Here is a 72,089-nt window from a genome sequence, read left to right as displayed (position 1 = left end):
AGTTCTGTATAAACATTATGAGGTAAGGTCGTTTGTTCTGATTTTGAATTCCAACATCAGATCAATGGGATTCTCATAACACCATTTGTCTCAGAGATGGTTTTGAATTTACCTGCAATCTATGTCATTTGTTAACATTACTGTTGTTATTATTTGTGTACTGGTACTATATGTTATTGTTATTATTTTCAGGTTAGCTGTGTATTATTTACACAATGTCATTTCTTATCATTATTTGTTATTATTTGTGTACTGTTTGTTATTGTTTTTATTATTTTGTTATTATTTTGTTATTATTTTCAGGTTAGCTGTGTATTATTTACACCATGTCATTTTTTACCATTATTTGTTATAATTATGCTCCTTGTTATTGTTATTATTACTGTTTATTATTTCTAGGTGAGCTGTGTATTATTTGCACCATGTCATATGTTATCATTATTAACGATAGGAGGTAATATTGGTTTAGCTATTGATGTTGGTTATGAAGAAACTGTAGTTATACCTGTATCCTTTATTCATCTATTATTAGATCTGTGATAAAAAGGGATTGTAAAGAGGTTTACTAAAAAAAATGGGCATAGAGGACAATAATGACTTTGATTTGCTGTAAGGTTTAGTGGAATTGCAGAAACTGACATCTGACTTAAAAATTGGAATGGTGCAAATTGATCTATCAATGTCTCAGATAAACATAGTTGAAAAAAACCTCATTACAATCCCTTTAAAGTACGCTATTGTATAGACCTTTATATAGTACCTTTTTTTACCTGATTTTCTCGATAAAGTGGTGCAAGTAAGAGGGACTGCCATGAGAAAAATGTCTAGTAGTTTAGATAAGACCATCTAGAAGTCTGTTAATTTGAAACTCTTGTGATGACCTCATTGATATTTATGTTCGTTAACTAGTAAAAGGTATATGAAGGTATACCTGTTTTAAAGGCTTGGCAAGCATTACCATTAGGAGGTAGCGCTATTCACAAGTAGGTCACTTTTTGGTTCTTAATATTTCAAATGAAATCATTTATTTTGGTGGATTAATTTTTGCGATTCAGCCTATCCAAAAATTGACAGTGGCAGTGCCAGCCTTCTGAAACTGGGGGTACAAATAGGGGGCAGACTGACTCAATGGAGAGACAACTGCTGAGTCTGAATTCAAATTTTTGCTACTCTGTGATGGTGTCATAGTTGCAATCCTCTTATAGAGTGTCTTAGAGTGTTCTCTCAAGAAAATTTCGTGCATTCTGACATATATTTTGGGGAAAAAAGGTAGACACTTAGATTTGTTGAAAATAAAGTGGGGTTACAATTGAGGGTGCAAACAGCTTTTCAAGGGGGTTTTCCCCCATGCCCCCAGTGGCTCTGCCACTGAAAATTTAGGTCCTTTAGAAATATAAAACACTGTAATTCCGTGAAAAATCAATCATTGAAAAAAATGGAATTAATAAATGAACTTGGTGGTTGGTTTAGAGAGGTTAATTAACCATACATTAGCCATGTTGGGACAAGATTTTGATGGGTGATTGCGGAGGGGGTGCAGATTTATTGATGTTTATCTTCTACAGACTATATAGTTATTAGACCAGGACCTTGTGTTTAAAGGGATGCCAGTTTATGTACTGTATCTTTCCGAATATAATGCGCACCTTTTCCTTACCCAATCAAAATCTGGAAAAATCCATTTACTTGTATGTAATGCCCACCCTTGTATGTATATATGTATGATATTTAAACTTTGATTAATAGTCGTATGCAAGCTCAGTTATTAGAACATGGTACTATTAAAGGTGATGATGGTCAGAGTAAACCAGTTGCTTCTAATCCAGGTAAGTTCACATCAATTTGAGAGGATTTGAATAACTTGAAATTTAACTTTTGAGGATACTTGGCCCTTTGGCAAATCCCTTTAATATGATTTATCAGTTACTATCAGCTGTAAAACAAATATCTTGTTATAATAGAGGTAATCCATAGCATTTATCACACAAGTACTGGCAAATGAAGTACCAGATTCATAGCAGAGCTACTGCCTTCGCATTGCCTTAATGTCATCTATTTTATGAGCACAGTCACAACTTTTTTATGTCATAATGTTATAAATTTCTGTTAAATCTGACTTATATAATGTATGGTTTATTTTAGAAATACTAACAGAAGATGTTTTAGAAGACATTAAAGGTAGGTGTTAAATTTACTGTAGCAATGTTTCATTTTAGCCCTAATTGTAATAAGCCTTCTTATTTCAAAGTTTTTTTTGTCAATTATTTAACATAAATTATCTTAATGTTATCATCAGGGTTTTCCAATAATTCAATATGGTAACCATGTGACTAGACATTGTGTTATACACAGTGAAGTAAGACAAAAACGACACATCAGTCTAGGCGTCTACTTTCTATATTTGCCAATGTTTGTTAGTTTCTATAAGTTGAACATTGACTCGGTCACGAACGGCTGACATATTGCCAGATAAATTGGCAAGAGCAGATAACTCTGTCAAGATGGATTTTGATTTTGTTCAATATGGAAATCTGTGTTCATTATATGAGAGTAGCTAGCAGCATTCTTGTCTCGAAGTTGATACGAGTGCTACTTTCTCCTAAAATGTAGACAAAACAAGCCAGTCTTGAGATAGCAAATGACAGGCCCAAAAACTTGGAGAGGCCTGTAGTGAAAGAGGCTTTAATTCGTTCTGTCTTTTCAGACAGGTCTGTAGCTAAAGCTAAGGGGGTCTGATACTACCTTGAATATTTCTATAAACTCAATTCCAATGTACCATAATATTATGTTCTCACTTAAAGATCCTTTATGTCTTACAAATCTTAAGAGCGAGCCTAATAATGCTTTTTCAGCTAAATTTCCCTTATTGCAGACTGCTTTGGCTTAATCTAATTCTTCTACAGGGACATGATAATCCATTTAATTTTGTTTGATATACTGTGTCATGTATAGGTGTTTATGGTATGATTTAATGAGTTATGTTATATTATATTGCAGTACGTTGTTGTTTTGTTACTAATACTAAAAGAGCTAGTCTAATACAAGATGTCACTGTTTATGGTGGAGATGTCAATAAGGTAAATGATGAAACATGTTTTTGTCACAATTTGAGACAAATTGATTCTTAATTTGTCTGGGTTGAATCATAAAGATCCATCGACAGTTGGAAATCGAAAACAAGAAGACTAATGCTGCTTTCCTTATGAAAATTTTCTTATTGCACACTGCTTGGTTTTGGTGTTGGTCATGTTCATTAGCTCAATTAACTCTAGAAAAGTAGGAAGTAAACAAATTTCTTATTTTTGTTTATTTCAGTTACCAGCTCCCCCACCTGGAGTAGATTATCCTATTGGTGGATCTAGTTTACTTCATGTTAGTGGTAAAATTAGGTTTGTGCTTGTTTGATTAATTGTAAGACCAATACATCTGGGGGCATTTTCACATAAACCTAAGTCTCAAAATGGAAATGGTCAAGCTAAGCTTATCAGTAGTAGTGTCAAGCTTACTATTAATCAGCCTTCTTCTCATTGTACAACTATTTGCATTTGAAGTTACATTGAAGACTTAGCTTTTTCTTGAGACTTGCCTTTGTGGATAGTAGTTTTGTTCATAAATGGATTTATCATCATGGCCTTTGACTATTGAAGAAAATTGTCATTGTAAAATTTACTGCTTTGCACACTGCATAGTGTTGCATATCTTTGATAGTAGTAAAAATTCATTTTATCTAAATTTCATGCTGCAAATTCAAAATTTGGCACAATTCTCTGTGTAGATGAAATAAAAATGCTGGAAGCAATTCCAGAGGGGGAGGGGCCCCAACACACTTGAGTCCATGGGCACCCACTCATCTAGTTGAGCCACTGTTTGTTACCACATACATCATTCATATATTTGAATATTTGTAGAGAGCATTCAGCTGAAGTACTATTTGAACATGACAATGATGAAAGATCCATTATAACTATCATTCTTGATTCTCTTATAGAGGTAAGTCCATTATAACTATCATTCTTGACTCTCTTATAGAGGTTAGTCCATTATTTCTATCATTCTTGACTCTCTTATAGAGGTAAGTTCATTACAACTGTCATTTTTCTCTCTCTCATAGAGGTAAGTCCATCATATCTATCATTCTTTACTCTCTTATAGAGGTAAGTTCATTATAAATATCTTTCTTTACGCTCTTATAGAGGTAAGTTCATTATAACTATCATTCTTTACTCTCTTATAGAGGTAAGTCCATTATACCTATCATTCTTGACTCTCGTATAGAAGTAAGTCTATTATAACTATCATTCTTCATTCTCTTAAAGAAGTAAGTCCATTATAACTATCATTCTTCACTCTTATAGAGGTTAGTCTATTATGACTATCATTCTTCACTCTCTTATAGAGGTAAGTCCATTATAAATATCATTCTTCACTCTCTTATAGAGATAAGTCCATTATAAATATCATTCTTCACTCTCTTATAGAGGTAAGTCCATTATAACTATCATTCTTCACTCTCTTATAGAAGTAAGTCCATTATAACTATCATTCTTGACTCTATAATACTATCATTCTTGACTCTCTTTTAGAAGTAAGTCCATTATATCTGTCATTCTTGACTCTCTTATAGAGGTAAGTCCATTATATCTATCATTCTTGACTATCTTATAGAGGTAAGTCAATTATATCTATCATTGTTGACTCTCTTATAGAGGTAAGTCCATTTTATCTATCATTGTTGACTCGCTTATAGAGGTAAGTCCATCATAACTATCATTCTTGACTCTCTTATAGAGGTTAAGTCCATTATTGCTATCATTCTTGACTCATTTATAGAGGTAAGTCCATTATATCCATCATCATTCTTGACTATAACTATCATTCTTGACTCCTTTATAAAGGTAAGTCCATGATAACTATCATTCTTGACTCTCTTATAGAGGTAAGTCCATTATATAACTATCATTCTTGACTCTCTTATAGAGGTAAGCCCATTATAACTATCATTCTTGACTCTCTTATAGAGGTAAGTACATTATAACTATCATTCTTCACTCTTATAGAGGTAAGTGTATTATAACTTTCATTCTTCACTCTCTTATAGAGGTAAGTCCATTATATCTATCATTCTTCACTCTTATAGAGGTAAGTCCATTATAACTATCATTCTTGACTCTCTTATAGAGGTAAGTACATTATAACTATCATTCTTGACTCTCTTATAGAGGTAAGTACATTATAACCATCATTCTTGACTCTCTTATAGAGATAAGTACATTATAACTATCATTCTTCACTCTTATAGAGGTAAGTCCATTATAACTATCATTCTTCACTCTTATAGAGGTAAGTCCATTATAACTATCATTCTTCACTCTCTTAAAGAGGTAAGTCCATTATACCTATCATTCTTCACTCTCTTATTCTAGGTAAGTCCATGATAACTATCATTCTTGACTCTCTTTTAGAGGTTAGTCCATTATAAAAATCATTTTTCACTCTCTTATAGAGGTAAGTCCATGATAACTATCATTCTTGACTCTCTTTTAGAGGTTAGTCCATTATAAATATCATTTTTCACTCTCTTTTAGAGGTTAGTCCATTATAAATATCATTTTTCACTCTCTTATAGAGGTAAGTCCATTATAACTATCATTCTTCACTCTCTTATAGAGGTTAGTCAATTATAACTATCATTCTTTACTCTCTTATAGAGGTTAGTCAATTATAACTATCATTCTTCACTCTCTTATATAGGTAAGTCAATTATAACTATCATTCTTCACTTTCTTATAGAGGTAAGTCTATTATATCTATCATTCTTCACTCTCTTATAGAGATAAGTCCATTGTATCTATCATTCTTGACTCTCATTTAGAGGTAAGTCCATTTTAATATCATTTTTCACTCACTTATAGAGGTAAGTCCATTATAACTATCATTCTTCACTCTCGTATAGAAGTAAGTCCATTAAATCAATCCTTCTTGACTCTCTTATAGAGGTTAGTCCATTATAACTATCATTCTTGAGGTAAGTGTTATTATAGTCTTTGTACCAGACCATCATGTGAATCTACCCATCTGCATAATGGGTACCAAAGCTCATGACATCGGATCAAAGACATGCCATTTTCAATTTCCATTATTCTATAGCCTTATTTGATCTTTAAGAATGTGTCACATTTATTATCTATTTTAAATGTCACTTAATAAATTCAGGACTGGGTATTTTATCAGAGCATTCAGGGCCTGTAAAGCTGACTATTTATTTTGTAATGGCCCAAGAAATGATTATCATCAAAGCATTTGAATATTGAGACATAATTGAAATATTGGTTTGATTTCAGTGTCCTGTTGATACACGTAAACAGTTAGCTGAGAATGTTATTATAATGGGTGGGACAGCTATGATGCCAGGCTTTCATCATAGATTAAAAACAGAGCTGTATGAACATCTTAAACTACCCAAATATCAACAGGAATATGGTATAAAACAGTTTAGATTCCATCAACCACCAGCTAAAGAGAACTTCACAGCTTGGCTTGGAGGTAAAATCATCCTTTGACTCTATTGCCCACGAAATCTTTTATTTTGTGTATTTTAGAAGTTCTTTTTCGTGAGCTGAAGATCTTCTTCATAACATTAAAGCATGGCCGTTTCTTTGTAAAATTGATTTATGATATTAACCTACATCTCTTAAAGGGAGAGGTGTGCCATTTTGGGGGGCGGGTTGTAATTTTAGTCTTGAATATATATGTAAATAGTCTTACTCTTCAGAATCACTAGAATTGTACGAAAATAACATAATTACTTTTTAAATAGTCGTCATTTAAACATTTGAATGCATGATAATTCTGGACACAAATGGATTTGAAAAATCAAATCGGTGAACTGTGAACACTATCACTGATTAGGTCAGCTAAAAAATCCAGTTTCTAAGACTAAAGTATGTTTGGTCAAAAAATGGAGCACATGTCCCTTTAATATTGATGATAGGGAGGAAGTATCTCAATGGCAATTAATTATTACGAATTTTCCTGTGGGAAGTACAACCTCCAATGTCATTTTAGTCTCTGTTTTCTTTACTGGAAAACTTCCTATTTATCCATAACACAACAAATACAGCATGTATATATACATAATTTTTTTCAGGCTCTATGATAGGAGCTTTAGAAACATTATCCAGTCGCTCCTTATCAAGAGAAGCTTATTTACAAAGTGGTAAAGTACCGGATTGGTGCGTTGGTGTATCAAATGCTGATTTAGAAATCAAGTCTCCAACCAAGAAAACTTGAACATTTCAAGAAAATTTATTAACATTTTATTTAATTTTGTGCTTCAGAGGGAACTAGGTGCTTTAAGTATATTATCAACTCCTATTCTTGACTATTTAGATCTATTTTGCATTCTGACTATAGACAACTGCTATAGTACCAAGTTTAGTTCTCCATAGCTTTAAGCATCCATTGAAGTCTTTTCAGGTCAAGCATTGAGCAGGGACAAACTGCTTTGCCAGAAGTGAAATTTGGCATTTTTTTTATTGTCAAAATCATGTAACAAAAAACAAGATTACAGATTAAATTGGCCAAGTAATTTTAAGTAAATTGGCTGTCAACTGTCTAGAAAGCTATTCAGACTTAGTTCTAGGTTACATTGATGCTTTTCACATGGACTTTCAAAACTAGAAGTTTGAAGTATATTTTTATTGCCTTCATTATTTTAAGGAAATAGTTGGCCTTTTCTTTTTCAATTATTACTGTATTCATATTGTGCAATTACTTAAGGCTAACAGTGAGTTCTTTTTATTTCAATGTAAACATATTTGTTTCATCAAATGTTGATATGTGCTACCATTTGCATTTTGCTTTTTATACGCCCACATCTCTCTATGTGGACGTATATTGTCGGCACCCCTGTCCGTCCATCAACATTTGCTTGTAAACGCTCTAAAAACTAGATTTTTTGATGGAATCAAAGGAAATTTGGTATGTGTATACATATTCATAAAACAAAGATCAAGTTCGAATTTGAGCTATTTTCGGCCGTTAGAAGCAGAGTTATTGCCCTTGCCCAAAATATTGAATATTTACCATCCGCATGACGTTGTGGGCGTATATGGCTGTGGTCCACTTTCTTTTACCATCAATTCCCAAAGGTATGTTGTTGTCTTATTTTACATGTTCTCAACCTTGTTACAATAATAGAGCTCAATTTAAGCTCAAATGAATTTGCATCACCTGTTCTGGGTCAACCACAAAATATTGCTCACATATCCATCTGAAAATAAGGTTGTTCTTCAGAAAGTCAGATATGGGCCCTGATGGGCTCAAATTTCTAGAACTTTATGATTAAGCCAGTTTATTTTGTTATTATTTCAATATATAAGTTTTTTTGAAACATAACAATTGCTAATAGAGAAATAGAAATGAATAACTACATACTAGATTTGCATAATGCTTTGCATCCACACTAAATAGTCCTACTACATTTAAAGTTTATCTTAATATTTTACAAATAAAGAATCACAGCTTTTTAATTATAGTACAAAAAAAATTAGATTTTGAAAACACATGTACTTGTTTCCAGCTCTCCAGAAAGTAAGTTGGAAATATTTATTGAATTCTGAACACTGCCCTAGAGAATTAACCATTGACCTGCATAATGAAGAGTTGACTCCAATAATGAGGTGCTGACTCCCATAATGAAGTGATCACTCCCATAATGAAGTCTTGACTCCAGTAATGAAGTGATCACTCCCATAATGAAGTCTTGACTCCAGTAATGAAGTGATGACTCCAATAATGAAGATAGTTGACTCCAAAATTGAAAAGTGCTGTCTCTAAAATGAAGCGCTGACTTCCATAATGAAGTGCTGACTCCATAATGAAGCATTGATCACTATAAAGTCATCCAAATAAAGTAATAATATAGGGAATGAATGCTGTATGATTGTGGTTTCTTGTAAGTAGAAGGCTGGAAACAAGCAGGAGTTATTCTTTCACCATACAAAAAGATTTCATACATTTCTACTGATATTTGGATGAAAGCGGAAGATAAAAAAAATTATCTTTCTTGTGATATAGTCCAGCAAATATACTGTGTACATTCAGGTTCAAACCATAAACACAAACAATTCACTTTAGTTTAAGGTAGCTAACTAAAACTTCATATGTGTATTGGGGTCACTGACAGCATCAATTTGCACCATTTCAATCTTTAGTCAGATGTCTATGGTTCCTAAAACTAAGTGTTTTATAATGTCACTAACTCAAAGTTATAGATATTAATATCAGTTTAAGTAAAATTGCACGGACCACAGATGTCTAGCTGGAAATTGGAATGGTGTTAATTGATGCTATCGGTGTCCCTGATAACCCAAAAAAGGCCACAAAACATTTCTCATGTTCAGCTTAGTTTTTACTTCTCACATCAAAACAAGGTATAATTTTAATATTAATGTGATAATGCCAGAAATATTGTGCCTCAAGCCACAAGATTGATTTGATATTTGTAATAGCTGCTTTAGATTTGAGTAAAATATCATTTAAGTATGAATAAAGGTTTGTGGTCCAGAGACCTGAATGTGTACAAGTACACTAGAATGGCTAGAATACACATTTTATAAATGAGTATCACTTGATTAAATATATAATATATACAATTATTAATATTCCTCTAAGCCAATAATAATCATTATATACAAAAAAAAAATTATGTAACAATTATTTTACACTAATCTGATTAAAATACAGACTTTCTGTTTCCTGTTTTTATAGAGGTCAATACACTTGCTATCCATGATCTGCAAAATTCAAGATATTCTAATTTGTATTTAACAAACCTAAACATTGTTCTAAGATGCTGACAAAGCCAATGTTATAATAGATAATAGCTTATAATTTCTTAAATTTAGTAGATAATTCTATTATCTGCCTCAGAATTTCTTAAATTTGGTAGACAAAATTGAATTGACGAAAGCATTTTAATCTAAAATTTGTGGGCATAGTAAATCCTTCACAGCCTCAAAAAAAAAAGAACCAGAACATCTTAGTTCATAGAAGATGTTTCAGTTCCAGTTTTATATATGAAACTTATCCCTATGTATGTTCCTTTAAATCCCTATGCAAAATATGTTAAGAAATTTAAAGGATAAATAAGCTATATTTGTTTTACCAGATCAACTGAGAAGACAAGCATCAGACATCAAAATCACTTTAAGAAAAAATTAGGTTTCCCTTTAAAAACCTAATGGAAGAAAAAATTAAGTTATGGTTTTCGTCTAAATTTTTAGCACTTGAGTGACACAAATAATAAATACACATTATACTAATTAAATGCACTAATATTGAAAAAATAAAATAAACTACAAAATACTATTACAAAGGATATCACAAGTTTCAATACATTTGCCCTTAAGGTTACAATTTCATTTGATATGCAGGTTCATTAATTATTAACTAAATAATGCATATCCAGGGAAAAATCACACATAATCTTTGCAATGTCAAAGCTCTTACTAACTGTGTTTTATACCTTGACTGCAATAGTCACCTTTCTTGTATCTTGGAAGTTTGTAAATGCAGTAATTTGATTGTACACAAGTGATACAGACAATAAAAGCCCTTGATAGTAAGTCTGTAAATAGTAATAATGTTTACAGTCTTTCTATCCAGGGCTTTGATTAGCTGTATAAGCTAGTGTACAATCCAATCACATCGCTGCAATCCGTGATACCAAAAAAGTGTATTTTGCAGTCAAGGTATTAAACACAGTTTTTAACAGATTAACATTGTGAAAATCTTCAATCATGAGCATGAATAGTCCATTTTATTCTGGGGTAGTTTAGGAGAATGAAACAGAAATGTATGACTTTACAGTCTACATTACAGAATTTATTCTACCTGAAAAACAAAATAGACTGATCCCTGGATGTACAAAATATTTTGTGCAACCATTTACACAATTCAGTTGGATATTTTGTGACTATTGAACTCTCAGTATTGAAAATAAACGTCACAAGCTATGACAACAACATGACGTCACTAAGTAGGCCTGCGTAATCACATAATTTGTAAAGCAAAGCGGTTGGTAGTGTAACATGGGTTCAACCAATGGTTCACCAAATTTTCTGAAGAATCCCTGTATACTGGTTGCATTTAATGAAAATTAGACAAATATATTTTCAGGTGAGTAACATCTAATGCCCTGCTTTTCTTCTGATATGTATCAATTAAAAATATACCACAAACCAAACTTAACCTGGGTCAATAAATATTCATCTTAGAGTTTACAATAAAAAGTGGTCAATTTCGGTTATCTGAAGCAGTTGCCAGAATTAAAGGGATTGTACAGAGGTTTTCTGAACTTTTTATGTGTATCAGGAACACTGGTCTATGGTTCCTGCATTTGCACTAAATCTAAGTGTTGAATGGCGTCACTAATCATCAAGATCCTTAATAAGACTATGTTAAGCATATTTTGCAATTATAGGAGTCATCAATCACTTATTTTTTGTGGAATTGCAAGAACCACAGATGTCTTTCTGCTTGATGTAGTCAGTGATCCCAATAAAAATAAAAAATTTAGAAAAACCTCTTTACTAATCGATAAACATAATAGCTATATGGGCACTCTGCAATTGGGATACAGCTTTGACAAATCCAGTTGCAGAGAGGAATATCCACAGTATGCGTACCTGTCAGTAAATTTTCACAGTACCTCAAACTAAATTCAAATTTCAAGACATATGAGAAATCTACATAGTGGCACTAACATAAGCAAAACATACTCAAAACATCTGCCAGTATACCAGCCTCTGATAGCTATTTTCACATTGACTGGAGTAGAGTCTGTAAAACTAGGCTCTGTTTTATGGGGATCTTCCACACCTCTGGTTCAATATTTTCTGTCTCTACACCGCCCAACTACTTTCAAAATAGTTATCAGAGGCTGGTATACTGGCAGATGTTTCAGTCTGTTTTAGGATGACATCAAATATAATATTCCCACTCTCTTGATTGATTTACAGAAGGTTAAAAAACTTTATCAATGACATTAACGCAATAAGATTAGTCCATCCAGCTTATAAGTACAGAAACAAAGATGTCTACGATTATTTGTAAAATTATTAATTATGTAAGAAAAATACTTTGGAAAAGTAGGAATCCATGAATTTACTTCCCTGTAAATATGCTTCTGAGGACAAATCGATTCAATGACTGTGACTATGAAAATTAGTCATTTACCAAGACAGTCCTGAGAGATCACAGATATTTATGTGGTTTTATATCTGGTAATGGTTGATTACAAGACAGCACGAGGAAGAAATAGGAAATCTTGAACATTCACATGAAAAACATTGTAAAATTAATCAAATTGCACATTTCAGAGTGTAACACCCTAGAACTTAAAAATTATTAGTCCTGTGTCTGGGCTTTCGTAACTTTGTTATTAGTACAACCTTTTCTCCCTAAAACCACATAATTCTTCCATTAAGAAACACAGTCTGGCTTTGAATTTTAACGTTTCATGTAAACACTTAAAGCGGGTGCCAAAACTCTATCATATAAACAGCCTGTAGAAAAAGAAATATATCTAGTTCGGTTCTGCTGAATCTTGGATTACTGTAGTACTATTACTTTTATCATCTGAAAGACATAATAAATATAAATTATTGTAAAGTTAAGATATTTGTTCTAAATTAGACATGATTCAAATTATAAACGTGGGCAGATAACTAAATTTCTAGTGATAATGAAATATATTATATAGCTTATTATAGTTTAACTATATAAGGGTGTGAACGTTCTAGGGTGAGGTGGACACATCAGGCGTGTGATTAACGCCATGGACGATAACCAACATTTCCACAAATGTTATAGAACACTGACCAGAAAGTCATGGTGTGACAGCCCCATAAAGAAAACAGACTGTGTTTATGTTTTGAAATGCACCAAACAATTGACCATTGAATTCATTTTGAGAACTTTTGGGAAGCATCTTCTTATCCGAAAAAGAAATGAATCTGCAACCCATTTCCATTTCCGGAAAATGTCCGGAAGTCTTACATCTCTGACAAAAATAATAGCTTAAATCGTAATTTCCTTGAACTTTTGTTAAAGGATGGAAAATTGAAAATTATATTTTACCTTCTAATAACTACAATATATGGCAGTGTTTTCAGATGAAGCAAAGAAAAACAGATGACAAGCAAATTTTTCATCCATTGTAAGTAAACTAAATATTTATTAGTTAATTAGTATGGTATTATAAGTAAAATTATGTTACTATGATCGAAATAATAGAGAGCAACTCACTAACTCAGTCAAAATTGTATAATAAAAGTGAAAACCAAATAATGTTAACAGAAAAAGAAACTGAAACCAGAAAGGATGTCTGAAAAAAATTCATTGTGATCCAAAACTCATAAACAATCATCAGCACCACTTACCAAGTAACATCAACTAACATTATTTAAAGAGATTGTAAAGAGGTTTTCTAAATTTTTTATGTGTATTGTGGACACTGATTTTCAGTCAGACATCAGTGGTTCCTGCAATTGATCCAAAAACTAATTGTTTGAAATTTGCCTTGTCACATAAGGACCTTTGTTGAAAATTGGAAAGGTGCAAAGTGATGCTTTCAGTTTCCCTGATACAAAAATTCAGAAAACCTGTTTACAGTCCCTTTCAGTAACATTAATGTTGTACTTTCATAGCACATTTCAGGTGGAGTGTGAGCCAACAACTGTGACTGAACCCATAACTGTGAATCCCAATGTACAAAACTTAAAGGTTTTTATTACCAAACTTTTTGAAGTGAATTTTGACTTTTTTTTAGTAGAGGGAGTAATCCTTGTTAAATAAATTTTCAAAAGATCAGATGTCAGAATATTTTTCTTATTAGCTTCATTTTAAATTCTTTAATATATAAGTATGATTTGAAGTTAAAGGGATTGTAAAGAAGTTTTCTAAATTTTTATGTGTATCGGGGACAATGATAGCATAAATTTGTGCCATTCCAATTTTCAATCAGACGTCTGTGGTTCTAGCCATTCTACTAAAACTAAGTGCTATGACATCAGCAGGGGGTGACGTCATAAAACGCATTAGTTTTAATGGAATTGCAGGAACCACAGACGTCTGATTGAGAACACAAAAAATTTAGAAAATCTCTTTACAATTCCTTTAAACATTTCAAAATACTCCTGTGAAGTGCACACTGTTACTTTAAGAAGAAAGATTTGTAACACTCAAAGAGTTTAAAGGGTTAGACGAACCACCACCAAACCAATCTGTTTCCTACTACCAGTACTTACTATGAGAGTGTATAACAGGTAATACTCTAGTATCTATATCAGATTGAAATTGTCTGATCATTGAATCTAATTCCTCTTCAAAATTATCTTTATTTTCACTAGCTGCTGTGTAATAATAATAAATTTTGTAATATTTCTATTAGCCTAATTCAGAATTTATGTAATTTTAACTATCTCTATCATATTACCCAATATCTTTATGTTTTCTTAATGTACATTAAACTATCAAAGGCATCATTTTATGTTTTCTTAATGTACGATATCTATCAAAGGTATTGAAACCTACCCAAAACATGTTTGAATGAATTTTTTAAACTTGGTTATTATCTTGATCCTATTGCGACATGTTTGTCAATATTTTCTTTAAAGGGACAGATGCATCATTTTTTTTTTTTTTACCAATCGTACCATAGTCTCAGAAACAGGAATTTTTTTTATATCTAAGCCAATCAGCAATAGTGTTCACAGTTCACCGTTGAAATTTTAGCCTTCAAATCCACGTGTGTCCAGAATTATTCTCGTTTGGATGTTAACTCATCAATTTAAGATACTCTGTGATGTATAGTCATGAATAGTGAGTAAAATTCCTAGTTTGAAGTATTTTTAAAGGAATGGTGCAATTTTCTTAAATTTCTAGTACTTCTGAAGACTAATTACATATATATTCAAGACTCAAATCAACAACCAAAAATGCGCAACTGTCCCTTTAAGTCAACTTTTGGGTGACTTTTATATCAGGGTCTATTTACTATTATCAGATACTATTTACTATTCATATACCTTCCATAAGCTTATTTGAAAGGCAAGGGGTAAGTTCCACTAAAAAAAATGTTGAAGCAAAATGCCAAGAACAGCAGATGCATTGAACAAAGTGACCCAAAATTATTTCAAAATTGTAACATATTTTGATAGAATGGCAGAGTAAGTGTAATTAGTTAGTAAGTGATAAAGTAGAACTGTTGATTAAATGACACATTGACCTTTCTTTTACCAAACATCATGACCAGATAAATACCAGTATATATAATAGATCTTTCTCAACCTTGAGATCAGATTTCACAGGTCATTGAAAAATAAAATCAACACCCCTGCATCATAGCTAATCACAACAATAAGCAAAAAAAGCAGAAAAAACATCACAGGTCTATAGCATATTGAAATTATCTAGAACAAGCATTTTTACGCTAGTTGCATGAAACATATTATAGCCAAGAAATTATATTTATGTGTAAGCTTATCTGCGTAATATTTGCATAATATATTTGAACTAATCCATTGACGGCTGTGGGTTTTGTTAATATTCTAGAAAAAATTTGACCAAATCATTAATCATATATAGCAAAATCTCCATCTGGATCAAATGGCATTTGTGATAGTGATGCTACTAGTCATGAAATTTTTTAATTGCCAGAACCACAGAAGTCTTGCAGGAAATCGAATTGGGGCAAATGTTTTAGATTCTTATGAGAATTTTTAAATTTTTTATGTGTATAAGGGACAATGATAGCATCAATTTGCAGCATTCCAATTCTCAATCAGACGTCTGTGGTTCCTGCAATTCTACTAAAACTAAGTGTTTCATGACATCACTAATCACAAATATGCTTAGATTAGTGACGTCATTAAACATTTAGTTTTAGTGGATTTACAGGAAGCACAGATGTCTAGACTGAAAATTGAAATGGTACAAATTGTTGCTATTAGTGTCCCCGATACACATAGAAAATATAGAAAACCTCTTTACAATCTCTTTAACGTAAGATTCAAAGTCACTTACATAGATTAGACTCTAAATTCTCTTCAGAAATATCCAAAGCACTAGCTAGCTCCTCTGTTAGTCCATTCATAGTTAAATTTGTATGGAAATCTGGTTTTGCTGAAGATTTTAGTTTATTTTGTTGTATTAAATCTAAGGAATCAATTTTTAACCAGGGATCATGCTCATTAGACATTTCTCCGTCTGGATTTTTCAACGAAAGCAAGGAATCACCATTCAAGGAATCAAGGTTTGATGCCTCACAGTCAGTCACTTTATCGTTCAGAAGATTTTGTGATTTTTCAATGTTTAGATTATTGTCTGTGGTCACAGTCTCTAAGCTGTCTGAGGAATTTTTTATCGCTTCAAATTCAGCATCTTCCTGTGATGTCGAAGATGGCACTGTTGTTATTTCAGCCACGATGCTGTCAGTAAGTTCCACAGGTTTACCGTTTTCACTGTCAAATATCACTTCATGCTTTGTGGGCAGGTCTAACTCAGACTGCACCAAATTATCTCGTAAAGATTTCACATTTTCACTGACAGGATCTGATTGAACCTGGGCACTGTTTGCATCAATCAGAGCTGACACTGATGAATTGGGCACAGTTTTCACAGTAAATTTATCAATTAACACATTTTCTGAACTACTCGGCTCGTTTTCCACCAGGGAAGTGTCTGAAGGTTCATTTCCACTATTTATGGTTATTTTTGATTGCATATTGTCATCGTTACTTTGTGCGTTTTGTAGACTAGATTGTCCTAGAATTTCACTCTGAATTGCCTCGGAAACTATTTGTTCGATATAATCGTTCATGGTTTCGGAAGCCATGTTCTGACACAGAGTGCCCGGACTAACTACTGGTTTTTGATCAATGTTTTGTGATATCTTGCTGACAGGACTCTCTACAACCGGTGAAACCACTTGGGATGTTTTCCTAACACGACTAACAGTAAATATCTTTTTGGCCGATAACCTTGGAGAATATTGCGGACTCTTTAGCAGCTCAGCTGGAGGCGGAGAAAGTAAGCTCAGGGGAGTTTCTGTGGGTGAAAGAACTTTGGTTAACCCAGTGTCACTTTGAGCAACCATAACACTAGGAGAATCTAATGTTTGCTGGGCAGGTGTGTCGGCAGAGAATAGTAATTTGGGTCTCTGAATTTTGTCTACCGAAGGAATGTATTCCATAGCTTCCTCAACTGCTTTAGCTTCTTTTAGTTCCTGAGCAGCTTGTCGTTGCTCAGCCTCTTGCTGGGCACGTTCCTCTAATTTCCTGCGTTCATCCTCTTCTCTTTCTAAAGCTCGGACTTGGTTTCTTTCTTGATACCAAATAATATCTTGATGTAGTCTCTTCTGTTGATCAGCATAATCTTTTACTCCCTGTAACAAATTTTTATTTTTAAATATTCAACATATTGACTATTGAAATTCTGACAAGAAACTTTAAAAGGGCAGTCTCATTTAGACGGTCAGAAAATTTAGGCGCTCAAACGCCAAAACTATCTAGAAATATTTTTTAGATAATTTACATCACTTGCATACTATCCCTGCTGACCCTGAGCTTGATTTCTGACATTCAAATTGGAATTATGAACTTTTAATTCTGACATTTAAATTTCAATTCTGATGTCATTTCATGAACTTTCGAGTGAAACTCCTTAATTCAATGACAAATATTGAGTTGAACAACTTATTTATGGTCACCGTAGAATTTCCAACTTACCGCTTCTTTTTTGGTATCTTTATCAAGATCAATTCTGGTGACTGTTTCGTTCACAGTTAAAGCTAGAGATAACCCCATTAATCCTGCAGTCTTAATGTCATTCTCTCTTAAATCTAGTCGTAAGAGTTTGGTACTTTCTGCTACATATTCTGCTAATGCCACAGCTCCTGTGATAAAACAATTAATAGAAAATTGGCTTAGACTTAAACATCAGAAATCTTTGCAATATTTAATCTCATTGATAACACAACAATCTGATGGAAATTCAAATATGGATGCTTTGTTTTGTCTTTTACTGCAGGTGACTCCTCCTGCAATCGACGATGTGACAAAATTGTTATGCATTTCATGTTCTTGATCATCTTATATTCAACCAATAAAGATTTTTTTACTGATATTCATTGTTAAATACTAATTATTTGTACTATTCCCTGACTGTTAACACTGTTTTTGATTTGTTTGCATAATGAATGAAAACTCTTTAGTGCAAAATTTTACTGAACATGATTTAAAAACAAATTTTGTCAGATCAAGAAAAAACACAAAAAATCTTTGATAAAAAATCTCCATATTTACTTCTGTTTATCTGCAAATGTAGTGAAATGTGCAATTTTTACACCAAACTGTCAGCAATTTTGTGGCAAAGGCATGCCCTAGTGATAAGCAGAAAATGACAAAAACATTTCAGAACATTATCTTTGGATCTTCACTATATCAAGCAACCATTTTGGGCACTACACCCTTCTGTTTTAAGTAACAACTACTTTGCTAGAATAAACCATTCTAAGAGATACCTACCTTCACATGATAATTTGGTTCCTTGTAATCCTAATCTTAATAAAGATCTATTTTTTAATAATCCTTCTTTTAATTGATGTATACCTTCATTAGTAATATTATTATGGCCCAAATTTAATGTTTCAAGAAATCTAACCGTTGCCTGAAATGAAATTATTTTGTGTAACATTGAGTTAGTGGATACTCTTTAAATAGCCAGGAATCACAAAAATTGAAGTTTTTCTGCACCTGCTTAGGCATGCAGTGTACAAAGAGGGAAATTTTGGGGACATCAACAAGGTGTCCCTTTCAAAGAGTCCATAGAACTATGATTGCAAATTTGATTAATTCATTAGAGAAAATGTGCCAAAGTAAAAAAAAAAGACTTATCATCCATACAACAAAGTTTACGCCATTTAAAAATCGAAGATATATGGAAATTTTCTGGTTCTGCTGTGTAAACTTGGACAGTTTCCCCCAAGATCCATAAAAAAAAATTAACTGCTAGACTCCACTAACCAGACTTCAAATGAGATCATTGATAGCTAGTACATAGTTGACATCAGCTCAACCATGCCAACACTAATCCTCACTTCAAAATTAAAGAATACAGAATGTAATCTACTTACAAGACAATTAGCTATAGGTGTCATGCCTTGATATGTTATTTGGTTATTCCATAAGACTAATGTCAAGAGACCACGTTCTAGGGTCTGTTCACTTAATCCATCACAAACATGTCTTGTTCCTACATCCTATAACAAATAAAAACATTTAACTCTTTGAACCCTGAGTGTAAGTGAATTATAACATCATATACCCTGAACTCCAAGTAATAAAAAGTGAAAGCGTATGACGTTAACGTTGTATGACGTCACTTAGTAATGGCTGGTATACCCGCTGCTCGGGTAAATATTGCTTTAATGTTTGGCCAGTAAACCGGCCCCTAGGGTTGAAAGGGTTAATATCTGTCTCATAACAAAACAATAATCTAAAGGTGCCCTCACACCAATTGCAAATGGTTGCAAAATAATGAAAGTGGATATGAAAACAATTCAGTTGCATGAGAGATGAATTATTCATGGAAAAATCTCTTTCTACCAGCAGAGCAGTCCTCAGTCTAATTTCTTTATCAAGTATCTGAACCAACAGGTGACTTTTAAAATGGGAAGAGATTCAAAGAAAACACTATGCAATCATGCTTCTGCTGCAACCATGTAGTTGACAATACAGTATCTATCTATCAGTAAGCCTCAATTTTCGTATGGCACTATCCCTAACAGTGAGGTTGGGTCAATTGGCATGCCTAGAAAAAGGCTGGCCCGGCTTTGTTTCCCCCATCTCCACCTCCCCTCCACTTCAAATTTCTTATCATTTAACAAAGAGAAATGAAATGAATTGAATGGAGTTTTACGTCCTACTTTTCTGCACCATGTGGGCTAATGAAGACGGGCAACGCCATGCAGGGTGCAATTAGGGAAATTTTGCCAGGACAGCGGCATTAGCCTGCTCTTTTTCAATTACCAACTGTCAAGGGATCTTTAACGTCCACACAGGGCCTCGGTTTATTGTTCCATCCGAACGACTAGACGCTTTTTCCATGTCAGCCCCTCGTACCTGCATCACTGACAGGGGGAAACCGGGTTGAAAAATCCAAAGGTATTATCTCGACTTTAACAAAGAGAAAGAATCTCCCTTGACAATTCTGTTACCCCTACACTGTCCCATCACCTAATGATGCATAGAAGCACCCAATACAAATACTAACCTGTAAATGATTATTACGTAGATCCAATAGTTCTAATTTATGATTATATTTCAACAATATACCTAACTGTATACCATCACTAGGCATGAGTTTATTATCAGCCAAAAATAACTCTAATAAATTCTCGTTCATTTTTAATGCTGCAACTGTAAGGTAATAGAATATAGAATGAGTTTAATGACATACACTGTCGTACAATGAAAAATCTTTTGCCAATGCAGTGACAACCAACTTTTTACTTTTTGAATTTCTCATCCTATTTCAGAGGATCTCTGATGAGTTTAATGTCTCATCCAAAAGCCATAGAGCTATTTCATAATCTTCAAATATGAATTTTTGACATAATCCAGTTTGAATAAAGCCCCGGGCCAAAGCTAGCTTTCCATGTCAATGCATATCAATTACACGTAAGTGAGTAAGGTGGCTAAATATAAAAATAGGCAAAAAAAAATTGAAATTTGAATTGAAACACAGATGCTTTTCAATGATGGCTTATTAAGACATTCAGACATATCTAACAACACATCTGTTCTGTAATGAGTTAGATGTGGTCTGAAATTGAGTTAAGTTAAAGGGAGATAATGTGAACTCTCCACTTTTTAGAGTATAGATTGTCGTGTAATGGAGGGAAAGTCCTACCTTGATGTTCTTGTAAAAAATTTGATGTTTTATGCTGTATAGAGTATGACAAAAGTCTTGATTTTAATAAACATTTGTAAACCAACAACAAGTGTCTATTTAAAACCATTACAACATCAATGGCTGTGATCTAAAAATTTCCTGTGTTATAAGTATTGATTTCCAATGGGGTGTCTGTTTTCTATAAAATTTCTAATTCCAATAATGGCAAACTTACCAAGTATTACAAGAGGTCTACCAGAAAGATAAATATTTTCTAAATGTAAGATAGTTAAATGACTGCCTAGCTTAAGAGCTCTACCCATTATAGGTATAGATCTTTCATTTAGATCACAGTTTCTCATATCTAAGGCTGTGAGACAGGGGGTCTGAAAGCAAAATATTTATTGTTTATTGCTCATATCAATTTCATTGAATGTGAAAATACTGGACATTACTAGAAAGGCAAATAAAAACACCCCTAATTCTACAAGTGGGCTCTTCTACATATTGTGCCGTTTTAATTTTGTAAAAAGAATGCATGTGTGGATGAGTTCAACATAAAGTTGAGGGGTGTCAAATAGACAACTGGCACACTATAACCAGTCTTGTCACTAAAGCGAGTATATCCTCAACCAAATTCCAACATATTTTCACTGCTGAACTTTAACCTGGAATTCTGATATCAGGTAAGTCCACTGATGAATATATACCAAGTTTGGCCAAGTTTAAACATTTAAATTTAATTTTCATTCAAAGAATTCCTATATATAAGCTTATATATTGATACCTACCCTTCTGATAAGACGGGAACAGGCTTGCCATCCTCTAATACCAATATTTTTATTAAATGATATATTGAGTTGACTGGCTGAACAGTAGAATTCTATCATATCAAATAATGCTACAGCACACTGAAATAATATATTGAAAATACACTGTGGCTTAATCACTTCTTATAGTTCTACAACAGAATTCAAATTCTCAATTTAGCTAATGATATACTTTATATTTGAATTTCTGAAGGGCTTTTGTTTAAAACAATTTTAAATATAAATATGCTATTATAACTGTGATTCCACTGAGAGAAAAAGACGGCTTTAAGCTAGCTTTTGTATGTTTCAACTGGGAAAATTGCCTATAAGAATCCAAGTCTGACTCTTGGCAATTGACCTTACTTTAAGGCAGGCATTGTAAATTTTCTAAATTTTTTATGTGGATTGTGGACACTGATGGCATCAATTTGATCCATTTCAATTTTCAATCCGACATCAGTGGTTCCTGCAATTCACTAAAAATTCAATTCACATCAAAGTGTTTGATGACATCCCTAATCAAGAAATATGCTTTAATCACATAAGGAACTTCGCCCATGAGCGTCTGAATGAAAATTGGAATGGTGCAAATTGATGTTATCAGTGTCCTCGATACACCTAACAAATTTTAGAGAACCTCTTTACAATCACTTTTATGTGTAAGTAGATATGGTGTGGTAAGTACTGACCTCATCATCCAAATGACTGGCTTCAAGATCCACTATTTTAAACTGAACTCTACGGAATACTTCTTCTAAACATTCACATTGTTTCTGATCTAACTTCTCTCCTACAATACAACATAAATATTTGGATTTGAAGATGCAAATTTCGACAATGAGCTTTGGACACTATGACTGATTGGCTAAGCAAAAAAATTCCTGTTTCTGAGACTAGGGTAAAATTAGTCAAAAAATGGCTCACTAGCCCTTTAATTCTACAGGGTCCCAGTAAATTATATAAAAAATGGAAAATTTCATTCGGTTGTAAAAAGTGCCTGAGGCCTTCATAACCGACATTTAGAACATTTCTTCCCAAAATTTTGGTAAACAATTTTTTTATGAAATATTTACCAAATACATTTTGTGACAAACATTATTCCATGTTTCAAATTTATTACAAAAAAAAAATCAAGTTTAGTCTTACCTTTTAAAACTAGGTTTTCCTGTCTCTTGCCAGTACATGTAACTTTCTGAAAAACATAATATTAATAACATTACCCTAAAAAACATAATAATAACATTATTTTCTGTACACCGGAACATAAACAAACTATAAACTGCATCATAAAAAATGTTATGTCACAAGAGAAATGTCAATTGTTTACCGACTTCCTTTCGCCTACAAATTATCAGGAGAAACTATCACATATGGTGGAAATAGAGTTAGAAAATGTGTCAAGTCTAATCAGTCCAATATGTGGAAAATAAAATAAAATCAGCCATAAGTCACATGAAATAATCATGGAAAATTCAACATTACCTAATCTAGGCTTCAAAAAAATTTGTCATTTCTTGTGCATGCTGCTAATTAGTTCAAAACATCTGCCTCTATTCTAGCATCTGATGGAAATTTTGACAGTTGTCAACTGGAGTAGAGTCAGAAGAAAAAGGCAGTGTTATGGGGATTTTCCGAACCTCCAAAGATGTGTCTTTTCTAACGTATCATCAATTTACCTTCACAATGATTGTAAATTAGTGTTGGGTTTTGTATCATTACCTTTGAACTTTTGGCTGCGCACCAATGACCGATGCGAGAATAGTTAAAAAAAACGTTGATGGAACTGGATAAGTGACATAAATGGTGTAGGGAGAAAATGATGGTATGACTGAACTAAAACAATATTCATCTTTCCAAATATATTCAGTCCAGCGCCAACTGGGCTTGTGATATACAATTTCTAAAGATCTGGTATTGCTGGATCGAAATGAAATCATGTATGACATCATTGTATGACTAATATATTTTTTTTCATTACAATGGTCAGCTATCTAATTTTCAAGTACAATATTTAAGCAAAAGTTTATTTTTAGTAGGCAGCTGGGAAACCCATTGGAAAATTTAGATTGCCAAACCATTTTTTTGCTCAAATTGTACCCTGATTTAAAGAAATATTAAAACCTAATTTGACAAATAAATTGCTTGGAATTTCACATCAAATTAAAATTAGTAAGCTTACATTTGTTTAATAGCTGAAGAATAAACAAAGTAAATTTTTACCTGAAGCTGTTGAACTAATCTGATTAAAGGCTTTACTCCATGTTTTTCACAACTTTTCTTATAAGCCTGAACTAATTCTTCTGTTGTCCAAAATTCAGCTGAAATAAAAAAAAAAAAAAAACACATAAAAATGTGGCTTTCTGATACAAATAAGTTTACTTTAAATGAGCCTGTAAGTCAGAAAATTTTAGAAAATTGGAATGGTGCAAATTGATGATATCAGTGTCCACAATCACATTAAAAATTTACAATGCCTTTAAGTAAGGTCAATTGCAAAGAGTCAGACTTAGTACAACTGTCTAAAGGTTGTTTTCTTCAAAAAAAAGTTTTCATGTCATTGATCGAGCTGGCTTAAAATGACATGAGTCAACTTCAAAAGAAGTACCAATAAATGAATGTGGTCTTTGTTGGAAGATGACATGTTTTGTCTATGGGCAATGACGTCAGCCAAGGGAAAAAATATTATCATTGATTTCCAATAGGCTAAAGGTGTAGAAATAAAGATTAGCTTAGAACTTTTTTTTTTCAATTAAAACTTTCGCTTTGAGTGATGTAGGCTAGCCTTAGTTAATAGCCAAAAGTAGCATTGAATTTTTGGCCACCTGTCACTAAAAGAGGCATAAACTGATTATGACTCAAGTGTATCCCATTAATACGAAAAATAAAAGGTCTATTTATACTAATAGTATAACGCTTTTGTCTCATTAGACTTAACAGGCATAGACTGCAGGCATGTGCCACAAAATGCATACCATTTTTCCATGGATCTTTTGGTTCATCATAGCTTGCCACATAGCCACTGTCTGGAAACTTTACGTTTTTTCCTTTGCCTTTTTTCCCATTCCCACCAACATCTCCATTGCAATCCTCATCCTGAAGAATTTCAGAATTGTCTTTTTCTGGTGGTTGATTTGACACTCCCCCACACTTGTCTGACAAATTGTTTACATGCACTTCCTGTGAAGCTGATTCGGGATCCTCCACATTTTCTACCGTCTTTAAATCGGAATCAATGGTTTCAACTTGTGGAGATGCTTCAGTCATGGTTATATCTACATGTTTAACACTTTCACAAAGTAAATAAAGGAATCAAATTGAGGTTTTGTCCAATCTTATAAATTAGGCTGTCGTCATCTGCTTTCCACCATATCGACTGATGTGCGCATGCGTTATGAGTTGAAAACACAACACGAAGAAAGTTTCCAGCTGCAAAATATCAAAATTTTTACGTGTCGTTCATTCTTGTGGGTGCACAAGTTATTTAAAACTGTCCAATAACTAAAGTAGAACTTGGAGAACAGTATAGATGATGTCCCAATGATGTCAATGTTTACAAATTTGCATTCTTCAATGAATAAATGTGCCGAGTCAACTCAATGCACTCATCACTGATAAGTAATCACGTGATCCAAGAATTTAGTCAAAATGTCGGCGCCCACAACAACAAAAATTTCCAGTGTTTTCAGAAATCGTTTATTTAAAAACAAAGTGGCTATTGTCACTGGAGGTGCGACTGGCATTGGGAAAGCCATAACACAGGAGTTACTTTATTTAGGTAAAACAGCTGTCTTAGAATTCAAATACATACTTCTATTACAATCCTCCCAAAATCTCGAAACTCACACATTCGTCATTTTTTTTTAATCTGAGATCAAAACTCATAACTTATTGCCTAATAGCCTAGCCTTATAGAACTCTGTTATATTGTCATTTTAAATTTTGTTGACTTTTAGGGCCAATTTAGTTAGGTGCCCAGTTGCCTAAAAACTATGGGGGTGGCATTAGATAATTGTTCACCTTACTTAATCTAACTAGGGCACTCTTCCACCAATGAAATCCTTTTTTCGTGAAATGCTTTTTTGACATGGGATCAAATGAAGTATAAAAATAGACCCCCCCCCCCCTCTCCACTGCCTATTGTATTATCTGTATGCCTATGTTAGACTATCTGTAGCTTTGTGTTGAATTTTATGAGAATTATTTAAGGAGGATGTTGGATCTGAATTTCAAAGTGTTATTTTTAAATTTATTTCAACTCTATCAGTAAGTAAAACAATTGTTTAGAAGACCATGGGCCTAATGTCAATATTGCAAAGCCTAGACAATCAGATAGTTCATAGTGTTTTTGTAGGTTGTAATGTTATGATTGCATCAAGAAATGTTGAGAAACTGAGTAAGGCTGTAAAAGAAATAGAACAATCACCATATAATAAAGGTTGTATTGATTCAGTTCAATGTAATATTAGAAAAGAAGAACAGGTATGCTGGTTCTATCTTTATAGAAATCAACTTGGATTTAAAAGAGCAGGTTCTCTATACATTTGACCAATCATACTTTAGCCTCAGAACAGGATTTCTTTTAGCTAAGCCAATCAATAATAGTGATCATAGCTCACCGTCAAAGTCTGAAACCTTCAAATCAATGTGTATCCAGAATTATCCGTGTTTGAAAGTTATAAAGACAAGTTGTCTTTTCTTGAGACACTGCAATATATAGAAAAGACACCTATAGAAACAGAAAAAAGAAATTCCTAATTTGAGATATTTTTGAAGGAATTAAGTGATTTTCGTAGATTTCTGGTATTTCTGAACATGATATGTATCGAATCATAGCCCATGTATCATGATACATATCGTATTGTGGCATGATATAGTATCAAATTATGATATTTTAATAGGTAAAATCTATGATATCAACTACAATAGATAAATTTGGTAAAGTAGATTACTTAGTAAATAATGGTGGGGGACAGTTTCCTAGTCCAGCAGATAATATCTCATTGAAAGGTTGGAATGCAGTCATAGAAACTAATCTTACTGGTACATTTTTATGTTGTCGCGAAGGTTAGTGGTTAAAATCTCTCTCTACATCAAATAATTAACTTATTTCTTTTCTGTCTTCCAAGTAAAATTTACTGCATTGCACATTGCGTGGTTATTGCCCAACAGAAAAGGGGAATAAATTTGTGTTTCAAGAAAAATAGTTGAAAACAAAAAAAATTTAAATCACTTTTTTATTGAAAAACACTCAAATCTTTACAAACTTAAAAATTTCAATCTTAATCACTCGGTAGTATATTGAAGTACATGTAAAAAATAGTTCAATTCATGCAAAAATGATTGGCACAGTGTGACTATCTCATCATTATGATACATTGAATCAGAAGAAGCTAGAGAGAATTGATTATTTTTCAGCATATAATCAATGGATGAAAGATAATGGAGGAGTTATTATTAATATTATAGCTGATATGTGGAAAGGATTTCCTTTAATGAGGTATTATCATATATAATTCAGTTTGTCTAATCAGGCTCTATTAATTCTTCACCAACAGTTTGTTTTGGGTGTTATTTCTAAGTATGGTCTTTCAGTATGCTCGTATGGTCTTATTTGACCAATCATACTTCAGTATCAGAAACGCAAATTTTTAGCTAAGCCAATCAGTAATTGTGTTCACAGCTCACCATCAACAATTTAGCCTTCAAATTCATGTGTGTCCAGAATTATCTGCTTTTGATGCAATTTTCGTACATTTCTAGTACTTTTGAGGATTATTTACATATATTGAAGACCCAAAAATGGTGAATCTGAATCTCAACTCAGCATCTCCTTTCAACTAATAGTCTTTAGCTAACAAAGTTTATTGCGTAAATGATCAGACGGCTCAGTTGATAAAAAGACCCACAAATCTTTAACCTCTATCATTTCAGTTAGGGCTGGGCGATATTGGTTCAAGTTGATATCACGATATTAAGCATTAATATATCACGATATGGGTATATATCACAATATTTTTTAAGTTTGTTTTTATCTGGTTTTTGAAACAAAATTATGATCCAGAAATTTTAAATATAACATAAAACAATAGATATCACTAAAAACACCCCAGTCTTTAACATCATGAAAAATCATCTGTTTAAAATTTTAAGTTACTTGTGTAGATGATCTTATCTGGACAAAAATTTGATGATATATCATGATAATTACCATATATCAGGATATGGCGATATGATATTTCAGTATTTTTAAACAGGCGATATTAGTAACAATATAAATTCCTATACCGGTATTTATCGTGATACTGGTATTTTATCATGATACCAGTATATCACCCAGCCCTAATTTCAGTCCAGTGAACAGTTGGTGTAACTTTCTTAAATAGAAGATTTTCCCTGATCTGATGTTAGTTGTCATATATGGGAGAGTTAACATTACCTATAATATTAATTGGCTATCCAAAGCCTACTATCAGCTCTTACAGTTCCTCACAGGGTTTCCAAACAATGCCACATAGCTGAAATATACCAAAATTAGTCTTGGTTTAGAATAGCACAAATTTGTGCTCAATCCTAAACTCTGATTTATTCTTATTTTTCAGCCATACTGGAGCAGCCAGATCAGGAGTAGATAACCTTACTAAAAGTTTAGCTATAGAATGGGCTCATAATGGTGTTCGTATTAACTCTGTTGCACCAGTAAGATCTGTTTTATAATATTATTCATCCAATTCGAAAATATCCAGTAACTTAGTGTAATAAAATTCCCTTAAAGATGAGTTCCCTTATTTTCATTTATATAAATGCTAATACTTATAGTACCTATAAAGCAGAAGTGTTCTAATGCACTAAGAACATGATAATTCATTAGAAACATCAATTAATCAAATAGTTAGCTTAAAATTTGACACTAAAAAATCAATAAACCCATCTTTAATATTGCACGTTTTACTGAAAGTATACATGAACATATCTTGAAAGTTGAAGCTTCAAAACTCATAAGGTTGTGCAGGAGAGCTTGGTTAGCTCAGCCAGTTGTTGCCTTTTGAGCATAACAATTATCATTCCATATTGTAATGTATAATCATTTTGATACCTTATTCCAGGGAAGTTCTATTTATTCTGATTCTGCAGCAGCTAATTATGGTGATGCCAAGATATTTGAAAAATGTCTTCACACAGTTCCTGCTAATCGCTTAGGTACAACAGAAGAGGTCTGTATTTTCAATTATATTAGTATTATCTATTTTGGTGTTGTCAGCATCACTTAGAACTTTCTGTAGATATCTACTATCAAACTTATTAAACTTATTTGAAGGTATTTACTGCTTGTCAAATCAAACTGCTATTTATTTTGTAGATCTGTTGCCTGTCAAATCAAACTGTAACATTATTTATTTGTAGGTATCTGATGCTTGTCAAATTAAACTATCATTTATTTGTAGGTATCCGCTGCTTGTCAAATCAAACTGCTATGTATATTGTAGGCATCTGATGCCTGTCAAATCAAACTGTACCATTATTTACTTGTGGGTATCTGATGCTTGTCAAATTAAACTATTTATTTCGTAGGCATCTATTGCGTGTCAAATCAAACCATGTTATTTTTTGTATCTGTTGATTGTCAAATCAAACCATGTTATTTATTCTAGGCATCTAATGCCTGTCAAATCAAACTGTACCATTATTTATTTGTAGGTATCTGATGCTTATCAAATTAAACTATTTATTTTGTAGGCATCTGTTGCTTGTCAAATCAAATTGTTGTTTGTTGTAGGTATTTTTTGCTTGACATATCAAACCATGTTATTTATTTTAGGTATATAATGCTTGTCAAATCAAACTGTTGTTTGTTGTAGGTATCTTCTGCGTGTCAAATCAATTCATCTTATTTATTTTTATGTTTCTATTGCTTGTCAAATCAAACTATGTTATATATTTATAGGTATCTGCTGCAGTATGTTTCTTACTCTCTCCTGCTGCAACCTTTATATCAGGTGAAACTGTCAAAGTAGATGCTGGTGCTAGTTTATATCAGTCTATGTGGAACATACCAGGTTTGTTCTTGAGTTTTCTTTTCACCAAGGTTACAGATTGTATACCCACTTTGCCAATATTCATAATTATATGAGAATATCTTTTTAATGTGAAGTTACTTTACTACATTGTCACTTTATACCTGAACTGAATAATTTGACAACTTTTAAGCTGTTGAGTCTCTTCTATTCACACTATTATTTGTGTAGATAGGTGTAGCTTGTCCCTCCTTCTTGAAACCTTGGATTTTTTTCACCTGGATACTGGTTTTTTATCCTGTGGGTAAATTTACTTCAATCAAACTATCCTCTTGGCAGTGATATCTCACTGTGAGGGGTTTGAGCTCCTTGTAGTTGTCAGATTCTCTATTTTTTATTTTCAGAACACAATAAATCTAAACCTTATAAATGGTCAACAGATGAAGAAGCTGAAGACAATACTAAAGACTCTCCAAAATCCAAATTATAATGGTTCAAAGGATTAAGGAGTTTGTGTCATTATGAACTATATATAGGGATATATATTTTAATGCATTTAAAAAATCTACATTTAAATCTAAACCTCTATTTCACTTAAAAGCTGATTTTGAGATATGAAAAGTCAAGGGCAGTAACTCACTAACTGTTTGATCAGGTTGAAGATCTAGGACAATTCTAAACAAGAAGATTGAAGTCAGTTGCTGTGGAAAGAGTAGAGCTCAATTTCAGCAACCCAGTATCTGTATTTACATTCTTGCAAGACGAGTTAAAGCAGAACAGGAGCTGTAAGAATGCTACTAACACACTGGTGGACTGCTGTTAAGTCCACTTATGTGCTTATCCAATTGCAGAAATTTGATTGGTTAATGCGGGGTCATCAGATTAGGTCAAAAGGTTAATTTGACAAACTTTAAAAGGCCCATCTTAAGACTCTAACTGAAGTAGATATATTAAAAATAAAAGCTAATAAAAAATCAAATCCAAAGTGTAATAAATTGCAGAGGCAACCACATCATTCTAAAACAGAAGCTGTATACATTTCACATTCACACAAAATGCCCCCACATTTTCTCAAACCAAGCTTAATGAATTCTGAAAAATCCTGTCTAGACAGAATGTATACAAGACTGATTTCTGAAAAAGCTTTTAATATTCAAGCATATCATAGAAATTTAATTAGGTATACATATGTATAATCAAAAAATCCAATCAAAAATAAATGATACTGAGTTTAATATCTTTAAACATTTTTACCTTGCTTTGCTTTTAGTATTTTATTGATTTATTATATACAAAACTTGAAATACAAATAAATACACAGTACCAAAAGCAAAACAAATTGATCATAAATCCATTTCAATTTTTGAAAGATGCAGCAAAATGAATTAAATTCATTTGTCAATGATAATATTTAATTATAATACGGTTATAAAGGGAATCAAAAGAATTATTAAAACTTTGTTCAGTATAGGAGACATTTAAAGATGGGTTTCCTTATTTTTTAGTGTCAAATTAAGCAAATTTCTAATGAATTATCATGTATTCTGTATTCATATCATTATGTTCTTATTGCATTATGAGTTTTAACCATGTATGTACAGTCTGGATAAACAAGAAAAGACTCTTTGACCTTTCTCATTAGAATTCTGCTGTTAATTCTCCTCTAATTTAGCTAATTATGGATTAATTATAGACATGTGAGACAAACCGGTATTTAAAAGACATGAAAACGCCTCTACTTTCTATTCATATAAGTATTAGCATTTTCATTTTCATGAATGAAAATAAGGGAACCCATCTTTAAACGTTTATTTTCAAAATCTCTTGACATTTATTGTTCAAGTCAGTCTGAAAAAAAAAATGCTCAAATGATTTTTTTTACCATTGCAAAAAATATTCAAAGAAAATTAGTTTCTTTACTTTTTCTGGAATAACATGAACACAATCGTCAGCCTGAAATTGATAAGCTTCAAAAACCTCGGTCCCATTCGAACGACCAGATCAGCCTCTCTCACCTAAATCACTGACAGGGGGATATCGGGTTGGAAAATCCGAAGGTATTATCTCTAACTATGTGGGCATTGAACCTTGGACCTTCAGGTTAGCGTCACTGAGCCACCGCTTCTTCCTTGAAGAGTGTAATCTCCTTCCTTTCCTATAAATGCAAAAAATCACATTGCACGATAAAATTCAAGACTAGCAATAACAAAAACAGAATAACGTTGATTATGGTCAGCTCAATTTATACTCTCAATTGTACTTTTCAGAATTAAATGAGACGTCCGGGTTCCACTGTATTTGAACAAAAACAAAAAGACTAGAAATGTACAAAAATCGCATAAATCCTTTCCAATATCTCAAACTATGAATTAGTCATTCTGTTTCTATAGATTTGTCTTTTCTTGAGCCATAATAGAAAAGAAAAATCTGCTTTTTAACTCTCTAACCTGGACAGGGTTCATACAGCACTTTGCCTCAAAAATTCAAAGACTTTTCAAGGACTCTGGGCTTTGAAATTCAAGGACTTTTCAAGGATATTAGTAGTCTGACAGAATACACATGTACCTAACTTCTGAACGGTGAAATCAATAAAAATGATTAATATTTGTCAATGGGGTTAATGATAAAAATATACACAATTTGAGTGAACTCAAATTTCAAGGACTTTTCAAGAGAAAATGGGTTTTTTATGGTGTTTTTGAAGACTTTTTTTGAAATCAAGGTTTTTCAAGGCAACGGACGGAATTCCAGGGTTTTTCAAGGCTGTGCGAACCCTACTGGATAATTCTAAGACACACCGATTTGAAGGATTAAATTTCAAATGGATGGCAAACCTGTCCCTTTAAAATCTTTATTATAGCATTGTACAGGAACCAGAAGTCACATGTTAATTCTGAAGAGTGATATAGATAGCAATGTTTAACAATGTTTCTTTTAAATAGTCTTCACTATTAAATTAACAAGCAAGAAAGTCTATTTGAAAGACATTGATAGGTATAGTTTAAGTGTTGATTTGCTATTTACATATCACGTTTTAAAGGCTATATACAGAATATATATACAAAATATACAAGATACATACACAGTGTATATTTCAATACACAATATATTTCCTTAAATACACTCAAATTAACAATAGTATACAGTATGTTTCAATCAATACATGTAGTCATTGTGTTCTATTGATACATGTAAACAGTATGTTGCAATAAATACATGATGACAATATTTTTAATAATACATGTTGACAGTATGTTTTAATAAATACATATAGACGGTATGTTTTAGTAAATACATGTTGATAGTAGGTATTAATTAATACATGTTGATAGTATGTTTTAATTAATACATGTTGATAGTATGTTTTAATTAATACATGTTGATAGTATGTTTTAATAAATACATGTTGATAGTATGTATTAATAAATACATATAGACAGTATGTTTTAGTAAATACATGTTGACAGTATGGTTTAATAAATACACATTGACAGTATGTTTTAAGAAATACATGTTGACAGAAAGTTTCAATAAATAAGCGTTGACAGTGTGGTTTAATAAATACATGTTGACAGTATGTTTTAATTGACACATATTGACAGTATGTTTTAATAATATACATATTAGACAGTATGTTTTAATAATATACATATTAGACAGTATGTTTTAATAATATACATGTTGACAGTATGTTTAATAAATATGCATTGACAGTATGTTTTAATAAATATATTTTGACAGTGTGTTTTAATTGACACAAATAGACAGTATGTTTTAATAATAATGGCAACAGAATATTTAAATAATACATGCTGACAGTATGTTTTAATAATACACATAGACAGTAAGTTTTCATAATAAACGACAACAGTATATATATTAATAATGCATGTAAACAGTATGTTTTTGTAAATATACTTAGGGAACATACCTTAAAAATTACATAAAGCATTACAATTTAATAATAGTATTTGATTAATTTAAAGATTTCCTTGAAAAAATTCATGTAAAATCAATACAATGTCTAAACTCTAATATACTTTAAGACAATATTACACGTTGTCAGTATGAATATATAAGTATTATTTAAAGCAATATTTTGCAACCTGTGAAAATTGGTTTTGATTTTCTACACGTTTGACTACATTTCTTACAATAGCATCTTCAATTAACAATTTCCAATCAGCATTTCTCTGAAAAAAGAGAAATATTGTGGATAAAGAATTTTTTCTCTAATTTGATTCTCTATCTTGTTTGAATGGATCGTCTAGCAAAATTAATTATAATGCAGTCAATAAACCTCTAGTAGGCTATAACATTTGTTTGGTAATCCTTAATTTATGTTACTTTAGGTTGATAAATGCGTAAATGTAAAAACATAATATCCCTTATTAATAAATTTCTACAAATGTAAATTTTAGTCATGTGGATTAAGGTAGCTATATCAAATATGGATCAAAAAATTAAAGAGACATAATTATTGGAATCCAATACACCACCCTTCATATACAACATAATTACCTGTAGAGAAGTCACATGGCCTAATATATACAGAGCATTTTTAGCTCTAGTTAAAGCTACATTCATTCTTCTTCTGTCAGCTAAAAACCTGAAATATCAAAAAGTTCAGAATTTTTTTCTTACTATAACATGTAAACACAAAAGTAATTTAAAGATTGGTTTCCTTATTTTTTTAGTGTCAAATTAAGCAATATATTTGATTAATTGGTGTTTCTAATGAATTATCATGTATTCTTAATCATATCATTATGTTCTTATTGCATATAGTTTTAACCAATCATGTAAGTACAGTCTGGATAAACAAAAAAAGACTTTTTGACCTTTCTCGATTGGAATTCTGCTGATAATTCTCCTCTAATGTAGTTAATTATGAATTAATTATGGACATGTGAGACATACTGGTATTTTTCCAAGTCATTAGAACACCTCTACTTTCTATTCATATAAGTATTACCATTTTCATTTTCATAAATAAAATAAAGGGACCACATCTTTAAGTAAAACAACAGACTTGTATTATTTGACTATATTGCTGCCTGTATGCCTATGAAGAAAAATGACTCACCCAATACTACCAGTAAGACTTTGAGCTCTAACACATGTTAATATAATAACTAATTTCTCACGCCCCTGAAATCCATCTACAGTACCAACTTCAACCTTGTCTAATTTTCTATTAAATAATCAGTAAGTCATTTTATAATGCCAATAAAATACGTCAAATATGAGAAAAAAATAAAAGGCTCGGTGTTCTAAATGAATTAAAATGAATTGACTTTTTTGCAAGGGCAGTCTACCATTTTTCAATTTCAAACCCTCGCGGGATCTTTAACATGCACAACCTGTAGCACAAGTAGCCACAGTTTATTGTCCCATCTGTATGTTAAGACACTTTTTCCATGTCAGTCCTCAGAATCATACCTGTATCAGGGTGGGGCAGAATTATTTGCATTTGAAAGTTAAAAAAATGACTCGACTCAGCCACATATAGAAAAGACATATAGAAATAGAAAATGAAATTCATAGTTTGAGGTATTTTAGAAGAAGGATTATTGCAATACTGGTCAATTCCATGTACTTCTGAAGACTATTTACATACAACAAAGACCTAAATCTACTCTTGAAGATGGTGAACCTGTCCCTTTAAATTAAACCAATGTGGTCTGACAATAAAATTCACAGGAGTAAAAAAGATCCACCATTGTGAGTCAACCCTGTATAGTTTCTCAACCTACTTAGTACTTACTTAACTCTAAGTTCTTCAACGACTAATGCTTTCTGGGATTGATAAGGACAGATAACTCCAATACTACTTGGCTGAATTTTACCAGATAACAACAGACACAGTTCAACTGTGCATTGAGCTTCTACACTATTACATATTGCACTGAAAGATATCAGAGCAAAGAATTCTTATGGTGAATTTTTTTTTAGAAAATCAAATAAACGAAGTTCATCCAACAAGGATTACTCCCTCTAGTGAATTCTTTTTATTATGAATTAGTGTTCTAAAGGTGAATTCCAACACAATTCTTTTTTTTCTGAAGATGTCGAAGAGTTTAACCACAATGAGCAAAAGTGCAAAGAAATAAAATATTTTTATGGCTTTTAAAGGGTTTTTTAGTAAAACATTTTCATTATCAAAAATGTTAATAATACTTGAAAATATTTCTAAAATATGCTATTTGTATCTATATAATCTCTTGATCAAACTGAATTTTTTTTAAAAAGGGTTAATTAAAAATTTAGCAGTATGACCTAGTTTCGATGATTGACTTTATAATGGCTTGATATTATTATTAGTTGAAATCTTAAGAATATGTAGGAGACATATTTCTCTACAATTAGTAGTTTTTTTACAGTAGTTTTCTAACAGCTTTCAAAAAGCATAACAAACTTAAAAAGTTTACGAAAACTTATGTAAACTTTTAAAATAGTTTCGGTGTTAAAAACTGTTGGATTTTTTTTAATTAAAACTTTTAGTTACGTTAAGGGACACGTTTCTCTAGATATGGTGTATAGTTTTTTCACTAATTTTCGACTTACAAAAAAAGCGGAATGTCCCTTTAATATAAGAAATGCTACAATGAAAAAAATCATTTTTACCTTCCATTGACCGTTTCTTTACCACATTCCATATCAAACACAAGATATGGTTTTAATGGAAACTTTTTACATACTTGATCAACACTCCTGCAAAACACAAAAATAAACTTTGTTTTTCAAAGCTGACATTTTATCTATGTTTATTGAGCTTATTAGAATCTATTTAAAATGCAGATATAAAAGTTTCAGTATTTATAGATAAGTAGAGCTGGGTAAAATGATCGAAATAATTCCTAGGAATTTATAATTTTGATTATTGAATTTCAAAATCTATTATGTCAAAATTACATTTTCTACTCTGTACCCATTAACAAGTAGTAATCTCTTCTACATAGGTTTCCTTCAGCAAATAACTTACCCACAATAAACTATAATAACTGATCAAAGCAAGAATATACTTCTATGACGCAAAAATAACCCATAAATTCAAGAATTTTGGCATGTTTTAATTTGATATTTACAGGGTTTCTCAAATAAATTATTTCGATAGTCTGTCATTGATAAATCGATTTCAATTTTGAAATTGATACCCAGCTCTATGGATAACCACCGTTACTAAAAAAGGAAACAGTTTTTAATTTGTATTTCAATGACCTAGAAATGGCAGCGCATAACAATATCCTTGGATAGTGGAGAGAAAATTGCTTTATGCGGTTTGATGCAAAGGATTTAACTTTCAGACAAGACTGAAATGAATGGAGCTTTACTTCTTACTTTCTGCACTGATTTGGCTATTGAAGTTAGGCAACACTATGCAGTCTGCAATGAGGGAAATTTTGCCAGAACAGCTACAATAGCGTACTCTTTTTTAATTCCAACCTGTCAAGGCATCATTGTCCCATCTGAAAGAATAGACTTTATTTCCATTTTAACACCTCCAACAAGGCTAATAAAAAAAGGCAACACCATGCAGTGTGCAATGAGGGATATTTGAGGGAAAGTTTGCAACAAGACTCACTGATGCGTATTTAGCTGTCCATTATAAACTAATCTATTAGGAAAAGAGAAGATATCTTTATCCATTCTATACTGTGTTTTTAACATTATTATTGCTCTAGGATTGTTATGTTGAAAATAATTATACAATCTTTCTAACAATGACTGGCCAAAATTCATTTCTCCAGCTTTCTGCAAAAAAGAAAAAGGTAACATCTAATTTTAATATAAGTGTGGACTAGTTTGGTTGAAGCCTACAATCACAAAACATTTTCACTGTCAAAATAGTGCTCCATACATCAATTGTAAAGCGCTGTAGAAATATCAAAACAGAACCCGAAACATGTTGTTACTCAACAAAAGACAAAAACAAGACTTAATATTAGGGTGGCATTTCACAACAGACAACCTGCTATGTCTTTCAATAATTGACTTATTTTGGAGATGTTTTGTTCCAAATACAGTTTAGTAATAGTGATAGTGTTTATTTCAGTATATATTAGTTTACCTTGGACAGTACCGTTGCTGGTAGTTGTTCAGGATCACCAACTAATATTATTTTACTCATTCCATACTGTAATGGTATTAAACAATCTATTTCTGCAGCTTGACTAGCCTATGATAAAAAAAATAACATATTTAATGCCAGTCAAAGCCATTTAATAATACATAATGTATCTAAAGGGACAGATGCACCATTTTTATGGACCAATCATACTTCAGAATCATACAAAGATTTTCACAGGGTGACGTCATCAAACACTTAGTTTCAGTGGAATTGCAGGAACCACAGATGTTTGATTGACAATTGGAATAGTGCAAATTGATGCTATCAGTGTCCCTGATACACACAAAAAATTTAGAAAACCTCTTTACAATCTCAACTAATTACGACCATTTTAAGCCATTGACCATTTTAAGCCATTATGTGTTACAACATTAATCAGTGGAAATCACCAAAATTAGTTACCTCATCTATAATCAAACAGTTAAATGGTTTCCGCACGTTTTTTCCATCATATTTCAGTAAATCTAAGACTCTCGGATTACCAAAACTACTCAATGTACCACATATAACATCTGCTTTTAACAAAATATCTTTCTTTAGTTTGTACTCTTCACCTGGTGTTAATCTTTCATGCTACAAACAAAATTTAGTTTGAAATGAAAATCACTTCTAAAAATAAAATATAATTTTCACAACAGTATGTTAGTCAAGTGCAACGAAATTTTCAGACAAATTTTTGACTAATCTAGACTGGTTCAATTTCTTATCAACTACTATCAGATCAAGGAAATAAGCAGAGGCTGTAGTACATAGGGACCCTGTAGTGCATATTTTTATTTTTAATTTGAAAATACATTGCATTCCTTTAAACATGAAACACTTTTCAATGAAGACACTGATTATACTCACTTAATTGATTAAGTTTAAACACTGATTATACTCACTTAATTGATTAAGTTTAAACACTGATTATACTCACTTGATTGATTGAGTTTAAACACTATTATACTCACTTGATTGATTAAGTTTAAACACTGATTATACTCACTTAATTGATTAAGGCCAGACAGTACCCGAAAAGTTGAATTTGCTAATTATGATGATACATCCCTATTAAGTTTCAGGAAAGACTTGACAGGTGAAAACACTGATTATACTCACTTGATTAAGTTTAAACACTGATTATACTCACTTAATTGATTAAGTTTAAACACTGATTATACTCACTTAATTGATTAAGTTTAAACACTGATTATACTCACTTGATTAATTGAGTTAAACACTGATAATACTCACTTGATTGATTAAGTTTAAACACTGATTATACTCACTTGATTGATAAAGTTTAAACACTGATTATACTCACTTGATTGATTAAGTTTAAACACTGATTATACTCACTTGATTGATTGAGTTTAAACACTGAGTATACTCACATGATTGATTAAATTTGAACACTGATTATACTCACTTGATTGATTGAGTTTCAACACTGATTATACTCACTTAATTAAGTTTAAACACTGATTATACTTACTTGATTGATTGACTTTAAACACTGATAAAACTCACTTGATTAAGTTTAAACACTGATTATACTCACTTGATTGATTGAGATTAAATACTAATAATACTCACTTGATTGATTAAGTTTGACTGACTTTCCAATTTTCTCTGTTTTTGAATATGTTTATTCAAGTCTATTTGGCATTTGTCAATCTAACATGAAAAAAAATTATAAAAGCAAATATTATGGCAACACAATGTGGCTAGATAATTCTTTTGATAACTAATTATTTTAAAATCTCGCTATCAAATTTTATTGTTTCCACCACCTATTTCAAATGCAATTTGCAGTGGCTCAGTGAGTTAGACGTTTGCTCGATAACCAGAGGGTCCAGGGTTCAATCCCAGCATAGGTCAAGATAATACCTTTGGATTTTTCAACCCGGTTTCCCCCTGTCATTGATGCTACAGGGTGTGCACGTTAAAAATCCCTCGACAGTTGGAAATCGAAAAAGAGCAGGCTAATGCCGCTGTTCTGGCAAAATTTCCCTCATCGCATCCTGCATGGCATTGCCCATCTTCATTAGACCACATGGTCCAGAAAAGTGGGATGTGAAACTACATTCATTTCATTTCAAATGCAGTTCAAATATAATTGCTTTAAAAAACTATTTCCGAAATTTCACGTTATATTATTTTTATTCACTTTAATAGTATAGAACTGGAAGAGTATGCCCAACATGCTGTAGATCTGTAACGTAATATTTTACCTTGAGTTTGTCGTGACCTTTCTGAAGTTGACATCTCTCCTGTTGTAAATGATGTATTCTATCCTCTAATCTTTTTAATTCCTGTTTAACACTATCTGGTAAATTTCTTCTCCGTTTTTCTTTTAATTCTAAAATTACCATTAAAAATAAAGAATACCGGTAAACATGTTTTGGTATTCTCACAAACAAAAGACTTAAAGGGGCAGTCTAATAGTTACAAAGTTAGATGCTGGAATTAACAAAAATTGTAGACCAAAATCTAAATAAAAGTCTGATGGTATCCTATAAGGTGCTTTACAAAAGTGACGTCAACAAACACTCAGATGAAGAGAAATTGCATCAACCACACATTTCTAATTGGAAAATGGAATAGTGCAAATAGATGCTATCATTGTGCCCAATACATATACAAAATTTTTAAAAACCATTGAAACTATAACTGGCACATGTATAGAGACAAATCAACAGCCCTGGCATGTAGACATATCTGAATTTTTTTACACTGACCTTTTTCCTTGTTATTACCATACAATATGTCCAAACAATAATCTTTGACATCAGCATGCATATTATCAATATTACCAATTCTTGCAAATTTAATTGTATTTCTATCATCTGTAACAAAATGTCAAGACCTGTCAGGCATAATCATCTGTACAGCATATTAACAGAAATATTATATATTCAAATTATTTAATCATTTTAAGATATAATCAAGGGTTACTCCTTCTAAAAATTGTAGTCTCTTAAAGTGTTTGATAACCTCATAAATTATGCTTCATCACATAGGGTCCTTTGCATTTATCAATTTGCAGCATTCCAATTTTCAATCAGACGTCTGTGGTTCCTGCAATTCTACTAAAACTAAGTGTTTGATGGCATCACTAATCACAAAATATGCTGTATCTTATAAGACCTTTGAGATTAGTGAGGTCATCAAAAACTTAGTTTTTTAGTGGAATTGCAGGAACCAAAGACTTCTGATTGAAAATTGGAATGGTACAAATTGATGTTATCAGTGTCCCTGATACATATAAAAAAAATTAGAAAAACCATTATTGAACACCATGAGAAAGGATTTAGTCAAAATTCTGTTTTTATTTATCTAGTACACACTCCCCCTTCAACTGCATTTTTGGATCATAATTTCATAGGAAACAGGAAAATATCAAGTCACAAGTACATACTCTGTCGTTTTTTAAGTTTATCTTTCTTCAGTCTTCTCATCAGTTCATCTGCTGCAGCATTGGAAGGTGTTGCTAAGCATATACATATCTTAGTTTCTGAACTCTTGAAAGGATGAATGATTTAACAAAATCAAAAATCAATATACAAATACACCATATACAAATTAAAATGCATATGGGGAAACAAAAAGCTTTTACAAAAATTCATATGATCACATGGTTTACAAGATCTATTATATTTCGTTAATGCTTGACATGTCAAACTGATATTTTTTATCAATCAATGTTAATACTATGCCAGTCATTTTCTTGACACCCTTCAACTTTCTATTGAACCCTTCTACACATGCACATATTCTATCAATAAGTAACTGTATATGTATCACTGGAAGAGCTCATTTTTAAAATTTGGGGTGTTTTTGTTTTCTTGCTGGTCACATCTTATAAATGTTGGACATATAAGGCCTAAAGTAAAAAAAGCTAAAGAAGCTATCAAATCACGACTCACACTGATGATAGCGTTGATAAGACCAACAATTGTATGTGATTTCCCAGTACCAGGTGGACCTTGAAGGATACAGACTCTAGGGACTAGATCAGGTTGTTGTATAGCTGAACATATCCTCTTAATAGCATCAGCCTGTGATGCATCAAATTCATTCTGTAATGGAATTGCAGTTGTAGAGATGTGCAGATGCTTTTTGATTTCTTCTGTATATTTTCATATGGTTTTAGTCAATGGACAGACAAAACTGAAGAACATTGTCCACAACTATATTCTTCTGCACATTTGCCTTGAGGACTTCACCACAAGCTCAAAAAGTTTACTTAGTGTACCTAGCTATAGACCTACAGCACATTTCAGCTTCAAAATACCTTTATAACATATGCAACTTAGTTTGCATCCATTTCAGAGAGTACACTTAGCTGATGGCAATACCATCATGTCCAAACCACAGCCCCATTCGTCATACTTCCTCAGGGTTGTGGGAACACAAGTGAGAAAAATTACGTATTCATAGCTAAATATTGTCCAATCAAAATTGGCCCTACTAGTATTGGTAGCAAATTTCAGCCAATCAAAACAAACACTTTGTTTTCGAAAGTAAACAAAAAAAAAGTAGCGGTTCATTACATATTTTGATTAATATGTATGGTAAAGAATTGCGCAAGATTTTCGTTAAAGAATATTTAAATTACTTTGGAATATTTACTTGGAAAGAAATATAATATGAAATCAATTGTTGGAAAACAATGAAAGACGCACCAATGAATTTTTGGTTGAACCAGCACCATGAACATACACTCGGTCATTACCAGGTTTTAGTAACTCTTTAGATAATCGACTTCTATGTAAATAAGCTAAAGCAGATATTTGGCGAATGTTGGTCACCAAGCAAGATAAAACCTACAAAGAGTCAAACAAAGCAGGGATGTTGGTGTGAGGAACATATTCTGAAGCTCGATGTACCTTGCAGTTACTTCCACGACAGATTACTTTAATTCAAAATTTCTTTAACCATTCATTTGCCTAAAACAGGTTGACAACTAAAAGAGGTTCTGCATTTTGCATTCTATTCGAAGAAATTTTATTCATTGCTTATTTATCGTATTTGATGCTATATCATATCTGAACAATTGTGGCCGTGGTAATACAAGTGAGAGAAATTTCGTATTCATAGCTAAATATTGTCCAATCAAAATTGGCCCTGAAATCTCACTAGGAAATCTCAGACAATCAAAACAAATCACTTAATATAGACGCTTTGATTGCGAAAGTAGCGTGTGATTAATTGTTTTGATTAATATAGACGACACAGAATTGAGTAAGATTTTCGATCAAGATTTGAAATAAGAGTCACTATGTCCCATATTTTGACAATTATCAAGTAATCTAGCAATTTACCTCTAATGACATCAACCTGTTTCCAATTGGTGAAAATTTTCTATATTTTAACTTTGTGACAACAGTAATTGATGTAACTCTTTCTCCTTTACATAATGGATCATTCCCTATAAACAAATCATACAGATAGATACATTACAACAGAAAATTGTTGCTATTCTCTTTAGAGCTTTTAAAATGAAATGATATTAATGGAGTTTTACATCCATGTGGACTAGAACATTCACTTACGTAAAGATTTCACTCTAGCACATAGTTCATCTAGTGGTTGGTTTTGTGTTATTTTTACACTTTCCACGTAACCCATCTGAGGCAACCACTTGCTTTGAGGTTCCTGCCCTTCCTTCATTCTTGATTTATCTATAACTGCACCCCATAAATTTACTCTCACCAGGTCACCCTCTCTTGGAAATTTACCACTCCGATATAGTCCTTCAGGTAGTATATCTGTATGAGAACATTAAAGGTGTATTCCGCTTTTTTTTTTAAATTTCATTATCAAAATGCTATTTATATCTATGTATCTTCATGATCAAATTGAATTTGTTTTAAAAGGGTTAATTACAAATGGAGAGTAAAAATGGTTTGAACTGGTTTTGGTGTTTGGCTTTACATTATCAGTTGAAGCCTTTAGAATATGTAGGAGACACATTTCTCTATATTTAGTCGTTTATTTTATCCTACAGTAGTTTTTTAACAGCCTCCAAAAAGCATAACAGAATGTCATAATGTGCATGATTGGATGAGCTCATTGTAAAATAAGTTTTTCGCCTATCAAATTATACCCAGCTAGGTTTATTCATTCTAAATATTTGACTCACTTTTCCAGGTAAGAGTAATAAACTCCTTGTCGACTTGAATTCTTTCCAATCCAACATTCAATATCACAGCTTTTTTTTTTTCATGTTTCTCTTTCCAATCACGAAATACCTATGCAAGATAAAAGAAGCATTGCTTTTTAATATTCTGACATTTCAAAAGGGCAAAACCATGACTATTTTTACCTTCACTTGGGAGATTTTCAGTCCAAAAAGTTTATAAACAGTTTACAAATTAAAAACTTTTTAGCTTCAGAACCACATGATTATTAGTTTCAGAACCACATGACTTTCAACCTACCATTTCCCAGGTTTCAAGAACCATCAGGTTTAAGAGTATCTTTTGATACTCTTCAACATTAGAATAAGATTCTAGTAAAGGAAAAGTACTATCATTCTTTCCCAAGATAGGTGGCATCAGTCCCTCTTTAGAATTAGACATCTTATCTGAAAAAATAACATTGAGTATGGTTAACCTGATTTTTACCATTTTCAAAAGAATATGTAATGTGCTCCATAGCTCACCGTCGAAATTTGAGCTTTCAAATCCATGTGTGTCCAGAATTATTGATGATTCGTCATTTTAAGATACTTGGTGATATATAGAAAAGACACATATATAGAAATTGCTCTTAAATTCCTAGTTTGAGATATTTTTAAAGGAATTATGCGATTTTCGTATATTTCTAGTACTTCTGAAGAATATTAACATATTTTCAAGAATCGAATCAACCTCTCAAAATGGCACAACTGTCCCTTCAAATATGTATATATGTACCTTGTTCATTTAACCAAACAGGATTCCAGTTTAGTATTAATTTGAAGTAATCTTCGCTAGTAAACAGTTTAGTCACATTGTCACCTGTATTTTCCTTATTGGTACCCACATTCACAGTGGTAGTAGGTTTAAGCATCAAATTACTTGTTGGGGTTTTGGTATGCCTAATATCACCTGCACATGTGATTCTAGGATCACCTCTAGCAATACGGGGATCCTTGAAGTGGGCCATTGCTTGATGTGAACTGCTAGGTTGATCTGACACATAGTTAGCATTCGACTGATCTGACAGATTGTTAGTCATGGGTTGATGTAACAAAATATTAGCACTTGGATGATTTGGTTGATTGTTAGTATTGAGTAGACCAGTCATCTTGTTGGTCCTTGATACAAGGGAAGACTTGTCAGAACTACTAGGCCTTACAGAGGTATATCTCTCTTTGTTAGAGTCAGCAGTATTAGCTTTAGCATCACTATGAGCTTTTTCAGAAACTGTCCTTGTTGAGCCATCAGGAAAATGTTTAGCTGAGAATGGTAGGTGAAGAGGTCTATCAATGGGTCCTAATTTGTTGATTAAGTCATCCAATAACATTCCACCTCTCTCAGATTTGTCCACAACACTGACACCTTTAGTAGCTGGTATAGATTTCTGAAATGAACAACACTGAGAACATTACTAACTGTTTTGACAACTGAAGTAACCTAAATGGACAGGTTCACCATACGTTTGACCTAAGATAATCAGCAATAGTGTTTACAGCTCACCGTCAAAATTTGAGCATTCAAATCAACTAGAATTATCTGCATTTGAACATTAAAAAGACGACATGTCTTCTCTGTTGCTTTTCTTTAGACTTCGTCAATATATAGAAAAGACATAATAAAATTCCTAGTTTGAGATATTTTTCAATGAATTGTTAGTACTTCTGAAGACTATATATTCATGACCCAAATCAACCCTCGAAATTTCCCTTTAAATTTAATTCGAAATCAGCACCTGTATCTAATCAACCGACTTTCTGAGTTGTGATGATCCTAATATGATAACTAAGCGTTTTGGTGTCAAACCAGATAAGTATTGATGGCAAGTTGCCCTTGCTAGGCAGGGCATGTTCACAAATCTGTAAGCTTATATTGTGTTTGAAAAATCATTGTGGTCAATATTCTTTTGGTTGACTTAATAACATTCTTACCTTAGATGCTCCACTATTTCCTTTCACAGAACTTGAATCAGTTCTATCTTCTCTTTTTTTGGAAGAGAGTTTTCTATTTTCATTCACTTTATCAATACAAAGAGATTTTTTGGTACTCTGATCTTTATGGCTACTCTTAGAGCTACTACTACTATTTTTTGGCTTGTCAGAGGAACTTCTTGATGAGCTACTCATTGATTTTGGCTTAACAAATGTACCATTCCCTCCACTACTCTTTGAAGAAGATGGCATATTGACTTTATTGGCTTCTTTGGGAATGCTAGTTGATTTTCTTGTTTCTTCTTTTCTTCTGGTTTTCTCCTGTTCTTCTCTTTTCTGTTTTTCTCTGTTTCTTTTCATTTCATTGATATCACAAGTGATGATGGGTAGCTGTTTATCAATTATCTGAGACATATTGGGTAGTTCAACATCACTACAAGTATCAGCAATCACAGCTTCTGTTATCAAACAAGAAAATATTTTAGCTGAATTTCTTTTTAAACATGGACAAGTATTTAAGTATATAAGTACCATTAAGCTTATATTCGAGAATTTATTTTACGTGATACCAACAAATAGTAATCATAAACCATTTGTGAACAAAATTTAAGCAATCTTATCTAGATAGAGATTGAGACATTTCATTTCAGAGTTTTGTATGGGTTAAGTCACTACTGCTCAGTTGTAACAAAACAATTTCAAAACTAAACTGAAATTTCACTCTATGCACGTAGGTAAGCTAATGAAACCACTATTATGAAATAGTCAATGTTCCAAAATAACCATCCTGGAATTTCCCACAAAAGAATGTTTACAGATTCCCAAAAAAGTAGTTCACTAAAGTCATTTATTAATAGAAATAGTTAATGTTCCAAAATAAACATCCTGGAATTTCTCACAATGTAATAATGTTTAAACAATGTTTACAGATTTCCCAAAAAGAGAAGTAGTTCACAGTGCAGGGAACAAACCCCGAAAGCTATTTATCCATCAGATTGCACTTGAAGATATAAAAAGTCCCCGTTTAATAGTCATGTTGTTATAATTCCTAAAACAGCTGGAAGGTAAAGATTGTGCATCAACTAAAAACATAATGTAATAATGATAATGATTAGCTAACATTAATATGGCCCTCATTAATATTGATTCTCAAAAAAGCCTTTTCCATTTGTTTTTTGGGACTTAGATCTAAAAAGTTGCTTCTGGCAAATAAGCTTCTAACAGAGAAAAACTAATTTTTTACCTTCATTTCGACACTTTGTGTATTTAGCAGAAGGTATTTTAGGTGCATCAGGCATTTTCTTTCTATGCTTCATTTGTTTTCTTGCTATTCCAATTTTCTGTGTGAAACTAAATGAATCATCATTTTTTGTTTTCTGCCTTTGTTTCTTCACAGGTTTCTTTTGAGGTGAGTATTTGCGCTTTAAAGAATTCATCCAATCGCTTTTATTCACATTTTTTGATACTGACCCACTTCCAGATAATTTTGAAGAAGTTGGAATAGATCTTGTTGCTGAAGATGAAGGTTTAGATGCAGATGATATTTTGGACAAATTTGATATTTTGGCAGGAGAAGTTGACGGCATCTGTTTCTGCTCTGAGGACATTTTCTTGAAAACTTCTATTGATTTCTTAAACTTATCTCTAATTTCTTTCCGACTTTCTTGTCTTCTTGGCTCTATCTCCACTAATTTCTTGGGGCCTTGTTTAAGATTACCATGAGAATAAAACTTGTTTGTGGACATTGTGGATTTGTCTGAAGTATCAACTACTTGGGTGCCAAAATCATAATCAAAGTCATCTTCAGGAACTTGCTGAGTGGCTGCAAAATATATTTCAATATCAGAGTCATCCATTGATGCTTCATCCCCATTGGAATCTGTTTCATTTGATACTAAATCTGATGATAGCTTCTTATCAGGAACAAGTTTGTCAGATATCTTAGATTTTAATTTTGGACTATACGATACTATTTTACCAGGGCTCTGAATACCACCTGCCTCACTCATTAAATTAAACAATTCCTCATCACTGACGGTTTCAAAAGAAATTTGCTTCTTACTGTCCTTTTCTTTGATTTTGCCAAGGTGCAACGTTGTTGAAGAATTACTGTTCTTTCCAGGTGTCTCCTGCTGAGCTATTAAATTTCTTGCATGATCAGTGACACTAAAGGGACGAGTTTGAAGATCTTTTGAATCATCATCACTTTCATCTTCCAGTATTGTAGACTGATTGTAATACTCGAATGAATCAAGCCTATTTACTTTTTTCATACCTGATACATCAAGCCCTTCCTCCTCAGTTTCATCCAGTAATGTTTTTTCATTATAACAGGCATCATCCCCAGTAGCGGCATCAGAATCAGAGTCAAAAAGTTTGAAAATATCAATATCTTCATCCTTGTCTGCGTTATCAGTTCCTGCAACAGTGCTCCCACTAATTTGTTTCTGAATTGACGTTTCATTTAGCTTTTGACAAGTTTCCTTCTCATTTTCCTTGCCGAGATCACTTCCAATTTTGGCAACATGACTTAAAAATTCTTCATCACTATCAAGCTGTGAATCAACTGGAGTAGATGGTCTTGCGACCCTTTGTGTTGATGTTGTTTCATTGGGAGATTGTACAGCATTCCATGGACCATCTTTCATATAATAATCATGAAAAAAATCTACATCCTCTGTGAGAGGTTCAGTTGCTCTCGAGGTGACCTTCCCATCTGTCAATTTTGGAGCTTTGGTTCTAGGTTCTATGTTGTCTTCATTCAAATTTTTTAGATACATCTCTGCCATAGCTGATAAATCATCTTCAGCGTCAGCATCAGCATCTTCATTATCAGATAGTGGTTCAGCTTTAAAGCTCACCTGGACCTGAGACATAGCAAACAAAGCCTCCTCATCATCTGAATCAAATACATCAATAACATCATCATCATCTTGTGTATATTTCACAGTCACATCTTCATCCATCTCTTTCTTAATTTCACTCACTGCTTTGGGTAAATCTGAAAATCCAGCATAATTTCCATCATCTATCGCATCCTTTTCCTTCTTGATCACCTTCACTAATGTTGGGATTTCAGGTTCAGGCAAACCTGAATTCATAAGAACATTTGTATTGTTTTCTTTCTTGATATCATAGCACAATTCACTCACTTTTTGCAAGTTATCACCGTTCCCCTCCAAATGGTCCTCAATATTTGGTTCATTTTCGATCACCCTAGTGAGTTTCTCTGGATGCAAATTGCTGTCGGAAGTGTTGAGATTGAGAACAGGTACTTGTATCATTTCCTCATCGTCCATCACATGATCATCTTCTATCTGAGATTCTTTTAATAATGCTTGACTTGAAGCTGCCATTTTTTCAAATATATTTGAACTAGGACTATAGGTTTTAGTAACTGGGGTCTTCTTCGGAACTGGAGATTGAAGCCAAGGCAGGTCATCTTGAAGATTTATAGGTTTGCTTCTTCTGAAAATAGGTGAAGGATCATTTCCATCTGTCATTTGATCATTATTTTCTTGAAAATCATGTTGTTTGTTTGAAGATGTGCTGGGTGCATTTACTTCTGTAGACTCACAAGGTTCATTTTCTACTTGCATCTTAGTATTCTTATTACTCTTTGCATTATGAAGTACCGGTAAAACAGATTTAAACACATCTCTTTCTCTTTCAATGTTTGCTGTGGTATTTTTCACATTTTTTGAAACACTAACCGTAGATAAATTCTTTGATGAAGAAGCATGTAAACAGTTTTTACCTAATGGATCAATCTTGTTCTCACTTGACTTAATGTCTGATTTATTTTTATGGTCTAACTTAGACTTTAAATGCTCAGTAACAGGTGAAGGTTGGGTTAGGAAATCACAATCTGGCAGAGAATCATCAGAAGAGAGCTCTGGTGTGTCTTTACTTGGTACAAGAGAATGAAAAGAGCTCAACCCTTCAGAAGGATTGGTTTGATTTAAAAGACTATAATCAGGTTCTTGAGTTGACTCATCGTCTGTTTCAGGCAGAGATGTGGTCCTGGACTCTTTTTCTTTCTCAGGCTTTTCTTCAAGATCACTTGATGATTGCTTTTCCTCTTGCTCCAGTATGTTTTTATCACCAGATGTCTTTCCTGATATCTTTTTAGAACCACAAGATAGTTGTTCTTTTTTCTTCACCAATTTGTTTTTAGAATCACCAGATGGTTGTTCCTTTTTCTTCACCAATTTGTTTTTAGAATCACATAATGGTGTTTTTTTCTTATTCACCAATATGTTTCCTTTTTTATGCTCTGTCTCCAAATTGGAACTCTTGCAATATTCATCAGCTTTTTTATTGATAGAAATCAGCAGAGGTACATTATCATCTGTGGAAGAATCACTCTCAGAGACTGACAGCACATCAACTGGACTCAATGATGGAGCCTGTGTCAAACTGTTTTCTGAATCATCCACTGTTGAATCCATGTAAGGCAGAGTCGCATCTTTATCACTTGTTTTATCTTTGTAAGATAGAGTTGCTTCTTTATCTCTATCAAATGGATCTTTATTGGCTGATTTATTCATATAAAGAATAGTTGCATCTCTATCAATAGTTTTACCTTCATAAGGAATGGTTGCATCCTTATCAAGTTCCTGAACCTCTGTATCACTCCCAGAGAATATACTTGGACTCTGGGATCTGGGCCTATTATGATTATCATCCCAGGAGTCTAATATAAGCTTCTGAGTCAGATCTTCTTCACTGCTGCTATGGAAATAATTCACTTTTTTCTCTTCTTTTTTGTTCTTACACAAAGAGAGTCTTGAGAATCTATTTCTGTCTTGATTTGAAGTTTGTCTGACAGATAGGGCTTCCTCAAACATAGTAGAGATTTTCTTGGATTTTAATTTGTGAAGAATTGTTTTTGAAGGAATTTCTTTAATTGACACTTTTGAACTGCTTGGTGTTTCATTTAAATGTGAAAGGATTTGACAATCATGTATATTTGCTTTCGTTTTACTTTTATCCAAAGACTTTGAAGCATGGCTCTCAGTCAGGTCTTCTTCACTGCTGCTTTGGAAGGAATTTACTCTTTCCTCTTCTGTTCTCTTCTTACACTGGGAGAGTTTTGGGGATTTATTTCTGTCTAGACTAGAAGTTAGGGCTTCTTTAAACATAGTTGAGATTTCTTTCGATTTCAATTTGTGAAGAATTTTTTTGGAAGGAATTTCCTTTATGGAGACTTTTGAGCTGCTAGCTGCAGGCTTTGCAGACCCTCGTTCATATTCAGACAGGGACACATCAGAGTCCGATCTTGAATCAATCTCTTCAATAGCTTCTTCTGCTGAGTCAGCACTGGATGAAAATAACTTGATTGTATCAGGAGAAGTTGCTCTTGTGTTTGAAACCTTATTTTGAGTATGGGATTGTTTTGGAGTAGATATGGCTTCCATAGTATTGTGCTTATTTTTGACTTTTACCCCTTTCTTGTGATCTCTGGTTATGACTGGTAGTTGTGAGTCAAGACTCAGTCTTGGATGATCTGTTTTAAATGTATCAAGTTTAGTCTGTTTCCAATCCTTATCATGAGAATGTGAGCTCTGGTCTGATAATTTCCTCTTCTTAGGCTTCCCAGCACATTTTTTAATTTGAGATGAAGATTGTTTGTTAGTCCTATGCTGACCACTCAAAATGGCCTTCCCAATTTCGTTTTTGATAGGACTTGATGATTTTGAACTGTGACCTTTTTTCTTGTTTAATTTTCCAGCAGCTATCTGATCAGCCAAATCTGAATCAGATTCACTGTCACTGACAGAAATTACTTCAATATCATTTGAGTTCTTCTGATCTGGTGATTCTGGTAATTGGGAATCCAGAAAATCTGTTGGAGAGTGATCACCAATACTAGTCATAGACACATCCATTTTCTTCACTACTGAAAGTAGAAAAAAGACAATATTTATATTAGGTGAATTCTATCAATAATTTGTAGATTTTTCATAAAATAAATTATGTTTTACGTCCTAATTTATCTGCAACTGATTGAGCCAATACCTTGGGCAATGCCAAGCAGTGTGCAATGAGGTCAGCTGCGTTTTTTTTTTTTTTTTTTTGATGGATCTTTAACGTGTACAGTCTGGAACAAATTTAGCTTTTGTCATGGACAGGTGGTAATTGTCCAAAAATAGGGATCAAAAACTAGATTGGACTCAACTTCCAAAAAAGTTACATCTTTTCTCCTGGACGGAGAAGAAATCTCATCCATCACCCGGGAGGAACTGACAGGGCTAAACTTGCTGAACTAGAAATTCAAGTTATGTTGTCAGCCAAATCTTCTTAATCAACTACCGTCATATATTTTCGAATATAATGTTTTTTTTTTACCCCAAAATGGACCCCTTAGAAGGGGTGAGCATTATACACAGTGAAATCAATCAAGAAAAGTAATAAATAAGTGATCAACATCTGACAAAAGCATATATATAGATTAATTGAAAGGGAGTATGAGTCAGTCTGTATCAACCCTTGATCCAGTGAGGCACCATTCTGTTCATTATTAAAAGAAATGGTTTGCCATTTGAGGGGAGTGATTTGGGTCTTGCGTATTCGTAAATAGTCTTAAGAAGTACTAGAAATGTTGCAAAAATCGCATAATTCCTTGAAAAATACCAGTCAAGTTACTTTTTATATATATCATTTCTATATATATGGCAGAGTCTTAAGAAAAGTCTAAGAATCATCATTTAAACTTTCAAAACGCAGCTAATTCTGGATATACATAGATTTCAAGGTTCAAATTTCGAAGTTGACCTATGAACATTATTAATGATTAGATTAGCTATAAGAAATAAATCCTGTTTCTAAGGAACAATTGGTCAACTGTCATGTAGGACCCATTGAGGGAAAGTAAAGACAGGCTGTCATATTGCTTGACTTTGGTTTCGCTATCCTAATATTTATGTTATAATGATGAAATATTTGTCTTTTTGAGAGCTACCTTTATGTTTATCAATATTTTCAAATTCATGTTCACTTTGAGATGAATCATCACTTTCATCAATAACAAAAATGTCTTCATCCATTGTTTATATCTTCAAATTCTAAAAAGACAAAAAAAAAGTTTGACAAGAGATAGGAATACTACCAGAAGCCCAAGTAAGTGCACAAAAATAAAAAAATAAAATTTTGAAAACCTTGAACACTTGCTAAAAAAATATGACATTGCATTGCTGGGCACTCACTCAGCCACCCCTGTCACTGTCAGTCAGTTTCATTTTCTTCAGACTATCACGCAAGTTTATTTACTCTTGCTCAATTACTATTTATTGTCATTGATTCACTCATTTACCTATCTACTTGAGTCAGTAATTCAACAATCACTACTAGTTCCCTCCACATTGTTGACAAATACTCATATTCATACAGAAAAACAACAGTAGGTTAAAAATTATTTACATCTTGCATATATTTTCAAACCGTCTTATCCTTTTAAGAGCGACTCATTAATCGAGACGTGATTGAATAAGAATCAGAGTTGTTTCCCATTTAACGCAAAATTGATATCGTCTGATATTTTTCTACGTTGGGTACACAGAAAGTCTGAAGGAGTGAAAGGTAAGTGTTATATTAAAAAAATTCGAAGCAGACTGTTTAGCCAAGAAGCTTTGAAGCAGTTCAAATGTTCATCATTGTCATTATCAATAACTGTGAGTTCATCTCAATCTCATCATGCCTGTAACAGGTCTTTTGGATACACAATCCACGACAGTCATCACACACTGACATAGTCACGACACGAGTTAGGACAACAACAAAAAACTAAATGCGTAGGAGCATAGTAGGTGAACTCACTGAACAGGATCATAACCTAACGGGAATATTCTACTAAAAGTAAAAAAAAAAGAATCCAATAAGTGTTCTTCCTTCAGAGTTCAGTTTTAGAAAGATACCCTCGTCATAAATTTTTTGTTTCACTCTTCAGAATTGAAATCTGACACCCAGTTCTTCTACAATTAGAACGTAGCCTACTCTTCTGTGAACGACACAAGGTAGTAAATTCTGCATATGGAAATGTTTGTAGCCTATATTAAATGTGTTTTGTATTGTTTTTATGGTCATGGAAGATTGAATTGAGCCTTCTGCTACAGTAGAATAGGCTAGTCAAAACCAAATCAGAATGCTGCAAAAGCTGCAGACCACGTGACAGTTTTAATGCTTTGAAAGGATATTTTGACTTCATCAGCATTAACTGCATGCGAGAATCACTAAAGCCTTTCTTGATTTAGGGTTAACAAGTAGCCTAGGCTAAGTTATATGAACGAGAGACTGGAAATCAGAATGGGAAACATGTTTCAAGTAAGGCTACACAAATTGCCTCCTGATCTGGATACATATTAAATTTTAAAATCTGTTTTGAATCACTTTAAAACGAATATGTACAGAATCATATAGCCCTACCTACACAATAATCACACATGTAACTGTTATAAATGCGGAACCACAGATGTCCTGAACTGATGTTCGATATGGCGTGTTGATGCTATAGATTCAAACAAAGAATTGAGTGAATGCATCTAGTCTTAATCTCATTCACTTTATTAAATGCACCATTCAGTGAGGCCTATTCGGATTAAATTGACGAAATTCAGCGATCATGGACTAAATGATTAGTGATGTATTGGATTGTTGACGACATCTGTTTGTAAGTTAAAGTTTATTTTGCTGTACTAAAGTAGCCATATGAGTTTTTGATATCAATTCGTATTTTCCCAAATTGCATTTAAACCAGACGTCAAATTTTCATTTTACTACGGATTGCTGTAAGCTGCAGCCATCATTCTTTTTTTTTTTGTTTATGTGGCATCGATTTGAAAAGCTCTACGTTCTTAGTGTTATACTATAATGTAGATAATATAGGTCAAGAAGATTAGAACGTGTTAAGGCAAACCGTGAAAATTGTCAATGTGTACAATAGATCTATAGATATCTTGTATTACGATATTTAGGAAGAGATTCAACAGAAATATTGCCTACTGACTTCCAAATAGAGTTAACTTCTACCAATCCGCAACCTACAGGATGAATAACTGTTAACTAACAAACAGCTTTGTCAGTAAATCGAATTGAATCTTCAGACCAGCAATACCTTAAAATGCATTTATGTGGGGAATATGTTTACATTTGATATCAACACACTTTCCATTGAGAAATTCGAAAGATAATATCCGAAATTCTTGCTGAAAATGGCCCTGTAAAAGCTAAAGTAGTATAAGGTTCGATCATCTTGCGTGGTTATGTTCATCATAACTCATCCAAGACTATCATTTCCATTTGGAAACTTATATTATTCCTATGTACTATTTGACTAGTAAAAAAATATTAAACCAACGAAAGTATACGAAGATAGTAGACCAACTATATCTGGAGAAAGAATATAAGATGGATGATATTTATATTTAAATGAGCATCTGTATAATCACACGATGAAAACAACTCATGAAGTATTTATAAAATACACGCTACAGACTGCTTGGTGGATATTACGTCTGCATCATAACATAGAATTACTTGAGAAATAATCAATATCTATGGTATTATTTATTTTTTACACGCTGTTGAAGAAGATATAATACATTGCCGGATTAATGAAATGTGGGATTATTTACAGGCTTATAAATGATATTAAAAAAATTAAGAACTTTCCGATTAGCGTTTACACCATAGGAATCAAACCTTAACATCTGATCTGAAATAAGCTGTCCATGTATAGCTTGAATTAGGTATAGATTGAAACGGATTTATCAAGATCCAAATCTCTTGCATTTATTGATAGTTGTATTATTTTGGTCCAAATCATATATCCAAATGAGTTTTACTTTCTGGAAGACTCGAAGTTGTTTCTTATTCTTACTGTTATTTATTCAAAGAATTAAACCATTATTAAATGTTTACATTGGAGTTTGTTCAGTTTTCAGTTACACTATTATATTTTAACACGAAGAACAAATTTACTGTTATAGAAATACCGGTACTGAATATTCATCTGAAAATGGGCTATCCACCGTACATTACTGTCTGTTAATCAATTGAACCAGAAATTCATTTTGTATTTGGTATATCTTGGAGGAAACCAATATATTTCAAGCTATCGTTGGCCTGGAGAGTTAAACAGTATGACGATTGACTCCTACGATATTGGTAGAATGATGTCGATTGACTCCTACGATCTTGATAGAGAGATGTCGATTGGCACCTAAGGCCTCGAGGATAGATGTCAACTATAATTTATGGCTCATCAAAACGATCATACCTTTTTATCCAAGCCTCTTTAGCTTTTTTAATTTCCATATGACTTATATTACTGGCCGGGTAAAGTGGGAAAAATCTTCGTCGTTTAATAAAGTAACCACATGTGTATTCAATCATCATGACAAAGCACCATTTTATTATATGATGCAGACAGTCTATACATGTAGAAATATATACTGTAATAAAGATTCTGGTTAGAATAATGGTCGATACTTTATAAATTATATTGGAAATATTATATAATAGATATAGTAGAAAATACAACAGAGGAGCTAAATAATAGATTAGATTTTTTATTTGGAACTATAGAGTCTGATACTGGCAATACACGAGAGGTATAGACATTGATTTGAATGATGGTCTTGTCTGTTTGCAGTCAATATAAGTACTTGCGAGCGCTACCCCACCCGGCGGCTTTGGTAGATGGTTGTTGACAGGCCAAGTTTAATTCATCAACTTGGTAAAATATGTCTAAACCATTTTTCGGGTTTTCCAAATTCTTGATGTAGGATCATGTTCTATTATAATTATCGTAGTTCTAAATTCCAAGAGTAAGACGTAAAACTTCGTTTCATTTCCTACCTTTTTTGATTAATAATATTGTGAATTTATTCATTTCAGATCAACCAGTAGAGAATGACCTGTTACCCGTTGAAAACATCATTCACTGTGTAGAATCTCTCGATCTAAATGAACACTTTTATTAAAACTGGTCGTCATTATATAAAACCTTATTACCTCTTACAAAAAAGACAGTCGAACCTCAAGCATATATTTTTGTTCTCCACAACAACCACGATGTCTATGGCCAACTCACATGGAGCAGGAGATTCACCTCAAAGTGCCTATCCTGAAAGGTAAGCTGATTTTCTTCATACAAAATCTCATTTTGTGTATCACTATGTTGAAAGTAATGAGTATTCGACGCCATAAACTGTCATACTCGTACATAATGTAAGCTTAGAATTTTTAACGTTTATCGCCTTTAGCCAAACCATACCCAATTAATTGAGGCTATAAAACAGTAGGATTTTTAAGCCAGTAAACATTTAGAAAGATGAAATGCTTTATTTATATTTCATCGACACCCGTGTTTGAAGATCACTGTAAATTGTTCTAGAATGGAAAATAGTATCACAGCTGCGTTGGAAATCATTCAAATCAGTCATGAATTTAATTGGGTTTAACATGCAAACAGTCCAAACACTTTCAGACACTACTTTATCTTCACTTCCTAACAAGATTTCGTTCAGAAACTAATGGCATTACTTATTGTTTCAGACGAGGATGGATGCACATATTACAGTCAGCCAAATTTAAACTAGATTATAACCATGATAAAACACAGGTCGTCGTACATCACCCAGGATTGTCATATGAAGCTTATAAACGAGATAGTAAGTGCGGAGTAAGGTCCTGAGGGCCTGCGCCACGAAAGAAGGCATCATAGAGCAGATACTCATCTCACACAATATTGAAGCATTGTACTGCATTAAAATGTAAAACTTAATCAATAATTAATGAAAAAACAACTAAAGCTATCGATTACGACTTTGAGAAGTACTTATTTGATAGCATCTGAAAATTTACATGGAAATGAATTTACAATGAAGCTTTGATCGATGCAAATGTAGAACTTGCCTTGGAAGAAGCTTCTGTTCCTTTGTATCTATCCAAACATTTGTATGATGCATACATACAGCAATGAGAATTAACTGCAATGCTGTAAGTGTAATAATGTGGATAATGAAAATATTTGTGAAAGGTATTTCAGATTGACTAAGTTCTTGTTGATTTATAAATGGGTGTTGCATCTTCGACGATTCCTAGGGTTGAAATGGTGAATACAACTGAAACGCCGAGATATCACGACTGGGGGTTATTATACAGATTATTTCTTGTATCTTTCAGGCAATCCTTCTATATCTAGTTTACTAATGTTGCCAATGACAGCCCGTGCTTACGCCTACCATAAACCGATGGATCAATCAGGTGCCACTTTTCTGGATTATGCAAAAATGACTGCCGATCATTTTACGTTTATGGTAAGCGTCGTGATGGAGATTGAGAGTACAATGTACGACCCTCTCATTGATAAAATTCCTTTGGATGTCAAACTTAGTCTGGGATTCATTGGTAAAACCTCACTAAACTCAGTAGCAGAGGTGTCGTTACCATCAAATGGTATGACGTTGATGAGAAACTGTAACCAAGTGGTGTTAGTAGACAAAGCTACCCGGAAGCCCACACCCGTCCCAGATTGGTGGAAGCAGAAATATTCGTCAAGTACTGTAGGGAATACCGCTTTAATCATTCCCAAACTGACCAAGCCGGAATCTGTTCACCTGTGTAAACTGTTTGTTGCATGGAGTGATACTGATAACTATAACCACACAACGTCCGCCTCATATCCCAGATTTGCTGTAGACGCAATTCATCATGCTAGTTCATCTAATTTCTTGAAAATAATATCAGAAAATCATTTTAAAGCGGGTGTGAAAAGAGTGGAAATGTCGTTTCTTGGTGAAAGCGCTGAAGGAGATCTTCTTGAAATATGCGTTTGGGAGGATCAACAGAAACCCATAGCTTACTGCGAATTCTTGAGAGGAGGGGAAACTATTCATCAAAGTTCCGTAGAATATCACACGCCACCTGCTTATTCCGATGTTGGTATATAATAAATTTCATTGGCTCTTAATAACTTAATACGATATCTGAAAATATCAATTTACTTCTGATCATAGTCAATGGCGGAAATTAGATTTACCTCCCCTAAAACAGTCTCGGTACCGGAAACTGATCGATTAAAGATTTCGACCACAGGTGCATCGATAAGTGCTACTTGATTGACTATGAGTGTTACTCGACCCATGGTTCCCAATTTCAATGAATTGAAATGGTTTATTTTAGATGACAACATAAGCATACATGACCACAAGCATCAATTAGTGCCATAATTATTTCTTTGAATGATACTCGATTCCTGGTTTCGAAAGCAAAAAAAACTGTTAATATGGATCCTTAATATCGATCTCAACCAGAGCCCTTCTATAGCTGGGCATACCTGAGACTATTAATAGTCAATCAACAAATTATTCAGGTCCCCTATTTCTCATAAGAAGAAAGGGAAAATGAGTTGGCAGCCAGATCAATTTACTAAAGCATTTTTAACTTTTGATATATCATTAGGCCTATTTCTGGGTATTGAAAAGATCTCATCTACTCGATCTCTTCATCTCAAATGTACTTAATTAATTGAAAATTGTAATAAACTACCACAGTTAGCTTGGCCAATCCATATTGAGGAGGGCCTATACGATTTTTAGGTGTTTGCATCATGCAATTTTAGGCATTATATCTACACATTTATACCTCAGCATTTATACTTTATTTATTCATATGGCAGATATTGATTAAGCTTATATGATTCTGTGACCAGAATTGATCAGAATTTTTTTTTCCTTTTTGAAACGTATTAAAATAAAGCCATTCTTTAGTGATTTGTTAAGAGTGTTAACAATACATTCAAACCATGTTTCTGGTAATATTACTGGGGGGGGGAAATATTGTATGTAAAAACTTTAGAGCCAAAAATTGTTCAATTGAACTTTCTATCTCTTTCAAAACATATGAATACTTACATATTAGAATAATGAAGATGCATCCAAAATATTTTTCCTTAGACAACTCTGTTAAAAATTGCCACATTATAAGCCTTGGTATCAGTAGCAAGTTGCTTCAGAAAAGTGCCATGTGAAACCTAGGACAATCTTACTATCATTTTATATGTGTTCTTGGAAAGTTGCAAGCTCTCAATCTACTTAAATCTTAATTTTTTTTATTATATTTCTGACTAGTTATATCTCAAAATAAATTGGTTTGGAATTTTATCCATCAGTAGAACTTTGTGAGATGCAATTATCTTTGGTGTTTTTGTCAGAAGAAGGTCAAATGCTTTCTGAGCATGGACCATACTCTTGGTTTTCTAATTAGGCAATTTGTCTTCTGGATTGCAGTTATGATTGGCATTACTCCTTGCGATTGAAATCCTGTCCTCAGAATTTAGGAGGACTCCTTGTGATATCAATGAACCAGAACTAAGAGTAAAAGATTGGTAGAATTTAGCTTGAGCTGCAAAACAATAGGCTCCTTGGCCCAGCAAACAAAGAATGGTGTTACCTTGGCCTAGTAAACAAAGAATGGTGTTACCTTGGCCCAGAAATCAAAGAATGGTAAACATTTCGTTTTTTTCCAATTTCATATAAACATAAGGAAATAATTGTTTTCTGAAAACAAGTAAAACCAAACTTACAAAATACAGTCTTAAAACAATAATAACAAAAGATTATATAGGTCTTGAACCAAAACCCATTATCTGGACAAGAAACTTTTTAAAAAAGAGAAAAAAAGGTAGTGTTACTGCTATTCTCATCTAAATGATTACAACCATGATGGAAACTTTTAATAATGGCCCCAAAACCATCATTCCTTTTTTAGTACCAGAACAGGAATTGAGATGACAACCAAGAAAAGAGATCCTAGTAGCTGAATTCAGCTCCTTTGCTGAAATGTTGTTTAAGCAATCCTTTAAACAACTTTGTCCTCTACCTTGACTGTAATAGCCATTTCCTGAGCTAAGGAATGCAGTGATTTAATTGGATAGTACACCCGTAAATGGGAGTCCTCAACAGAAAGATCTGTCAACATCATGGCTTATTGTTTAAAAACTTTCTGCCAGACCTCTGATTCAATCAAATCGCTGCTTTTACAAACTTCTGGGATACAATAAAGATGGCTATAAGTCAAGGAATACTACAATGTTAATAATACCTTGAAGATGCCATTTTCCTATTAAAAGATTTATGAGAGTTTATTACAAAAACAATTTTGATTACTATGCAATTTCATTGTTCAGAAACTTTAAATTCATCTCAGGTGAATTAAATGATATCAATTTTCAACACACACATTTGGTGGTCACTGTAATTGGAATATGCAGCATTTTTGCATCATTTGTAAAAAGATATATCTTAAAATGTTTAAGATTAACATGCACACTGAAGAAAAATAAATTCACTCTGAACAGAAAATTCATTTTACTCAAAAACCTTTTAGGTTATTAACATAAATCAAATACACAAAAGCACATAATCAGATTAAATGTAGAAAAGATACATTCACTCGAGATAACTCTCAACAGTTTACACAACAAAATATATTCTCCACTTATTTTATTGGACCGATATTAATCACATGATTTTACAACCAATATCTTCAATACCAGTTAATACCATTTAATATATTCTGTCTCAAGCTCATACTGCCTCAATAGCTGCAGTGATACCAGATATATGGAATAGGCCTTGTTATTTAGAAGCCACATTTCACAAAAATGTGACAAATTGAGAAAATAACAGGTTATTTTGATTCTTTTTTTTTTAATTTTGAAAAACAGTGATTCCATTAAATGGATCAAAGCTTAACCAGTTCAGTGGTTTAAAAAAATCGGGCTTTGTTAGAATCTTGCAGAGATTAAGTTTCTGGAACATATATATTTTTTCCAATTTCAATATTACAGCTTTTATAACAGTGTATTTAAGGGGAAAAAGGCTCTAATCTTGTTCTTATCTAAATAAGAGCCAGTTTAACTGTGGTAATACAAAGTCCAAATATTAATACTGAATTGGTCATTTCATCCGATCTTTATAAGTTTAAATTTCAAACAAGACGTGTTAATGCAAATCAATTCTTTGAATTCATCTAAAATACTGTTACTGAATTATTAATAACTTGATATTTATAAGGCTGTTCACAGCTTTCATGGATTTTGACTGATCAATGATATTCTGTTTGTCATTTATTTGATCTGGCAGTTCATAACATTCATTCGAATTTTATTTGACTAGAAATATAAAATGCTTTCAACTAAATTTGACTTGATCAATATATCTCACTTAAATTTCAACTTTATCTGGCGGTTGTTTTAAACAGTGTTTACCAGTAAAGATAAACTATGGACAATTCCACATGGGAACATTTACAGCTAAGTCTTAAAGCTGTCAAATAAATTCTTAGAAGATCGTGAATCTCTAGCTCTGGTCCTGGTCTTGGAACTGTCTGTTTTTTCACTTTGATTACTCAACTGCTCAATGGCTTTGTCAATGGAGTCAAAATTGTCAACTTCCGATGGAGCATCAGATTTGGAAGAACTTGGCACACCACTGTCTGCTGGGGAGTTAGTTATAGATACTTGATCCAGAACATCTTGAGAAATGTTTGTGACATAGGCATCACTGATTGAAATACTTTCTGAATCAGCCAGAGAGGAACTATCAAGACTCAAACTAATTTCACTAGCATTTTCAGAGCCCAGAATTCTTTCTGGATCTTCATTTTGCTCACTGTCAGTCAAAGCACCCATTTCAGATTCCAAAATTTGGAAGGCACTAGAAACATCCACCACTGATGACAGTGAGAGTCTTTTATACCCATGAGGAATGTCATCTAAATCAATTCTGTTTAGCACTACTCGAGGATCTAAATTGGCCAACAAAGGCAGTCCAGATTCATTGGTCTTTGCTGTTTCTGGTGATAAGTCTTTTGAGGACACAATGAACTTGTTCTCATCAGAGGCACCCTCACCTGAGTGTCTACTCAGCAAATGCGATTGCACATCCTTGCGTTGGTATGAACTGTACTCACAAAAGAAGCACTTATAAGTGCGATCATTCAAATGAATTGTTATATGGGCACTGAAGTCTCTCTGATCCACAGCAATATAAGCACAATAACCACACTTCAAAGGTGATTCAACAGCCATATCTGGTACAAGATGTTGACAGTCTCCGTGAGTTGGTATATGTAAACGATACTGATACAGACTGTCTGCCTTATAATCACACAGGTGACAACAATAATTAGTATTGGTGCTGATAGTGGATTTATCATCTGAAATTATATAGAATAAAAACATGTATGCAAATAACACATATTGGCCTACTATAGGCAGGACATCCTAAGCAATGTGCAAAGATGGAAACTGCAACAGAAGGGGATGAAACTAAGTAAACATCAATGCCGTGAGCAGAGCACCTGATTTTTGCTCGATTCTTGGCATCATTAGCTATGTTTAGCCTTGCGTCACTCGTATTCAGGTCACAAAGCTAGTGTCTAACAACCAGAGCTACAGTCATCCAAAATGGGTACAAACACATCCTAAGACTACTGTAAGTATTTTTAAAAATAGGACAAAATGTAGAAATTGTTGAAAGTTAAGCACAATTAATAAAATAAGCCTTCCAGAAAATAAAATATGAACTGGAAAAACAATTCCCAAAAGGATTTTTACCACATATTTCTATGTAACCTTTAGAAGAACCCTCTCTTTCAGGGAATTAAATAATTCTTACCAATATAAATCTCCTTCTGCTAGAATGAACAACATCAAAATGTTCTAATAGATGAGAAGAACCATGCAAATATACACATGCTTGAGTAACATAAAAATAAACATACATTATCATCGCTCACCTGATAAAGGCTCAGTATTAAGATCATCAACACTAGCTGTAGAGTGACTTTCTTCCACATCATCACTGGTCTGATGAATTATCCACAATCTTTTGCCTTTATGAAGACTCTTCTGATGTCTATTCAGCATTGCCCTAAAAACAACACATCTGATTTCACTAAACAAACCTTTCAATGAGAACGCACTTATATAGTTAATATACCAAAATTATAAAATCATTTCTGTCCAGGAGGGATGCCCAATTGACAAAATGCAGTCGAATAATTGTATCAGATGGATAATCATACTCTGGTCTAAATTTTACACCTCTTCATTACATTGTATATTTTCAGAATATTCAAAATGATATATTCAAGGTAAAAAAAAGGATATGCTTAAACTAATAACTTAAAGGTAAAAGGTAACTTTTACCAGAGCTGTAGTATTTTTTAATCCCTTGCTGATATTTTGGACTGTTAATATTTAAAAGAGAAAACTTACCTCTTAAAATATCTGTTAGAGCAGTAAGCACATAAATAATCTCTAATTCCATGGGCTTTAACATGTCCAACTATTCCTTGAAGATGACCTGTATTAAAACCACACTTGGAACAAGTGTGTACTGTACCCTTGCTAGTGTTAGTGGTCTTGAAGGATGCAGCTTTCTTTTTTGGAGGAGGTCCTTGACACTCAACCACTTTTCCATTGACATCACACAGATACCCCATGACCAAATCCCTCCATAAGAAAATCTTGTTTCTATGAGCTCTCATGTGGTGGGTTGAGACATCATTGATACTCTGGGAGGTAAAGTCACATTTGGAACATCCAAACCCTCCTGTAACCCTCATTTGCTTGACAGGATCTTCAGTTTTCACTGGTGGAGGAGGGAGCTTCCTCTTTTGAGTCACTTTTGGAGCTGGCAATTCTTCAGGTGATATAACTCTGGTCATAATTTGAGTTTTTGTTTTGGCAATTCTTTGGCCTACTCTGTGTGGATTCAGGTTTGGGCACTTTCCTTCCTGAATGTCAAGAGCATATCTTTTGGACTCTTCCAACAGAGCTTCTAACCGTTCTTCTTGGGCATCATCTTTGACATAGTTTATTTTCTCAGAATGTAAATATCTTCTGATGTGTTTTCTCATTTCATCTGGCGAAGCAAAATCTGCTGAACATGTTTCACAAACATAAGGCTTGTAATTAAAATGACGCCCAATGTGACATTTCATTTTAGTGCCAGCATCCATTTTCAAATGACATTCCACACAAGCATATTTCCATGAAGGTCTTGGCATCAAACTTTCTTCTGCTTTTGGTTGATCTTTATGAACCAATGCAACATGACTTTTCAAAAGTCTGAAAATGCTACATTCAAAATCACAGAAGCTGCAGGACATCGTCTTCTTTTTAGCACTTTCAGATTTGGCAGGTGGAAAAGAAGGAATTTTTAAAACTGGTATCGTAGAATTACTGGCTTCTTCAATGGCTGTTTTGGGATGTTCATGTTCCATATGCTTGACAATATGACCAGAGGTATTTGTTTCAAAGTCACAATAAGCACAAGCATAAAGACCTTGTTGAATGATCTGTTTTCCTGACAGATCTGTTGAGTTGTCCTCAGATGTTTTGTCAGACACCAGTTTTTCATATTCTATATCACCATCAGTGGCATCAGTATGTTTGTCTTGTATGTGTTGTCTTATTAGCACATTACTCAATGTTCGGTATCCACATAATTTACAGATCTTATAACGATACTTTTCATGAACTCTGAACACATGTCTCTGAACATTAGATCGATGAACAGATGTAAATGAACATCTCTCACATCCAAATTTCTTAACAGAACCTTGACACAAATTAAGGACATTAATTGCTGTGCCAACATCAATCATGGATCTTGCTTGCCGCACAGATATATTCTCATTATTACCCTCCCAGTGAGCTTCTGGTTTTACTTCATCGCTTTCATCTTCTTGAGAATTTGGTGAATTGGTATAACTACCATCAATCTCCTCATCCATAACCTCCTGTTTTATTTTCTTTGACTTAGGATCTTCTGATTCAGAATCTTCATCTTCCTTTGTTACTGAAGACTTCCTTTTATTAAACATAGCCACAACCATTGGTCTGGAGCCAGATGAGGCACTGTCAGAATTCTTGTTATAATTGGGCTTCTTTCGAGGTATAAAATGATTCCTGTTTTGACTTAATTCTTGGCTAAGAAACTCGGAAATCTTGGCATCCATATCAACTACACTTGGGACAGGAATCTGGTCCACCAATTTATGATAGTCCTTGAGATGATTCATAACCAAGTATCTTTCTACACCAGTAAATGGACAAAGTGGACACTGCATCAATCCAACTTTCAAATGGCTCATGAGTAAATGTCTGTGTACTGCATATCGTCTTGGGAAATTAGTTTCACAAATATTACATACAAAAATTCCTCCCTGAACAGTGAACAGAACTTTCAATTTGACATCCAGTGCTTCTGTACCCATGACATACTTCTTGGTCTCACTAGATTCAGTTGAGCTGCTGTCTAAATCAGGGAGAGGTGGTAGCTGCGACAATTGTATAGTTGCTGGTTTAGGTGTTGGAAAACTTTTTCTGGCCTTCTGCTTTGGTTTGGGAAGTTCTTCTTGGAATTGGACAGTAGGTTCAGCTATTGGAGTGCTCTCTTCCCCTTTCAGCCCACTAGACCTTAAACAATCTGAAACAGTTTTCTTAAGATCATTTGGAAGTAGAATCACATTAAGAGTAGATTGGTTGTGTTGTTCATGGGAATGATCAATGATGCTCTTTCGATCAATACCCCTAAAACCACAGTAGCCACATCCGACTAAAGCGATGGCCAAATGTGATGATACCAGATGACGATGTATTGCAAACTTTCTTCTGACAGTAAAACTGCAAAGAATACAATAGAATATTTCACCATCTTCTCTATACAACTCTTTCAAATGTTCATCCAGATCATCATTACCAAGAGGACTAAAAGCTGCATCCATGGAATACTTGGCACCAGGATTAACTTTAGGTCCTGGAACTTCATTTCCTGCAGCAGCTGCGGCAGAGCGTTCATTTAAATATTCCGTAATGGTCTCTTCAATGTCAACTGGTAAATATTTGATAGCCATTTTCTTCTGAGGATGTTGATCTTTTATATGTTTGCACATTTTGTATCGTTCAAGTCCTTTGTAATCACAGTATTGGCATTTCCACAAAGAAACATTCAAATGTCTTAGAACATGGACATGCATGTGGTATCTCTTGGGTCTTTCAGTTCCACAAATGGCACATCGACTCACAAATCCTAAATTTTCATACAGTCCTTTTAGTTTATCATCCAAAATACCACTTCCAACTATAATAGGATCTTGTTTTCTTAATGCTTGTAATTTGGCTAAAGTTTGTTCAGCTTTTGTAGGCATTGGTGGTAATGGTGGGAGAGAATCCGAAGATAACTTTTCCGATGAAGAGAAATCTTCTTTCTGAGACTCCAATATGCTCAGTTCTCTATGGTGATCTCTAATATGAAGAGCCAAATTTTGCTTGAAGTATGTGGAGAAGACACATTTAGGACATTGAGCAGATACACCAAAGACATCTTTGTGGGAAAGTACCACTACTTCTTGTTTAAGGCCTGCTGCTGAATGAAGGAGAGTTAGCAAACCAAATGGCACTGTATTACCAAGCTTGTAATATTTCTGCACTCCTTTACCTTGTTTTCCAATAATGCAGACTTTTGGATGTTCTGTTTTGAGATGTTGAATAAATGGCGATGCAGCATATGAAAGGAACTCACAACAAGGACAGCTGACTGGGGAATGGAAATTGCCTTTCTCATACTCTGGTACAATAAAAACATGATAGTAAGTTTCATTCACCTCTAGTGCATCTTCAATAATCTTAGAGATGGAGGGAGTTGGAATGCGCCCAGCACCTTCCAACATCACAGAAACTTCACTTTCTGGGATAGATACCGGTGTTTCTGAAACTTGAGTTTCTGAGAATGAGTTATCTTGTTCTCTAGTGTCAACTGAAATAATTTTTTTCACCAATGCCACATCTCTTCCAGGATGTTTGTCTTTGATATGTCCAGCTATAACATGTTTGGCAGTAGAGGCACAACTACAGTAGCGACATCTAAAAAGTATCAGTGACACTTTTCCCAGTTCAGGGTGTTTGCGAATGTGTTTCTTTAGATCAGCTCCCTTTGGAAGAAGATAAAAGCATACTGGGCACATAAACTTCTTTTGGAGATTTTCTCTTGATGAAGCTGCAGGGGGAGTCCTTAAAACTGACATTTCTTCTGTATTGAGCTCCGTCACTTCTTCATTTTTGTCTGATGCTAACCTCTTTGCGGGATTGTATGAAATGTTATGTTCTGATTCATAATGGGTCTTTAGATGAATTTTGTGTCTTGTTTGATAACCACAATTGTCACACTCCAAAACTTTACTCTCAATCACCCTTTCATCCTCAGTATACAGGTCCTCAGAACATCCAACAAAATTACGGCCACATCTGGTTTCAATGTGCCGCAGCATGTTGTGTTTCTGATTAGAGTTGAAGTCACACTGTTTACACGTCAGGAGGGTATATTTGATCAGCCCTGGATGACATGAAACATGGAGGCTAAACTTGGTCAAATTTTCAAAACATTGTGGACAATATGGACATTTGAATCTTTGTTTCTTGGCTTGTTGTCTTCCGTCTCCACTACCCGTATGGCAAGTCTGATGTCTTGAAAGTCTTGTGTTGTCCTTAGCTACAAATGTACAGTAGTTGCATTTCAAGTTCTCAGCTAGTCTAATGTGATCAGATGTATCTGCTGAACTGGCTGGGCTTGGGTGATTGTCTGTAGCTTCTGATTTCACTACAACATCTTCAGTATTGTCATCTTCTTCATCATTTGACTCATTGTTTTGAGTTTCATCAAGGGATTGAGATGGTGATCCACTATTTGACTTGTCACTTTCAGAGGCTTTGAAAAGTGTGGGTACTTCAAGATTCAAGATATGTTCCAGATTAGTTATGGAACTTCTGGATCTTCTCATGTTGGATATCAGACCTCTCAACTGATAGAAACTGTTAACCTTCCTATCTTTACAGATGATTTGTTTACCCACCGACAGCATCTTTGGTTTTCCAGGGTGAGCTTCAGATATATGTTTCAGAATAACATGACGATTTTGCGCCTTGGAACAACAGTGTGGACAGTTCACAACATGTAAATAGTTGTCCTCAAAATGTTGTACCAGCTGGGTAGTGTTTTCAAATACTGCTCCACATTCTTTGCAGTTGAACTGTAATAAATCTGGATGAAGAATATTCATATGGTTTATATATTCGGGTACAATATTGGTACCAAATCTGCAACGCAAAACACCACAGAAGTAGAGTGGTGCAGTTTTATTGTAAGCGTGAGCATGACCAGTTACATGTTTTAGTAAACTCTCTTCATTATGAGTAGTCCATCCACAATGGCAACAAGGGTAGGTAGTGGAACCAAAATGTTCAATTTGAAGATGCTCACGAAATTCAGATGAGTTTAGACAGCTAAAGTCACATTGAAATCCACATGCGTAAAAGTTCTCATTCTTAATTTGTTTTTTGATCATTGACATGACTTCTTGAATAGTGAGAAGTGGTGGTGGTTTGGGTGGTTCAGTTATTTGGTTTGACGTGTCTTCATTAGAATTCTCACTGGGCTGATTCAAGGGCGCGTTGGTAGTGGGGCATTCATTCAAGGAAAATGAAGCCACAATCTTCAGGTTCATGTCTTCAGAATCATTGACTGCATTCTGTGGTTTTTCAGTATCTCTCTCACAAGAATCTTGTTCCATTGGTTGAGGTGTTTCTTCACCAGCATCTTGATAAGATGAAACATTTGTTAGAGCTGGTTCTGTATCTGCATCTTTTGAGCTAGATTCATCGCTAACCATTCTTGATTCAGATACACTGATATCCAATTGGTCAGGTTTATCTAAGATTATATCACTAGTTTCTTTTGAAGCAGGATCTCCATTTTGAGGTGACTCATTAATTTTGTTTGAAGGTTGATTTTCCTCAACATCAGATTCGTTTTCACTGCCTGTTTCAGTTTCCTTCTTATCTGCTTTATGATCTTCCAATGCTGTGGGAGTACCATCTAATATTGGAGTAGATTTGTTGGATTGACTGATCTCTGTAGTTTCAGATTTTCCTTCCCCCGATTTTTCAACAGCTTTAGCCATTGTTTGTGTATCTGTTGCATTAGTCTGTTCTGGGGACATGCAGGTAGGCGTAATATTGGATTCAACAGGATCAAGAGTGGTGGTCAGAGAATTTTTTTCATCAGGACACAGCAAATTATTTGTAGCTTCAGTTCCAGAAATATTATTATTTCCTTCATCAGCAGTTGACGAATCTTTGGTAGTTTCAGCCTCAGTGATTTTTTCATTCGGTTTGTTGATATGTGTTGAATCACTGGTTCTTTCTGCATCAGGCATTATCCCATTATCAGATGGTAAATCTTTGTTTTCTGCAGCATCAGAAATGTTCTCATTCAAAGTTGATGAATCTTTGATTTCTTCAGCATGAGATGTTTTCTCAGTCTGAGTTATATCAGTTTTGTTAGATTTCTCAGCATCTTCTGTCCTTCCGTCATCAATAGATTCATTTGATTCTTTATTTGATTCTACTGCCTCTGGTCTAAGTGCTGTATCATCTGTGACAGCATTCTCTGCAGATTTTTTGGATTCACCATTCCTTGCATTTTTTCCCTCATCTTCTTTTACAGAAAGGTCTACTTCAGGTGCTTCCAAAGTATCCTTGGAATTAGAAGATTGAGATGTATCATCAGATGCTTTTGGTAATGTTGGAAAACTATCATTAGTATTTGCTTTAGATATGGAATCTGAAGAAGATGTGGAACCTAGAACTAAGGAACTTGTTGAATCAGACATCTTAGCTGAATCAGATTTGGTAGAAGTTAGAGGTACTCTTCCAGATACTTTGGCCATGAAGGTATAACTACCAGTCTTTCTCGTCTCTGCCATGTAAGCTTTGGCTTTCTTCATGGCTCTCAAAGCACAGTTCATTTTCTTCCCTCTATGAGCAGCTGTCACATGTCTACCTATCTCTTTACGGTTAACAAAAGACTCTTTACAGTATATACATTGATATGGCTTCAGCAACAAATGACACATCAGGTGTTCCTCAAATCCTGGTCCTTGAGCTGAGAAACCGCATTCTCCACACACAAAAGTGTCATTATCACAGGTAATCTTAATCTCTTTTTGAGTTGCATTCTCTGGTATGGATCGACTTTGGCACACATGATTATCTAATGAGACTTGGTCTGATGTCTCAAAAGAACACTTCCCACATTTTTTTAGAAAAGATTGTGAAGATTCAACTTGTTTCTCTTTACAATCTCCATTAGTTTTTGCATTTTCTTCTGAGTCTTTACTTTTCAAGTCAGAGTTTGTTGGTTCAAAGGGACAACTTTGACCGCAAGCTGCTTCTGTAACTGAAACTGCTTCTTCTCCTGTACAATTGGTGGAATTACCAGGAACATTCTCTTCAGTCCTGTTCAATTCCATTTTGAGGACCTTTCTAATCTATTTACCATTTATTTCATCATCCTTCTTCTGAAAAGATAAAACAAAGAAAATTAACAGAAGACAGTCAGGGTTAAAATTTAACCAAACCTCTTTAACTATCCAATCTGCGAATCGACTTAAATTGTATATTATGCCAAATTTAATTTGATTAGCAGATAATCAGCTGATGACTAAAGGAGCTATTCCCATATTTCAATAACCAGGGCAAGGAAAATTGTAAAATAGGAAAAAGACAAACATGACATCTAAGGGCTTGTTAGAATCAAAATCCTAGGTCTGACTTCCTTACAATTGAACAAATTTTAACCGAAGACGTCAGACAGTTTGGTTGAACTAGATGAGCTAAAAAGCAAATACTTTCGTCCAGTCTACCTTTAAAATGTGTATGAAGTCACCAGTAGTTAGCCAACTTAAAGACTACTCGTAAATCTCTATCTGTAAGTGAAGTGGTAACTGGTCACATAGTCCTTGCTCTGAGTTGATCAAAAATCAATTAAATCCTCTTTAGTCAATGATTACAAGGCTTAATCCTTTGAAAAATGGCTTTAAAATCATTGTTTGGTTACTTTTTGTACTACATCAGACACCACTATCACTTCTCTTTCTAAACAAGCCTAACAATATCTAAAGCAGCCATTGCCAAGCAAGTTAACCCACATTCATAATAACTTTTT

At 33.3% G+C, this 72,089-nt stretch overlaps 6 protein-coding genes across 6 annotated transcripts in view; 3 read left to right on the top strand and 3 right to left on the bottom strand.

Moving 5' to 3' along the window:
- LOTGIDRAFT_210889 (hypothetical protein) overlaps positions 1-8,956 on the top strand; it is an 11,822-nt gene extending 2,866 nt beyond the window's left edge. The window contains exons 4-13 of the mRNA XM_009065694.1: positions 1-22; positions 400-507; positions 916-983; positions 1,747-1,826; positions 2,143-2,178; positions 2,998-3,077; positions 3,316-3,389; positions 3,909-3,990; positions 6,342-6,543; positions 7,148-8,956. The exon at positions 1-22 is cut by the window's left edge and continues 87 nt beyond it. Coding sequence (XP_009063942.1) covers positions 1-22; positions 400-507; positions 916-983; positions 1,747-1,826; positions 2,143-2,178; positions 2,998-3,077; positions 3,316-3,389; positions 3,909-3,990; positions 6,342-6,543; positions 7,148-7,290 — 895 coding nt within the window. The 3' untranslated portion in view covers positions 7,291-8,956. The remainder of the gene's footprint in view (positions 23-399; positions 508-915; positions 984-1,746; positions 1,827-2,142; positions 2,179-2,997; positions 3,078-3,315; positions 3,390-3,908; positions 3,991-6,341; positions 6,544-7,147) is intronic.
- An 8,803-nt stretch (positions 8,957-17,759) lies between these two features.
- LOTGIDRAFT_107752 (hypothetical protein) lies at positions 17,760-25,034 on the bottom strand (the record flags this gene model as incomplete). Its single annotated transcript, XM_009065693.1, has 8 exons — positions 17,760-17,959; positions 18,591-18,732; positions 19,199-19,324; positions 20,338-20,483; positions 21,194-21,344; positions 22,460-22,612; positions 23,991-24,088; positions 24,743-25,034. The coding sequence occupies 8 exons, from the start codon at positions 25,032-25,034 to the stop codon at positions 17,760-17,762; spliced, it is 1,308 nt and encodes a 435-aa protein (XP_009063941.1).
- Positions 25,035-25,175: 141 nt separating this feature from the next.
- LOTGIDRAFT_183947 (hypothetical protein) lies at positions 25,176-31,670 on the top strand. The gene is made up of 8 exons (XM_009065692.1): positions 25,176-25,545; positions 26,122-26,249; positions 26,669-26,834; positions 27,186-27,267; positions 28,370-28,466; positions 28,874-28,981; positions 29,713-29,824; positions 30,187-31,670. Exons 1-8 carry the CDS (start codon positions 25,416-25,418, stop codon positions 30,270-30,272), a joined length of 909 nt encoding a protein of 302 aa, XP_009063940.1. The 5' UTR covers positions 25,176-25,415; the 3' UTR covers positions 30,273-31,670.
- An 18,369-nt stretch (positions 31,671-50,039) lies between these two features.
- On the bottom strand, positions 50,040-50,258 carry LOTGIDRAFT_82922 (hypothetical protein; the record flags this gene model as incomplete). Its single annotated transcript, XM_009065356.1, has 1 exon — positions 50,040-50,258. A coding segment is annotated over one exon (219 nt), but the record flags the coding sequence as incomplete, so codon positions are not given.
- A 3,301-nt stretch (positions 50,259-53,559) lies between these two features.
- On the top strand, positions 53,560-58,982 carry LOTGIDRAFT_229494 (hypothetical protein). Its single transcript, XM_009065691.1, has 4 exons — positions 53,560-53,592; positions 56,908-57,143; positions 57,568-57,683; positions 58,198-58,982. The coding sequence occupies exons 2-4, from the start codon at positions 56,977-56,979 to the stop codon at positions 58,962-58,964; spliced, it is 1,050 nt and encodes a 349-aa protein (XP_009063939.1). The 5' UTR covers positions 53,560-53,592; positions 56,908-56,976; the 3' UTR covers positions 58,965-58,982.
- A 5,938-nt stretch (positions 58,983-64,920) lies between these two features.
- Positions 64,921-68,865, bottom strand: LOTGIDRAFT_107543 (hypothetical protein; the record flags this gene model as incomplete). Its single annotated transcript, XM_009065690.1, has 3 exons — positions 64,921-65,099; positions 65,457-65,645; positions 68,331-68,865. Coding segments are annotated over 3 exons (903 nt in total), but the record flags the coding sequence as incomplete, so codon positions are not given.
- Between the last annotated feature and the right edge of the window lie 3,224 nt (positions 68,866-72,089).

This window comes from Lottia gigantea (assembly GCF_000327385.1).
Source record: "Lottia gigantea unplaced genomic scaffold LOTGIsca_7, whole genome shotgun sequence".
NCBI classification, from domain to species: domain Eukaryota; kingdom Metazoa; phylum Mollusca; class Gastropoda; family Lottiidae; genus Lottia; species Lottia gigantea.
Note: the sequence above shows the minus strand (reverse complement) of the source record. Positions and strands in the feature narration are given on the sequence as shown.

Excerpts from the sequence above, each read along its gene's own strand:
- LOTGIDRAFT_183947 (XM_009065692.1), top strand. The coding sequence starts at position 25,416 with ATGTCGGCGCCCACAACAACAAAAATTTCCAGTGTTTTCAGAAATCGT. Across the intron at positions 25,546-26,121 it reads ACAGGAGTTACTTTATTTAG|GTTGTAATGTTATGATTGCA; the intron begins GTAAAACAGCTG and ends GTGTTTTTGTAG. Across the intron at positions 26,250-26,668 it reads ATATTAGAAAAGAAGAACAG|GTAAAATCTATGATATCAAC; the intron begins GTATGCTGGTTC and ends ATATTTTAATAG.
- LOTGIDRAFT_229494 (XM_009065691.1), top strand. The coding sequence starts at position 56,977 with ATGAACACTTTTATTAAAACTGGTCGTCATTATATAAAACCTTATTAC. Across the intron at positions 57,144-57,567 it reads CAAAGTGCCTATCCTGAAAG|ACGAGGATGGATGCACATAT; the intron begins GTAAGCTGATTT and ends TTATTGTTTCAG. Across the intron at positions 57,684-58,197 it reads TGAAGCTTATAAACGAGATA|GCAATCCTTCTATATCTAGT; the intron begins GTAAGTGCGGAG and ends TGTATCTTTCAG.